We start from the raw sequence: 72,089 nt of genomic DNA, 5'->3' as shown, positions 1-72,089 counted from the left end.
AACGGAGCATTAGTAACCTCCAAATGCTCTACAGAACGATTTTTGGAAAATTGGAAGCATAGAATTTGCACATGTTTATCATAATAGGCAAAAATCAGGGCGGCTCAAAGGATAAGCCAGTTCATTCTCAAAAAAATAATAATGAAAATAGAAAGAGAAGATAAATGGCCATGTGAAAGAAAATGAGAGAAGGTAGCACGTTTAAATGAAGAGTAATGGTATTTTTACAACTATTATCACATTCTTTTTATCGGGCTTTGACCAAAAATCCAGATTCGGTAGCCCTAACTAGGGTTGTAATCGAGCTGTGCCGAGTCGAGTTTGACAATTTCAGGACTGACTCGTTTAACAGGCCCTCTAAATGAGCCGAACTCAAGCTCGAGTCAGGCTTAGAAATCCTTGTCCGAACTTGGTTCGCTAGATAAACACCCTAGCTCAAGCTCTCTAAGTAAACCATGTCGAGTCGAGTTAGGTACTCAAACAGATCGGTTTTGCTCGAGCACGAGCTGGAGTTAATATTTTAAAAGAGACTGATCTGATTCCAAGCCCGAGCCCAGTTAAAAAGCCATTCGAGCCTTATTTGAGCAACTCGTCTCATTAGCGATCGTTTAATTTGTTTTTAATATTATTTTAAAATGTGATTAGAGAAATTATTAAACACAAACTTCATTCTAAAGATACCAAATAACTTATTTCGAGAATTAACAAAATTACAAGCAACTTCGAAAAAATAAATCTCGAATTATAAATATGAAAAAAAAAATGGGAGACAAAAATACATAAATAACTAAAATACAACAAAAATGGGAGACAAAAATATGAAAGAAGTACAAGTGAACTAACTAAGAGATAAAATTTACATAAATAACTAAAATACAACAAAAATTACAACTTAAAACAATGTAATCTCAACTCTAAAGGGTTGCACTTCCCATGTGATGTTGACACTTCTGCTGGACAAAATTCATGCAAAACCAAACACTTTTGCTGGACAAAATTCATGTAAAACCAAGTAACAGTTACATGAATAAGTTGTAAATTGCAATTTAGTGCATCACACAACAGTGACTTTCTGCAGCAGTGTTAGTTTGGAAATGTAGAAATAAGTAAGACAAAATTCTAAATTGCATTGTCATCTTCAAGGGAAACTATTAACTAGTAAGCTATTATGCAAGAAAAGATACCCAATCTGCATCACTCAAAATTAGACCAGCCTTATTGCCTTAACACGAAACTATGGAAGCTCCTTGAAAAAATAATTACAAATAAAGAAAAATTTACGTAAGACAACACAAATTATAACCTAAAACAATGATTACTCAAGGGTAGCCACTTGCCACCCTGCATTCACTAAAAAAAAAGTTTGTTAGATATTTTTACTCCTTTGCGTTGTTTACTCAAAGTTCTTCAACCTTGATAAGCATGTCAAGGGAGCTCTATCACTTGAGATTTATTTAGCATGTAGAATAGAGAGATCACTTAGGAGTTAAAAACTACCTAGCAATTATCATGCTTCTTTTAGGGATTGTGACATTATTCTAAAACCAGATTATTAAAGCAAGAGGTATAACTGTAAAAGACACCACTAAATCACAAAAAAAAAAAAAAGGAGAAAAAGAAAGTGTTGGGGCAGAAACTAACGTGGGTTCATGTGCCACATATCAGCCATGGCTAAGAACAAATTCAAACTACAATAAGCCAAATGGACCATTCAATTGCATGGTGAAAACAGGAAAGCATTATTATATGAACAAGTATATTTCACAAAAACACAGAAGCAAACACATTATCTCAACAATTTCAACACATATTTTATTAGCTAAGAATAGAACTTAGGCAATCGATAGGGCATTGTAATACCCCAGATTTTAAGACAAAGCATCTTAAATAGAATTTAAGATCTATGACGATTAATTCACACTTTTAATTGCTCGATCGACATTATTCTGATAATTGCATATTTATGCGCCACCTGTTTTTAATTGATTAATAAACAAACCTAAATATCTGGGATAATAATATTCTTAATATTATTATATGAGAATATTTATTGGAATAATATTATTTATATATAATATTATTATGTAATATTTAATGTACATAATATTATTTTGGCCTAATATTATTCAGTGTAATAATATTATCAGAGTAATAATGTTATGCAAAAATTAACACTAATTATGAAACGAACTAGGTTCCATATGGATTTAAAATTATACCCTGATGAGAAATTAAAATGATAAAGACCTAATGTAAAAATACCTACAGATTAACTTAATCTGTACTGATATCTTTGAGGAGATTCGATGCATCATTTCTTCTGGACAGCTCAACCCTCTCGTCATCTCCCTCACGTCACTTGTGCAAGCCAAACTTGCTGAGCAAGTTCAACAACATTATAAATTAGCCCCTCCTTCAACAGAAACTCGCACTATCAGTGTTAATCACTGAGCTATTCCTTCTTCTTTTTATATATTTCTTTCTTTCCTTTCTTCTTCATTATTCTTTTCTTCTTCTCGGTAGAATCCGAGTGAGAATAAGAGATGGAGAGAGAGTAGGAGAGTCTGAGAGAGACATTGAGTGAGACCCAAGCCTTCCTCTTTCCTAATTCTTTTTCTTCTCTTCTCTTTCCTTCTTCCTGTTTTCTTCTTTCTCTGTTTCGTTCAAGAGACATTGAAACCGATTGAGAGAGTGAAACAGAGAGAGAGACAGAATCGAGAGAGAGAGAGAGAGAGAGAGAGAGAGAGAGAGAGAGAGAGAGAGAGACCGATTGGTGAGGGAGGTCGCTGGAGGGAGCGAATCCGGCAAACCCGTGCGCAGAGCTGATGAACGGAGACCCGACCGGAAGCTCGATTTCCGGTGAGTCGACGGTGGGCTGACGGCGTCGTCCAGCAGAGCAGAGGCCGATTTTCGGCGAGACAAATTCTGGTGAGCTTCTGGACCCGGAGCCAAGAGACCCGAACCTTCGTGGGTCTCTGGTGGACCGATCGTGGGGAGAAAAGAGAGGATCAGAGGATCCGTTAGGGGCGATTTTCAGTAGTTTTTCTGGTGGATTTTTCGTAAAAATTCCGAAAGGTAAAATTCCAGTGATTTAGTGTTATTAATAGATAAATTGGATGTTTGTGATTTATAGAATTTCTTGTTATTTTTATGGGTGTTGACCGATTATCAGTTTTGAGTGTTTGGGTTAAAGTTTGATTCCTAGTATTTGATGATTTTTTGGGTTGTGTTTGTTGGTTGGCTGGACTGTGTTTTGGATTGAGGAAGATGACAGTGAATAGGTTTGTGAGATGAGTATCGGCCATGTCCCCAGTTTTATGATAGATTTGATGAATTTTGGTGTTGGGTGTATGGGCTCTTTGATCAACCGAGTGGGTGTTTATTTGGGTTAGAAATAGACTGTGTAGTGAGTGAAGTATCTCTATACTTACTGAGGACGAAACTGGTGGATTTTCCATAATATTGTGTTTACTGCTTTATTTAATTTGTTTGTGCTAAAATGCTGTAACCGTAGGTTTACAGGCCAGCTGGGACCTTAGGTTCCTAGCCCCAGATAAAATAAGCTTTAAGTGAGAGTTGGCTAATACAGCGGGGGGTGAAGGTATTGCCAGCTGGGACCGTAGGTTCCCACAACGCGTTAATCCAGACCGTAGGTTCCATCACGAGAAGAGTGCAAAAGATGATAATTAAACTTTGCATATAAAACTGTCATGCCATTTCCTTATTTATTTATTTAATTTTATTTCATTGTGTTACATTTCATAAATAAATCAGCATTCATATTATTATTGAAAATAGTGAACTCACTTAGGGTATTTTGTGTTTTTGTTTCTATATATATATATATATATATATATATATATATATGTATATTGGTGCAGGTTTTTATAGATGAAGATTAGAGCTCAAGAGGTTTTAAAGCTAAGGACACATAGATTGTATTTTGTTTGTAGTCTTCTGTGGTTATAACATTTTATGTTGAGAAGGTTGCTAAAATTTCTATGTATTCTTTTGTGTCACTATTGATACATGTTTCCATGTATTTGTTCTAAGTATTTTAGTTAGAAGCTCTATTGTGTTATTTAAATCCAAGTCTGCTGGATAATTATATTTTTTGCTGCCAATTTATAACTCTAATGATGTCGTAATGTCACGTGAAAATCAAAATTTTTCACTTACGCTTTTTTGTAAAAGGCGGGGCGTTACAGGCATTGGCATTGCAATATGTTCACATAAATTCGAAGCTTGCTTAACAGGCCTAATCAAATTCTGATATTGAAAAAGTAAAAGTAAAAATAAACTCTTGCTCAATTCACAAAGAAAATAAACATTGAACTTACAGGAAGAGAGGAATAACAGAGTTCATGAAACCAAAGTATATGAAAAAATTAACAATCTAAAAATGAAGGTTCCAATGCTGATTTTTTTTTGTATCAGATTCAGATTTAAGTACATTTTGACACAACATAATAAATAAATCACCACTGTTAGTTTTTGTGTTGGCTGCATTTTGTTGGACAAAATCACTTTTATGTAATGTTGCTGCTTTCACAGGGATGCTGCTTTATCCAGAGTCTACTCTTCAGCTATGTTCTTCAAGAAGATTCTGTGAAGTTTTCAAGGATTTATTTCGGTTCCCTGTCAGCCGTCCGGACGACGTGGTATTCTGTCTGGACGCTCATCAGTTAGCAACATCCGTCCGGACGAAGAGATCTTTCCGTCCGGACGCCCATCAGTGTTGTAGAAGCTTCGAACGGTTCAAGATTGCATACGTCCGGACGTAATGGCAAATCGTCCGGATACTCTTCAGAGTTCGAGAAAATCCCAGTGTTTCAGTGCATCCGTCCGGACGACGTGGTTATACTGTTCGGACGCCATTCAATGTTTGACAAGAATTAGGGTTTCTGCCTCAAGACACACTTATGGGAAGACAGCTGCTACCGTCCGGACGATGTGTGATCCCGTCCGGACGTTGTCCTCTATAAGGCAAGAACGTGCATACCAAGTTCAACCATCCGGACGTCAGTCTTCATGTTGCGGACGATCAAGCTTCATATATGGAAATTACGTGCACCAATTCAACCGTCCGGACGTTAGCCTTCAAGGTCCGGACATGGCCTTGTTATGGGAGCTTTCAGTACTATTTTGGAAAGGCGGTTGCAGTTGACCGTCCGGACGCTCGGTCAATCCGTCCGGACGCCCTCTGGTATTTTGGACATAACTTTTTACTCAAATATCGGATTGGGACGAAATCGGCGTTGTTGGAAAGCTGACAAAATATGTTGTCAACTGACTTCCAGATGGCCACAAGAAGTGTCCGGACGGAAAGATTTGCCCGTCCGGACGGCCCTTCTGAAAATTCCAGAATTACTTTCTGGACAAGAAAAACTTGACCCGTCCGGACGGCCCTGGCTCCCGTCCGGACGCGCGTGTCTCAGACTCCGTTTTTGAGTCGATTTTGGGTTTCCTAAGCTTATAAATAAGAGGCTCTAGGCATGCTTTCAACATAGAATTCGGTGGTGAATTCTCTACAGCTTAGAGACGTGATATTTCCTCTAAAGCCTTGCCAAGTGTGTGATTTGATCAGCTGTGAAGTCTATCTTAGGGGTTGGCCCTAAGGTAAAGGATTCCATTGAAGACCCCTTCAGGTAGGAGACTTGGTTGGGAAGCGTTCGTGTTGGGTTACACGTTAGAGAGCAATGTACGACCACTGCATCAGGGGTATGTGAGTGTTACTACTTTGTATCTAGCTTTGTCTTCTGAATAGTGGATATCCTGGGTTTGGCTGCCCCGTAGTGGTTTTTCTCTTAATTAAGTTTCCACTTCGTCAACAAAATATTTGTCTCCTTTTAATTCCGCATTTAATATTTTGTTGCACATTGTTCACACACACTGTTAAATTTAGAAGTCCATTTATTTTTCAATTGGTATCAGAGCAGGTACACTCTGTTTAGGATTTATTTCCTAAGTGTGATCCTCATCTCTTGTGACTTCTATTTTTTTTATTACACCTTTTATCATGAATTCTTCTCAGTTTTCTAATGAAGATTCTGATATTAAGCTCTTTAAGGTTTTTAATAAATTGAAGAATGCTCAACATTCTAAAGAGCTTAAAAAGGTGAAGCAAGAAAAAGAGTATTTGATTGTTCAGTTATCTGAATCTCATGCTTTGATTGACTCTTTGAGATCTGAGAATACCATGTTGTTTGACATTATTGATACACTTGAGAATAAATTAAAAGAATCTGAAGATCTCCTAAAAAAATTCTCAAGTGATAATTTGAAAAGCATGCTGTGTATTCATTCAGATATTTCAAACAAGCCTGATTTGACTGCTGATTTAAATACTTCTACTTCACATGCTTCTGATTCTGAATTAGACTCTGTTGGTATTAAGCATGTGATAGTAGATGCAGCTTGTTCTAAAAATTCTTGCTTAGATAAATGTGTGATGCCTAACTCCAAGGATTCAGGAACACAAGGTAAGTTTGTTCCTATTTGTCATAATTGTGGGAAAATTGGTCATATTAGACCAAATTGTGTTGTGTTAAAATCTCGCAGACCTTGGAAGAAGCAGGAGGACTCCAAAATGGGCGTTATTGAGAAAACCTCTTTAGATAAATATGTCCCGCCCCATAGGAGGCATATATCTCAAAGAGGTAAGGATTTTGTTGTTTGTGAAAATGCTAATCTTAAATTTGCAGAGCCCTTCAAGAAGCATTTCAGCAAACGAAGTCAGCCTACCTGTTATCATTGTGGTGTCTCTGGACACATCAGGCCACACTGTCCTCAAATCCGACATCAGCAGCCTTGGATCAGGAAAACAGAGCAAAAGACAGGTAAGTCTAGCTCTAAACCTTCTAAGCCTCATCATGTTTTTTGGCAACAATGGCATTATCCTCAAAGGGATTCTCCCTCATGCTATCACTGTGGTAAGTATGGCCACATCAAAGCTGAATGCTTCAAAGTGAAGCCTCACAAGCCCAAGAAGAATCAAACCAATGAAGGGCTTGTCAACATGATGAAGAATATCCTAATCAGACTGATCAATTGGGACATGGCTCACACCCCTGCCTCACAGGTAAAGAAGGTATGGGTGAGGAAGGATGAGACAATTCACCCTTAAGGGGGAGTGGACTCACATAGTAGGTGAGGTCTCCCATGCATAGGATTTTGGTTCCTAAATCCTAGTGCATGTCAGGTATGTTTGCATTGCATTGTTTATCTTGTCATATCGTACTCATGCCTTGCATTCTGTTTGAGGAACCGTTTATTTTATCCCCATATTTTCTCTTGTTGTCTTGAGAAACATCTGCAGATATTTTTGGGGATGACAGTTAAAGCACGTCGGGCGAAGCATGTCTTTGTTGTTTTTCTGTTTATTTGTTTTCAACAAAAAATAAAATAAAATAAAATTGGGAGAAGATGCGGAATTTTATTTTTCTCTTGATTGCTTTTCAGATATTGCATGTGTTTTTGCCTGATATCTCAGTTCATTATGCATTGATTAACTACGCTTATATATGATTGAGAGTTTATGCATGATATCTGCTAAGTTTTCCTGTTGCATCTTAATGATAGATAGTTACTTTCCTCATGCGATGAAAATGTGCACTATCTAAGACTACCCTAAGGTACATCTTTTCATTTTCTGACTTTTTGCTTCTAGAAATTCTAGATAAGAGAAGAGGTCTTTGATTAAGATGGTCAAATTGACCACATGCTAGTTGAACCTAGAGCCTAAAAAATTCTGGTACTCTCTAGGATTGCAGCACCATAAGAATCAAGCAGTAAATCATATGCATTATGCGCTTTTAAATTGTATATTCACTGCTTATGTGCTGAGTTTGCTATATGCCTTGTCCTCTACGTGCAAGTAAAAATTTTACTTTGTCCTTCATGGTACAAGTAAAACAATTAGGTGCTGCATCTTAGGGGGAGTGTATCAGATGAGGGTGGCTAGGCCCTAGTGAGATAAGGTTTGACTTTTGGCTGATCTTTCATTGATTTTCTCTTTTGTTTGGAAAATTTGGTTGCTTTTTGTCATATCAGTGAATTTCATACCTTATTGAGAAAGTCTTCACACACACACGCATTGCATGAGTTGAGTAATCTATTTAAAATTTCTATCTGCAGGGAAATTTGTGCTTATTGAATACTTAACTCTCATTTATATCTTTGCATATTTTTGCAATGCTATTTGACTGCTTTATCAGTTGATTATACATACGTGTTATGAAGCTAACTTTTGGGAAAAATATTTTTCTGCATATTTTCCTCAAGTTTCAGATTTTCAAGTGTGAAGCATTCGGACGGACCTATTCTTCGTCCGGACAAGCGCAGTCTTGCCTAGCAGTAACCGTCCGAATGGTTAAGTGACACGTCCGGATGGGATCTCTACAGGTTTAAGACTTCCGTCTCTTTTTCTGCCATACACACATCTTTGCATGTTTATTGATTTATCATGGCATGTTGTGTGTTTTTCTCGTGGATTTCTCCCTAGATTTTGGCATTCTGTGCACATCTCTTCTCATCCCATGATCTTCATTGTGTCTTCCGTTATTCTTTTAAGTCTTTGTGCTTTTAGAATATTGGAATATTTGTTGGGATATTTTTTTGAGATATTGTGCATGAAAATCCTTTTCTGTCTGTGTGCTGGGTTGATCTTTTATGCCTTATGAATAGCTGCATTGCTTATATTTCTCTTTGGCATCCATTTGACAGCCGTCTTGAATACCACATTATTTTTGGAACTAACAGGATCTAATGGTATTTTTAGAAGTATTTCTGGTTGGTTTTGATTTAGGAATATGACATCCAGCGGCACCCAGCACAATGTTTGACAGATGCATCCTTTGGAAAACTGACTATTGTTGAAGTCGGATGTTCAATTTCCAAAAGTCTTGGGATTTGATACTTGGAGGATTTATGTTCCTCTCTTTTGGGCCACTTGCATACTTTTCTATATTCTCCTATTGTTTTGGATTTTAGAAAGTTTTTGTTTGTGGATATTATTACTTTGTTTACCCTTGTACTTATGAGACATTGAGGGGGAGTAATAGTTGTGGTTTTTCTCATTACTTTGTTTTACCCTTTGTCCCTTTGTGACAAAAAGGGGGAGTAAGTTTTGATTTAGACCGGGATTGTATTTTTAACCGGTCATGTAATTTTTGTCCCAGAATGGCCAAAGGGAGAGTTTGTTAGTTTTTGTGTTGGCTGCATTCTGTTGGACAAAATCACTTTTATGTAATGTTGTTGCTTTCACAGGGATGCTGCTTTATCCAAAGTCTACTCTTCAGCTATGTTCTTCGAGAAGATTCTGTGAAGTTTTCAAGGATTTATTTCGGTTCCCTGTCAGCCGTTCGGACGACGTGGTATTCCGTCAGGACGCTCATCAGTTAGCAACATCCGTCCGGAAGACGAGATCTTTCCGTCCGGACGCCCATCAGTGTTGTAGAAGCTTCGAACGGTTCAAGATTGCATACGTCCGGACGTAATGGCAAATCGTCCGGACGCTCTTCAGAGTTCGAGAAAATCCCAGTGTTTCAGTGCATCAGTCCGGACGACGTGGTTATACCGTCCGGACGCCATTCAGTGTTTGACAAGAATTAGGGTTTCTGCCTCAAGACACACTTATGGGAAGACGGCTGCTACCGTCCGGACGATGTGTTATCCCGTCCGGACGTTGTCCTCTATAAGGCAAGAACGTGCATACCAAGTTCAACCGTCCGGACGTCAGTCTTCATGTTGCGGACGATCAAGCTTCATATATGGAAATTGCGTGCACCAGCTCAATCGTCCGGACATTAGCCTTCAAGGTCCGGACGCTTCAAGCCTTATTATGGTAATTTCGTGCAGCCGAAGTGCAACCATCCGGACGTGGCCTTGTTATGGGAGCTTTCAGTACTATTTTGGAAAGGCGGTTGCAGTTGACCGTCCGGACGCTCGGTCAAGCCGTCCGGACGCCCTCTGGTATTTTGGACATAACTTTTTACTCAAATATCGGATTGGGACGAAATTGGCGTCGTTGGAAAGCGGACAAAAAGTGCTGTCAACTGACCATCCGGACGACCACAAGAAGCGTTCGGACGGAATGATTTTCCCGTCCGGACGACCCTTCAGAAAATTCCAGAATTACTTTCCGGACAAGAAAAACTTGACCCGTTCGGACGTCCCTGGCTCCCGTCTGGACGCGCGTGTCTCAGAATCCATTTTTGAGTCGATTTTTGGTTTCCTAAGCCTATAAATAAGAGGCTCTAGCCATGCTTTCAACACAGAATTCGGTGGTGAATTCTCTACAGCTTAGAGATGTGATATTTCCTCTAAAGCCTTGCCAAGTGTGTGATTTGATCAGCTGTGAAGTCTATCTTAGGGGTTGGCCCTAAGGTAAAGGACTCCATTGAAGACCCCTTCATGTAGAAGACCTGGTTGGGAAGCGTTCGTGTTGGGTTACACGTTAGAGAGCAAGGTACGACCACTGCATCAGGGGTATGTGAGTGTTACTGCTTTGTATCTAGCTTTGTCTTCTGAATAGTGGATATCCTGGGTTTGGCTGCCCCTGAGTGGTTTTTCTCTTAATTGAGTTTTCACTTCGTCAACAAAATATTTGTCTCCTTTAAATTCCGCATTTAATATTTTGTTGCACACTGTTAAATTTAGAAGTCCATGTATTTTTCAATCACTATCTAAATTCAACGAAAACACAATCTCATAGAGATACCGAGACAACTTGATGCTTGAGACAAAACATGATGCATTTAAAACAGTCAAGAGATACGGAGGATACTAAACCCTTAACAATCTCAATCACTCAAAAATCAAAATTGGATACACAATATATTTCCTGCAATTCAGTACATAACACAACAGTGACTTTCTGCAGTGAACAAGTATGTTTCACAAAAAATTAGGAAATGGTAGCAGGTTTAGAAGAAACATCATCTCAACAGTTTCAACATATATTTTATTAGCTAAGACAATACTTAAAAGAGAATATCATACCAAAGTTCTTTCTTATTTAAGGAGAAGGACATGCATACACTTTTTTTTAAAAAAAATGGTTAGATATTTTTACTCCCTTGCATTTATTTACTCAAAGTTCCAAAAACCTTGATAAATATGTTAAGGGAGGTTTATAAATAACACATAAATTGTTTGAAAAGTATAATAGAGAACAAAGTAGATTACCTCAACTTCAGAAATTAATTACTTGACTACATAGATTTTCCAACAAAAAGCCTAAAATTAAGATAGGAGTATGAAACAACAGTTCAAAATACAATACTAAATTCAAATTACATATATAGTCCCTACAACTTTGAACTTCTTGAGTCATGATAGTGTCAGTAAGTCTACTTCAACCACTTTCTACAAAAATAAAGAGAAAAAAGTTAACAACTTACTATAGTGCCTTAAAAGAAATAATTAACACATAATAAAAATGTGCATAAAAGTCTCACTTATAGCTTCATCTTCATCTATTACAGAGTTTTTTCTGAGTTCATGTAATGCCCTTGCCCAATCATGCCCACACAAGATCATTTCTAATGTTTTGGTGGATAATGTCGCTTGGTGAGGATTAATGACTCTACCACCAACACTGAACGATGATTCCGATGCTACTATAGTGATTGGAACAGCTAAAATATCTCACGCCATCTTAGACAAGATACGATACTTCAAGGCATTAAATTTCTACCATGCCAAAGCCTCAAACTCAGTATCTATGTCTTCTTTATTGACATCCTCTTCACATATGTAAATGTCCTCTTCATGATATACATCCAAAACTGTTTTAGCGGGTCGAACAATGTCATTATTTCTTATGTGTTCCAAAAACCTTGATCAACCAGTAGGAGCTTTGACTGTAGCAACTGTAGTAGAACCACTTGTAGAACGGAAATTTTCCTGAGCACTTCGTTGCAGTTGCAAAATAGATGAATTATGAACCGATACATATACCTCATAAAACTCATGAAGAACAGATTAGACATTATCAATGTTCATAGAAGCTTTAGGCTCTAGGTTAATTAGAGGGAAACAAAAATTTATCAAATTCATTTTGTATCTCGGATCCAGCACAGCTGCTAGTGCCATCAATAAATTGCAATTACCCCAACACTTCTCAAACTTATTACTCATTTTACTCACCGTTGCCCTGATGTACTCATTATTATATCCTTACACTTCAAACCCAATATTTCTTTCATCCTCCAAACCCCAAGTAGAAACAGATTTGAAGTTGGGTATTCACTGCAAGATACTATGTTAATCACCTCATTGAAAATTGACAAAAGTTGGTTCACATTCTCAACTTTCTCCCATTCTTCAGGACTTACTAACCATTGAAAAGCTTGATCACTTTGATGGTACCTAGGAAATACTTTTTTGAATTGTACGGCTGTCGCCAACATCATGTAAGTGCTATTCCAACGTGTGGGGACATCTAAAGTCAATTTCTTGGAAGGGAGTTGCAACCATTTAGCAATATCACTAAATTTTCTCAACTAACTCTCAGAAGCCAAAATATACTTGATACCCTCTCTAACTGAATCAATTATGTCTCCAATTTCAGCAAGTCCTGCTTGCACCAACAAGTTAGTAACATGAGCACAACATCGCACATGAAATAATTGACCTCCAATAGGCAAGACTTCCCTTAACTCGAAATCATCTTTAAGAATTATGATGGCAGTATCATTTGCTTTAACATTATCAATTGTTATTGTAAATACCTTGTCCTCAATGCCCTAATCACCAAAACACTTTCAAAGTTTGTCAGCAATAACAACATTGCTATGTGGAGGTGGTACGTTACAAAAATTCAAAATTCTCTTCTGAAGGAACCAATCAGATGTCATAAAGTGCAAGTCACCACCATATATGACACTCTTTGTGCACTTGTCCGCGTATCTGTGGTGATGTTGACCTCGTCCACTGCCCCTTCCCCAACAATGTTTTCAACTTCTTATTCTCAATGTTGTACGTAGTAAAGCAGTCATTCCTAATAGTTGCACGACTAACCTTCTTCCAAAGTGGATTTAAGGACTTACAGAACTTGTTCATGCTCCACTATATTAAAAGGATAATCATGGCAAAGAATCAAGTGCGCAACAAGTTCTCTGGATCTTGAAAGTATAATTTGACACAATTAGATCCCTCATCGCATCAAGATTAAGGGCAATGGACTTTTGGTTATTGTTGGCAGCCACATATTTGAGACATGCAACCAGATGCCTGCCAAGTGTAGAGCTAGAACTTGAGCTGGAAATGGCAAACAACCTTTTGCACCACTTAAACTGCGATTTCTTGACTCCACCAACTTCTACAATAACAAAGTCATTCCAAACAGGCGAAGTCTTCCGCCTTTGTTTCTTTTCATATGCATTCTTTCAGGATCTTCATCAGTAATAGGACCCATAGTTGGGGCTTCATCTTCTAGGGAAGGAGTTATCATCGTGTCATCCCCACACATAGCTAGATTGACTTCTATAGATTGACTTGTATCTTCCTTAACTATACATAAATTCTAAAAACAATTAAGAATGGGTTCTAAGTTAAGTAAACAAACTAGCATATTAATCTAACACAAATCAGCTTCTAACATAGTGGATTATAACGTGGCAGATTTTTAAGTAGCATAGAACATGGCTGATTTTTAACAAACAACTTAAACAAGGAAAAACATACTAAAACAACATGGCAGAAAACACAACTAAAACAAAAATACTTACATCCATCTAACAAAAAAACTCAATATAGCATATTTTTAACAAACATAAATTCAAAATTTGTACATACAATATCAGTTTTTCCATAACTATACTTAAATTCTAAAAATAATAAAGAATGGGTTCTAAGTAAACAAACTAGTATATTAATTTAACATAACTCAGATTCTAACATGACATATTTTTAAGTAGCATAGAACATGACTAATTTTTAACAAACAACTTAAACAAGGAACAAACATACAAACACAACATGGCAGAAAACACAATTAAAACAAAAATAGTTACACAATTACACTAATTAATGAGGCAAATACCTTATAAGATAGCAAATAGCAATGACTATCAAGTCCCGAAAAAGAATGTTGGCTAAATGAAGATATTTGAGCCCTTTGAAGCAACTATTATGCCATATGTGTAATGTTAGTTACTCAGAAGAACATTGATAATTAAAATTACAAAATAAGTAATAATATAACACTGTATAACGTAATATAACTTACCAAAATAAATAGTTGCAGGAATGTTCCATAACAAAATACAACATAGCATTAGCAATGTATTTCCTTGATGCAAACAAATCAATATATAACATAATTATAAATTATATAACAAACACAATACAATCAATACTTTGCCAATATCAAGTTTTGAACAGATTAGAGATTATAAGAAAATGGCAGATTACAGGCAATGTGTGATTATTACATAATAATTTTTTTAATAATAAAAAAAACCATATTATAAACATTGGTAATCTTTAACTGTGAGACTATAAACACTAATAATCTTAAAACAAACTAACATGTGAACTAAGAAATGATTGTAAATTTATAAAGAACATAAAGAATAGTAACTAGTAACATGTAAAGCATAAAGGCAGAGTTGCAGAGGAAACAAACAGGATGAGTATGATTCTTGTCCTATAGAGTAGTCTGAGCCTATACGTGTACCCTCTGAGGGAAATAAAACATTAGGAAGGGAACACGAACACAAAACAAAACCAAAACTCATAAGGATAAAAGAGAAGAGATTAGAGATACAAAATCTTCACACTTTAACACTCGATGTGCCTAGGTCATAAACTCGAAGTATTATGGCAGGGCCGAGGGGGTTAAGATTTTGTAAAACACCGAAGGTCCGAAACACATGAAAAGGCCTCGGTCTTGGCCTCCCATACTCTAGTATTTATCTTTTTTCAATTCCTCAATACTGGAGTAGAACTAGTGGAAAATCTTTCGTGGAAGCCTTAGGAGGCATGAATATCATATCAAAATATTGTAAACACATCAAGATATCACGCAAAGCTCTTGAATTGAGTGACAAAAATGGAGGTACAACATAGAGAAGCTGAAAAAAAAAAAAAAAAAAAAAGAGAACGAGTGAAGAGGCCTAGTTGGAAATTGGGTAGGAGAATACCCATCGAACGACCTAAATCGCACCAATGGTGACAAGGCCAACCTCCAACTGTTGGATCCAAACAATCCAATGGTTGGATGGGAACTAGTGGTTCAAATTGATAGGTGAAATGGCAGACAAAGCATTTAATGGAACATTAAATTTTTCTCATTAGACCTCCCCTTCCATCATTATAGACTTGCAGTTGTAGATATTTTATCTTCTCAAGCTTCCCTCCTTGGCGTCATCTTCGTCATGCCTCACAATGAACGAATCAGATGATAAAAAAGTAGCAGATCGTGTGGCAGGCCATTGGATTTCATCACGATTCACAGAAGTGATGGAACCCTAAAGCGTTCTCAACTCTCAACTCTCAAGGCTGAAAGTCTCTGATATGAAATCTCAGTGAAAAGAAAATAGAAAAGCCCCTAAACGGCTAGACCTAAAGGAGGCTAAAGGATTGTGTCCTGTGGGAGTTGACGAGCATTGAAGAGGTTTTCGAAAATCAACGCAGGACGTGGTTGTAGGCTGTAACACGCGTAAAAAATACCAACTTCAAAAATATCCTCCAGTCCATTTTTTGTGAAACCGGAGGCATGTCTGCAGTAGCATTGATCTTGACCATTGATTAGGATTTTGAAAATTTTCAATCATTTCAAGTTGTTGGATTACTAAGCTCATGGAGTTATGCAGAACACCATATAACTCTCACATCTCTATGCCATACAGTTGTAATCCATATTTAAAATCCAACAGCTACAAACTAAAGCAAATAAATTGAATGGCCAATAATGTTGCTAGGAAATGTTAAAACTTAAACGCATGCACTATGTGATACCTTATATTTTAAGATATTAAATAAAATATCTTAAAATATGATTTAAGGTCTAATAATAAGAATAATATATATATATATATATATATATATATATATATATATATATATATATATATATATATATATATATATATATGGAATAAATATTCATCCATTTAGGTATAAATATTTAAGTGATTAAATAGTGTATGAGAGTTGAAACGGATTTGGAAATCAAATTTAAGTCAAAGTCGATCGAGTGATTATAGAATTGATCGAGCGACGTTTTAGCAATTAGAATCGATCAATCGACATAATAATCAATCGAGCGATTTTATATCAATAGACATTGTTGATCTAGCGACATAATCAATCGATCGAGCGACATTCTGCAGAATTGCAGAATCTCGTCCGAACACTTGTTTTTCTGATTTTTATCAATTCTCATCATTTCTTTTGATGAGTCATGGCACACCTTTACATATTCTTGACCTTAGACGAGTTCTTGATCAATCCTAGCCATCAATACTTAATCTCAAAGGAATTTGGTTAGAGAATTATTATATTTAGTTTGAAATCAATTCTAGTTGGTTAAGGTTAGAAAATATCTTGATGAGTAATTATTATTATATTCCTTCGGAAATAAATGAGTCATCTACCCATGTGCAAATCCTCAAACATTGATCCAAACTTGATGCACAAGTATCTATCTCTATCCTTAGATCAAAACTTAAGATATGAGATATTTTGGTGAATGTCGATTATTAGGGCTGGCAAAACGGGTCACCCAGCACGACCCGTTAAGACCTGTGACCCGTTTAGCCTAGACATCGTACATGACCCGTTTATGTTAACAGGTCGAGGCTAAAGACACAACATGAACACAATAATTTCACGGGTCACCCGACACGACCCGTTTAGATTAAAAGTGATTTTTTTAAAAAAAAATAAAAAATAAAAAATAATAATAATCTTTTCCCTACAACTCTGGAAACTCAAATTTCTACTACTAATCCGTCATTCCTCCAAGACTAAAAAACGAAGATTGGATGACTTGTGCCTCAATTCAATTGGGAGTCTTGGGACTCCAACAGCTCAAGCACATGACCGTCCTCAAAGTCTCCTCTGACTGCCTCAGTTTCTCCTCTCTTGCTTTGCTCAGAACCATTGCAGAAGTTGAAGGAGAAAGGCTCTTGGCCTGAGACATGGACCTGAGATGGTTCTTGGCATTTTGCTGCGTTGATCTGATGACATGATTCCACCTGCAGATCCCCAGCTGGTCTTTCATGGCCTCCACAACTCCAACACTGGCTGCCAAAACGGCTATGCTTGTTTGACTCATCTTCTATATACTCTTCACAACTCGCTTCTTAATTTGCTCTTCAACTTGAAAACAACGAATTCAACAAATTAACCTTGTGTGACTAACAAAACTGATGATCCAAGAAGGATATATGTGCTTGATGATGAAGCAAATGATAGAGGGGATGTCCCTTATATATAGATTGGGAGAGCCATGGGAAGTTTGTGCAGCAAAACCACGGGCGGCAGCTGAAGGAAAAAAAGAACTTTTGGGAAAAAGTTAGGGTTTTGATTTTTGAACTTTTCTGTGTTTAGTGTTTACAGTGTTTGTCACTTTGTGTTTTCGAGGGAATAGACTAAAACAGAAAATGAGAAAATCATAAATTGTGTTTTCTATTTCCCCCCTTTTTTATTAAAAAAAAAGAAAAAGAAAAAAAGGTTAATAACTTAATCGTGTCTAGCGGGTCACCCACGGGTGACCCACCACCTGACCAGTCAAGCTGAGTTAAACGGGTCGACCCGTTTATGACACAAACCCGTTTAATGTAGACCCAAACCCGCTAATTTTGTGTCGTGTTCGTGTCGGATTATCGGGTCGTGTCAAAATTGCCAGCCTATTGATTATTATTCCTTTTAGATAGGATGAGTCACCAAGCTAATGATTACTAAGATTCCTTTATGATGAGTCATACATTAAGATAGGAGATATTTGTGATTGCTTTGGGTAAATCACATACGGTTTCTTCTCTCCTTTCTTTCTTGGATTCTTAACAACACATAACTCTCTTCCTTTTTCCTCTTATCTTCTCTTGTGATGAGTCATGGTGCAATGATTAATATTCCTTGAGATAAGGTGAATCATCAAGGTGCAACCCCCTTCACGTATAACTTCATTTCCCTTTCATGTTTAATCATCTTCTTTCTTCTCTTTCTCATCATCACATGCATGACTCATCAAGGACAACTCATCCTTTAGCAAACTTGCTCTCCAAGTTGGATTCTAGCCTTTGGATGAGATCATGGTGGATCATTCTTGGCCCTTTATTCCACTATAAAAGGAGCCCCTCCCTCATACAATTCTCATATCTCCCTCTCGGCTTCTCTCTTATTTTGTAAACACTCTCTTCTTCTATTTTGGTTTGGTTACATCAGGAGAAATGAAGCAGCTCTCTTGCTCTTCCTCTAGTCCTCTTTATATTGGAGTTGCATCAAAGAAGAAGAAAGTCTTATCCTCTCTCACGTAGATGGAAAAGGATCCTCTCTATCTTAGTTCTTTCTCTCCTCTCTAATATTTCAGATCGGCCGTCTTAGGTAAGCTCTTTCACTCTCTTTATATTGATCTTAGAAAGAAAAGAAAAGAATATGTGTTAAGGAGAAGATTAGAGGTGGAATGGAATAAGAAAAGAAAAAGAGTATTGTTTTAGTTATAAAATATTTCTTTGAAATGGTTTTAAGATTAAATGTAAGTTTTACAAAATATTATCTTTTGAGATATTTTACAAAATATCCTAGAAGATATTTTGAGATATTTTACAAAATATCTTAACAAGATATTTTGAATAAAGATTCTTATCCTTTGATTTTATAAATTATGTTTTAAAATAAGGTTTTCAAAACGAAGTGATTAAAATATGAATCATGCCGTTGTAATGCCCGAGTAAAAAGTAATTACTATGAAAAATGTATTTTGGCAATTATTATGAAAAGGGTATTTTAATAATATTTATGAACAAGGATATTTTGGTAATTTAGTTATAAACGCAATTATAATGCCCAAATAAAATATGTGGCATTATAATTGAAGGATTTTATATGCCGTTACTCTGTCAAAATGATAATAGGATTAAGAAATCAGAAATGAGAATAGGATTAAAATATATTGTTAGTGAATTATATTAATTCACTATTGTGTGTATTGAATGGTATTGCAGTGTATTTCCTGTGTGTTTGGTTTATGATGTTGACAAAAGGGAAAAGAATGAAGAAAACACAGAGAAGAAACGTTTTGTTGCTCTCACGGGTTGCATCTCTTTTGAAAGGAAAACAAAAAAATTCTTTGTTTCGTGTGCTACGTTTTAGCCCTTTCTCTAGAAGCTTTTGTCATCAATTGTGTGGAAATCCTTTTGGAAGCAGAAGGATGTAAGTATCTTTATACTTACTGAGGGTGATGCTGGTGGACTTTTCCTTAATGTGGTGTTTACTGCCTTATTTGTTTGGTTGTGCATGTGAATTTGCATATTTTACTGTTTTAATTAAACTGGTTAATAAGCCACTGAAACCGTAGGATTTCAGTTACGCTGGAACCATAGGATTCCAGTAAAAGAATAATAAACAAGCCACTAAAACCGTAGGATTTCAGTTATGCTGGAACCGTAGGATTCTAGTAAAAGATTACTAAAACTTGGTGAGGTGACATTGGACCGTAGGCTCCAGGGGATTATAGGATCCAAGCAACGTAAAAGGGGGACCGTAGGATCCCAATCAACGCGCTAATACGAATCGTAAGATCCATTACGAGAGGAGTGCTTGAAAAGATATAATTAAGACTTTGCATATAAAACTATCATATCACTTCTTTATGATTATATTTATATTCAGTCTATGACTATGATTAGCTACCATTGGCCATAAAATTGCATATACATATAATCTATTTTACATTGTGTTGCATTTCATAAATAAATCAGCATTCATCATATTATTGGAAACAGCTGACTCACTTAGGTATTTTTGCATTATTGTTTCTATCTGTATTATTTATTAATACAAGATTTGAGGATGAAGAATATCAGGACTATCTAGATGCTTAGATGGATCTGGGTAGCAGTCCTTTAAGGCTAGGTTGCCTCCTGTGTTGTGGTCTCTTGGATGTGATGGACTACCCTGCTTAGTTTATCCTTTCATGTACATATGTCAGACTCTTTTTATATGTCTCTTTGATGCTATGATATTTTGTTATTGCTAATACTTTATTAAGTGCCGCTTGTGGCACGTATGTTATTATTGAGATGTATTTATATTATTAGAACAAAGGTTATTAATTTATATAATGAAGTTATTCTGTCAGATCTAATGTGTCATTGTAAAGAAAGAAAAATTATATTCCGCTGTCAATTTATACTCTGATGACGTCGTTGTTGATTTCATAATAATACGTGGAAATCGAAATTTTCACTTACACCTTTTTGTAAAAGTGCGGGTCGTTACACGCCATGCTTCTCAGATCTCACTTTTCAGCCTTTATCCACGTGTGTTGTAAGCTTGTAAATGCGTTATGCCTAGAAGAAAAAAATCATTATGCAGTTGAAATTTTCATGCGATGTTCATATTGAAAATTCACTAAATTGACTGCAACTGTACATGGAATTAATTTCTTGCGATTTACTTCATTTAATTTACTTATTAACTTAATAATATTAATTTACTATATATTAACTAAGTTAGTAAATTTGAGATCATATGGTCTAAGTATTATCATATGATTCAACAATTCATATGATCTTAGATTTTAGATCATGTGATCCAACGATTCCAAAGTATTTAACGATAATACTTGGATCCTATATTATGATAATAATTAATTTGTAATTATAACAAATGCATTGTTAACTTCAACGCTAATCACTTAATTTGAGAATATATGAATCAGATTATCATTATTACATATTAATTCATACATATGATATAGGATTATCTATAATAAATAAGAATGATAATTATGTATCATATTTATCCTAACTCATAAGTACCTAATGATAATACTTAGATGAAATTATATGAGCCAAGTATTATCATATGATCATATGAAATCACAATTCATATGATCTTATTTTGGATCATATGATCTAATCATTCATAATTATCGAATATACTAATACTAATAATAATACATTAATACTTAGATCATATGGTCATATTCATTATTCATATGATAATTATATATTGATTAAGCAGGGTAATATAACTATAAATATTAAGTAATCTTATATATATCTATATATTGTTAGCAGTTTGAAGGCTCGATTTTTGCTAGATTTGTGCTACCTTTTTTTGTCCAATCTATATTTAGAAGTATATATTGTATAATTTGGTAGGCTTTATTCTTACCTTGTATAGCTTTATTCTTTCCTTTATAATGGCTGATTTCCAGCCTTGTAATGTGCAACAGTCTTTATATAATGGAAGTAACTCTTAGAAGGAGAGTCATTCAGACCAAATCCTTATTTTGACATAGTATCTTAGCCCCAATTCTCTCTGCTTGGGTGATTTTTTTATTTTTTTTTATTTTATTTTTTTATTTTTTTTTTCCGAGTATTTTTCTAGGTGTTGGCCGTAGTGTTTCTTAGAATTTTTTATTTTTTATTTATTTATTTATTTCCCAGTGGTGTTTGATCGGCTGTTGTTGGGTTGGTGTTTGGTCGACTAGTTCTAGTGATTCTCTTGGTTTCTCGGCAGATCGGTTGAAGTTTCTTGTTCTTGGGTGATTTGCGATGCATCGTGATTCTTTGGTCCCTGGTGCGGTGCGGTGACTATGGTTTTGATTTGCACGAGTCTTGTGTGTAGTGCATGGTTTTCTCTTCACGTGGGTTTGGCCTGCATGAGTTTTGTGCGTGGTGTGGTGAAGCCGAACTCTTTGGGTTGTCATCCGATCTTGTGCAATCTTGGAGAATTTTTGGTATCAGGTTCTATTTTTTCCATATTATAATTTCGGTGCTGTGATTTTTTTTTTTTTTTTTGGTATTGTTCAATTTGGCTATTGGGTCTTGCGTGGTTGTTGTTGGGCTATGGTTATTGAGTTTTATTGCTGTTGGGTTTTATTGCTCCTAAGTTTTATTTTGCACCTATTGTAATTTGGGTTGTAGTGATTTGGGCTGTGGGCATTTGGGTGGTGTTTCTTCTGTCAATTTTTGGTGGTTATTATGTTAGGAGAAAATTATATTGTTCGCCTTAATGGCAAGAATTAAGCCAGTTGGGAATTCCAGCTCTGGATGTTTGTGAAGGGGAAGGAATTATGGGGTCATTTGGATGGGTCTTCTACGGCTCCAACTGATTCCAAGGAACTTAATTCTTGGTAAAGTTGGGATGCCAAAATTGCTTCTTGGCTACTCAGCTCTGTTGAACCTCATATGCTCAACAATCTTCGTGGGTTCACTACTGCTAAGACGATGTGGGATTACCTTCGGCGAATTTATTATTAAGATATTTCTGCACGAAAGTTTCAATTGGAGCTCGACATCGGAAACCATCATTAGGGGAATCTTTCTATTGAGAAATTTTATTCTGGTTTCATTAATTTATGGAATGATTATTCTAGATTGGTGCATTCTCAGGTTCCCAAAGAAGCCATAGTAGCACTACAAGCGATTCACTCTGAAAGCCAGCGGGATCAATTCTTGATGAAGCTCTGACCTAAATTTGAAAGTGCACGTCCTGGGTTAATTAATCGCACACCTGTCCCATCTTTGGAAGTTTGCTTGGGTGAACTCTTGCGTGAAGAACAACTTCTTGCCTCATAGCTTGGCCTTGCTCAAGATGCTGGTGGTTCTGAGATGGTTAATATGGCCTACGTGGCTCAAGGCAGAGGACGATCCAAATCTCTGCCACAGTGTTATAATTGCAAGGAAATTCAACACATTGCAAAACATTACAAGAAGAAATTCTGCAATTATTGCAAGAAGGTGGGTCATATCATTAGGGATTGTCTAGTACGTCCTCAGAATCGATCCGTTCCTGCTTTTCATACTGTTGTTCAGTCCACTTTTGTGCCTTCATCTTCCACACAGCTCGTTGTTCAGGTTTCTTCTTCCAACATTACTCCCGAGCAGTTTCAACAGATGATTATTTCAGCCATTTTTGCTCTTGGTCCCTAAGGTAAGAAACATCTTCTTACTTCTCCGTGGTTAATTAACTTTGCGGCTTCCAATTACATGACTGGTAGTCTGACAGCTTTACATTATGTTTGTAAGTATGATGGTAAGCAACATATTCAGATCGCCGATGGTAGCACAGTTGGAAGTTTGGGATCGTCCTTTACTAATGTTTTTATGTCTCTTGATTTATCTGCCAATCTCATTTCGGTTGGACAATTAGTAGAAGAAAATTGTTATATTCATTTTGATAATTTTGGTTGTTTTGTGCAGGATTAGGTGTCGGGACAATAGATAGTGAAGGGGCCTAAAGTGGAACGCCTTTTTCCTCTTCAGTCATTTTCCATTCCTTGTTCACTTTCTATTGGTTGTTCTGCTATTGCAAATAATAATAGCCAATTGCGGCATAAGAAATTGGGTCATCCCAACTCTGTAATTTTGACACATCTTATGAAACATTGTTATTTGAATAAAACAAATGAGTTTTCTTCATTGTCATTTTATTGTGGTCCTTGTAAACTTGGCAAAAGCAAATCTTTACCTTTTCCTTTGCAGGGAAGTCGTGCTTCTACCTATTTTGAAATTATTCATTCTGATGTTTGGGGTAAAAGTCTTGTTATTCTCATGCTCAATACAGGTATTTTGTGACATTTATTGATGATTATAGTCGTTTCACGTGGGTCTATTTTCTTCGTTCTAAAGCTGATGGGTTCTCAATCTTCCAAACTTTTGTTGCCAATGTAGAAACCCAATTTTCTACTTGTGTTAAGATCTGACACTCAGATTCTGGGGGAGAATACATGTCACATGCTTTTCAATCTTTTCTTCAATAGAAAGGTATTCTCTCTCAGCGTTCGTGTCCTTACACTCCTCAACAGAAAGGCGTCGCCGAGCGTAAGAATCATCATTGTTAGTTTATAATTGGCCACATTCTATTGGACAAAATCACTTCTTTGTAAAGATGCTTTTTAACTGGGATTGCATCATTCGTCCGGACAACGTGGATTCCCGTCCGGACCTTCCTCTGTGTTGAGAAGCTTCGAGCTGCTCCAGCTTGCATCCGTCCGGGCGATTCAGCAGCCCGTCCGGACGACTCTCAGTGTTCGATCAAGCTTCAAGATTTCTTTCCAAAAAATAGATATGGGAAGATTGCTGCCACCGTCCGGACGACGTGGATTTTCGTCTGGACGCGCTCATCCATAAGGCAAGTATTGCAATTCAAATCCAGACGTCCGAATGCCAGTCATCATGGTCCGGACGCGCGAGCATCAGATATGGAAATTACGTGCATCAAATCAGCCGTCCGAACGACCATCCTCCTGGTCCAGACGCGCGAAGCCTCTATATGGAAATTACTTGCAAGGACGTGCGACGGTCTGGACGACAGGGCACCACCGTTCGGACGCGGCTCATTTCAGGAAACAATTGATCGCACAGTTGTCCGTCCGGACGGCCCATGACTACCGTCCGGACGACACCTATTTTTTATCAAGCCAGACGCTCATTTGAGCCGCCAGCCTATAAATAGAGGTCCCCAGGCTTGAGAACAGCAAGAATTTGGTATTGAATTCCATTAGTGCTTAGAGAGCTATATTGTGAGATTATTGAGCTGAGTTGATCTCTCTGAAGCCATTACTGTGTGTGCTGTTGCTGCGCTTAATCTGAAGTCTATCTTAGGGGTTGGCCCTAAAGTAAAGGATTCTATTGAAGACCCCTTCAGGTAGGAGACCTGGTTGGGAGGCGTTTGTGTTGGGTTACACGTTAAAGAGTAAGGTACGACCATTGCATCAGGGGTATGTGAGTGCTACTACTTTGTATCTAGTCTTGTCTTCTGAATAGTGGATATCCTGGGTTTGGCTACCCCAAAGTGGTTTTTCTCATATTGAGTTTTTCACTTCGTTAAAAAAAATTCTTGTGTTATTTAATTTCCGCACTGTTATTATTTTGTTAACACTTTGTGCACACACACACTTAGAAGTCAATCTCAATTTTTCAATCATCTTTTAGATGCATGCTGTTCGTACATTGATGCTTGAATCTTTTGTTTTTTCTAGATTTTGGGTAGAAGCCTTATCTACGACTGTCTATTTAATTAATCTTCTGCCTTCTCCTACTTTGCATCTTGATTTCCATATTCTCGTTTGTTTGGTATTCCTTTTGATTATAATTCTCTGCGTGTTTTTGGTTGCATTTGTTTTGTTCACTTACCTCCCATTGAACGTCACAACCTTGCTGGGCAATCTATTCAGTGTGCTTTTCTTGGTTATAGTAATTCTCATAAAAGGGTTTTTGTGTTATGATGCGGATGCTAACAAACTTCGTATTTCTCGCAATGTGATTTTCTTTTTTAAATCAATATTTCTTTCTGCCCTGTCCTAATCCTGTGTCTTCATCTATTTTTCTTCCTCCTTTTGATGACGTGTCTAGTACTCCTTCTCGTTTTAAGCCAGGTCTTGTGTATCAGCGAAGTCGCCCACTGCCTCTTCCTTCCTTTGAACCGCCACTTGATCCTGTTGTTCAAGCGCCCTGCCGGTCTACTAGGGTTTCCCAGCCCCCAGATTGGTATGGTTTTTCTTCTGCTCTTCATGCTACCCTTTATACTACTTCTGTGCCTAAGTCTTATTCTCATGCTTCTACTAAAGAGTGTTGGCACCAAGCTATGCAGTAGTCCCTTGTCCTGCTGGAGTTAAGCTTATTGGGTGCAAATAGGTCTACCCTATCAAGCTACAAGCTGATGGCTCTGTCGACAGACATAAAGCTCGTCTAGTGGCACTTAGGAATTGGCAGGAGTATGGGCTTGATTATGAGGAAACATTCGCTCCGGTGGCCAAAATGACTATCGTCCGCACTGTTATGGCCATTGCTCTTTTGAAAGGTTGGTCGCTTCGCCAGATGGATGTGAAGAATGCATTTTTACATGGTGATCCAAAGGAAGAAATATTTATGTCTACTCCTCTTGGCTTGTTTCCAACCTCTTCTGTTGAGGTTTGTCGCTTGAAGCGGTCTCTGTATGGTTTGAAGCAGGCACCCCAGGCCTAGTTTGAAAAGTTTCGTACTACTCTACTAGATTTCACGTTTACTCAGAGTCAGTATGACTCCTCTATATTCTTTAGCAAGACTGCCCTTGGGATTGTTATCCTTCTTGTGTATGTCGATGATATTGCGATTACAGAATCTAATCTCCAGTTAATTGAGCAACTCCAACAACGCCTCAAATCTTCGTTTCATCGTTTCATATGAAAGATCTTGGTCCCCTGTAGTATTTTTGTGACGACCCTTTTTTTTTTTTTTTTGAAAACTTACAAATGAGTCATCATAGTGGCATGATTACATGTCACAAGCCAACACATAGTACACATTCCACAACATGTACCTGATATATCAGAGTTACATAATATATGCAACGGAATATAAAATCTAACTGCGGAAGTCAACTTCATAATTGTGAATTGTTCATTACACAAAAGAGCCAATTAATGTCTATCTGTTTAAGGCTTAAGCATATGTTATACATACAAAAGAATGGCTACATCTACGTGTTATAAGTCACACTAGCCATATACAAAATACACATAAGGGACTATCCGAGTCCGACACATCTACGACTCAAGTGACGTGCTTAGTCGTAGTACTCCATATAGTGTGCAACAGAGTCATCCTCCGCATCATCTGTACCTGCATCCAAAGAAGCTCCATCTATATGGTTGTGGTGGTAGCCACATCCGTATAGGTGAAAGTGTGAGTTCACCGCCTCAATAAGAAGTGCCATGGCCTCAGTAATATAAAATTCACTAAGTATACAATATACTCAAACATAATTGCATGCAGGGTTCAACAGCGTTATTCACAAATCATTAAGTTCACACAACAACACATTATTGAGTACAAGTCACGCTGTTCATCACATTTATATATTATCATGGTTTCTACTAACCATATTCCACGCATACTATGAACAATATTCCACACATCTCATGAGTGCTAGCACTTCAATGCTAGGCTTACCATAACACCCCCGTAAAGTTACGACCCGCAGGGCACACATCTTACGTGTGCTAGTACTTCAATACTAGGCTTACCACACATCTCACAAGTGCTAGCATTTCAATGCTAGACTTACCGACAACACCGCCCATAAAGCTACATCCCGCAGGACACACATCTCACGTGTACTAGCACTTCAATGCTAGGCTTACTACACATCTCAGCCAAGAGCTACTACCCTTTAACCTACCACTATGCCAGATACCACAACATTGGACTTACCATCTGTCAACTACAAGTTCTCATTAATCCAAATTACCACATCATACTCCTATTGTTACACATGTATGTCCAAACAATTTTTTCCATCTACACACATCCACAATTCCACCACATATATATATATATATATATATATATATGTGTGTGTGTGTGTGTGTGCGTGTGTGTGTGTGTGTATTCAACATCATGTTATTCAATCCCTAATAATTCACACATATCAATTTAAACCATCTCAACATAATTCTTAATTTAACACTTCACAACTCATTTATCAATACATATCTCCATCAAAATTCCGCAACCATATACAACCAAGATTTATCCACATCCATTTATCCGTACAATCTACAATTCATTATATCCCAACTCAATCACAAAGAATTTTATCAACAAATTCTATAATCATAAACAACTAAGATTCATCAACATCCATTTATCCATACAATTTACAATCCAATATATTCCAACTCAATCACAAACAATTTTATCAACAAATTCCATAATCATAAATACAACCAAGATTCATCAACATCCATTTATCCATACAATTTACAATCCAATATATCGCAACTCAATCACAAACAATTTTATTAACAAATTCCATAATCATAAACAACCAAGTACCAAAAATGTAAATCTAAGTTCCTAAGGTTCCTCAGTGAGTAGAATACTCACCTTAGGCCGTTCACACACCAATTCCGACGACTCTAAGTTCAACTCGCAAAGCGCCACTAAAACACAATATAATGCACTAATTTAGCTTCATTTTTATTAATTGCACTGAGTAGCACTTTGAATCACTCAAAGGCTATGTCATAAATTACCCATAATATTCTAGGGTTTCTAAACACATACTCATAATTTAAAAATGTTAATCTAACCGCAATAATATTAACCCATGGGTATTCAGTACTTAGGGTTAATCACATAAAACACTAGTTAAATAATTATACCCAAAAGTTAGGGTTATAGAAATCTTACCCAAAGTTCACCAAACTAAAATCCAAGGTTTGGGTAGTCTCAAGCAACCTCCTAGTAGATACCTAAAGAATAATTAATAGGATTAAACTCACATTTTATGAGATTTTACCCAAAAACTCAAAAATATGAATTTAGCAATTTACCTCAAAACAATTGGTCAAAACGTAGATCCGCACTGGCGTCTCACCTTCTTTATATATATATATATATATATATTTATTATGAGAAGGGCCGCGTGGCCCTTCTCTTTTCTTTTGGATGCGCCCCAAAACGGGGCGCATCACATGTGGGGCGCAGGTGTGCGCCCCACCTGCTTCAAATGAAGGGCCGTACGACCCTTCACGCTTCTTATTATTATTATTTTTTTCTTTTTTTGTTTATTTATTTTCTATTATTTTCTATTTTCTATTTTCTTTGCATTTTTAATAACATTAACTTAACTTCTATCAATTATTTACCTAAATATTGTATTTTAATTACTACAAAATGTCTCGGACGTCACAATTTCCTTGGACTTGAGGTTCAACCTTGTTCGAATGGCATGCTCTTATATCAGCATAGGCATACCCAAGAACTTCTTTCTTTAGCCGGCTTTCAAGACAGTAATTCAGTTCTTACACCTATGAAGGTCAATTTGAAGTTGCATCAGGCGGATGGTGATCTCTTATCTGATCCTTCGATGTATCGGCAACTGGTGGGCAGTTTGAATTATTTGACTATTACTCGACCTGATATCTCGCTTGCTATTCAGCCAGTTAGTCAGTTTATGCAGGCTCCATGCCAAACACACTTCACCGCTGTCTGTCGTCTTCTTTGATATCTCAAAGGGACATCTAGTCGCGGCTTGTTTTTCCCTTCCGGGAATTCTTAACAGTTGGAGGATTTTAGTGATGCCGACTAGGCTGGTTGTGCGGATACACGTCGTTCTGTTATTGGTTAGTGTATGTTTCTTGGCGATGCTCTCATTTCTTGGAAGAGTAAGAAGTAGCCTCGTGTCTCGAAGTCATCCATCGAGTCTGAATATCAGGCTATGTTGTCCGCCTATTCTGAAATTGTATGGCTTCAAGGGTTGTTAGGCGAATTTAGTGTTTCGCAGCTTACTCCTACTCCTCTTCATGCTGATAATACTAGTGCTATTCAGATTGCTGCCAATCCCGATTTTCATGAGCACACCAAACATGTTGAAGTGGATTGTCATTCCATTCGTGAAGCCTTTGCTCGTCAGGAGATTACTCTTCCCCACATTTCCATTGAACACCAAACCGTTGATGTTTTCACCAAGGCTTTCTCTCGTCCTCGCCATTAGTTCTTGATTGACAAATTGATGCTTCGCGATCGCCAAACATCAATTTGAGGGGGGATGTTAGCAGATTTGAAGGCTCGATTTGTGCTAGATTTGTGCTACCTTATTTAGTCCAATCTATATTTAGAAGTATATATTGTATAATTTGGTAGGCTTTATTCTTACCTTGTATAGCTTTATTCTTTCATTTGTAATGGCTGATTTCCAGCCTTGTAATGTGTGACAATCTCTATATAATGGATGTAACTCTCACAAGGAGAGTCATTCAGACCAAATCATATATATATATATATATATATATATATATATATATATATATATATATATATATATATATAATCCTTTAAATCTAATTGTTTATATATATGATCGAGCTAACGAGTCAAGCGAGCGAGTCGGGTCGAGCTTTATACGAGCTACGCTCGTGAGCTCTAAACGAGTCGGGCGAGTGGGTTGTTCGAGCCTTATACGAGCTAGGCTCGCGAGCCCCTATCGAGTTCTGTTGAGCGAGTCGGATATGTATCACTTATTAATCAAGCGAGTTTCTACTATAATAAGCGGGTTTCTACAGCAACGAGCTCTAGCTTGGGTTGGGTTTTACCGACGGGTATCTGGCGGGTTGTCGGATGAACTGGTTTATTTATAGCCTACATACATTTATTTCTCACAATATTAATAATAATATATATTTATGAAAGGGCCGAAATGAATAGGGCAAGTTGTAGCAAGCAGGAATTTACCCGCACCTCGGTGTCAAAGAGCTTCACCCGACTCACTAAAGAGAGGGTACATGTTTTTCATGTAAATAAATAAGATTTGTTTCGAGATACATTGTTTGATAGGTTCTGTATATAATGTTTGTTTTTGTAGGAAAGAACGTCAGGGTAGGGTACGTATACCCCAAGAGAAGCAAACTTTTTATATTGACTCACAAAAAAAAAAAAAAAAAAAAGGATAGTACCCCTGTCAATGAGAAGGTTGTGGAAAAAATTGTGAGTGCAAACAATGTAGTAGGAGCCCTTAAATTATTAGGAGGAATGTTAGACATTCAAATACTTTTTTTCTAGAATTTGATTCCAATCTGATGTAACACAATTTCATGAGATCTATAATTTTTGGAAATATGTCACAATCCTATGGGATTGTGACACATCAGGTTGGAACCAAATTCTGGAAAAAGATGTTGGGATATCAAACATTTCTCAATTATTAGTAGGCTTAGCAGAGTTTTTTAGTTTTATTGATTATTTCGTCTCATAGAAATGATATTTATGTAGATAACTTTCAATAAAATACAGGACAAGATGGAGGAACTAATGTCGCAAGAGCCTCCATCGATCATCTAGAGTATGTATGCAGGGGACAATACAATGATCAGCACCGAACGATGTATATGTGCAGGTCATGGGCGTGAAATACCTGGGACGTGTCCGCGGAGTGGGGATGGGACCTACACCCGGCAGATCAAGCTCTAGTTTGTCTAGGGCATCGACATCTGCCTCCCATGATCCTGGACTTGTGAGTCATGAAGTTAGTCAATTTCAAGCTCAAGTACTGAGTTAGATGCAAACGGCACATTAGAATCAGATGGTTCAGATGCAAAATGGCGCATCAGAATGAGATGGGTCAGATGTGAAAGCTGATCGAGATGCTTATGGAAGGTGGGGAGAATTGCTTAGGAGCGCAAGGAGGAAATGCGATGAACGTTCCAGACAGAATCTACCCCTTGTGATCTTGTCCCACTACAAAAAAAAATGTTTTTTGCCACGTGCAATTCGCCACGTGTACGGTCACTGTACACGTGGCGAACTGTTAGCCACGTGCAAGTGGCCACGTAAATACACGTGGTGAATCCAGGTGACACTAATTGGACAATTGGCCGCGTGTATTATTATACACGTGGCCAATAGGCCGATTTTTTTCTTAATATTTAATGCTGTTTTTTAATTTCTTTTTATTTAAAATATATATATATATATATTTACTAAAATTCTCCAAAATTATTTTATCTAAAAATATCACAAAATCAAATTACACAAATTAATCAAAACAACAATATTTAAAAATTTTAATACCATGTACTAATAAATGTATTCGTTACTAACAACAAATACTTACACAACAATATTAACAAATTTGAAAATCTTGATATAATAAAGTTATTCGTTACTAACAAAAAAAAAAAAATACACAAAATATCTACAAATCTGGAGGACGTCGCTGCGGATCACGAGGTGCAGTCCCGGGCGTGAACTCGCCAACCGGCGATTGTCCCGCAAGAGATGGTGTAACGGGTGATGGAGTCCCGAGAGGGGATTGTTGGCTCAGCAATTGTCCAACAGGCGACACCGGACCAATCGTTGTCGCATTACCTGCAAGTAATAAAAATAATTAACCTATATAATATTATATGCAAATTTAAACAAGTAATGAGAACAAATTAAAAATAAACCTAAGTGTATACATAATATGAACCATACATGCAGGCGCACTACTAACAGACGACGTACTACCTATGTGTGCAGGTGAAGACTGCTGAGCACCAGGGCATACGAACGATAATCCTGTAGAGGACATGAAGGCCTCAACCTGTCGCATGCGCTGCTCCATAGCATCAAACTGTCGTAGGCGCTGCTCCATGCTGTCAGCCCGCTCTCTCTCGGCCCGCACTATGCCCTCCAACCCGTCATTCCTCTCTCTCTCTCGGCTCGTAACATGATATCCATCTCCGCAATTTTGTGGGCAGCCCAATCCTGAGACGTGCCCTCGGCCGGTCCCCCCCGTGTGCGGGCCCTATACGAGAAACAAATCCCGCGAACAGGAGTAACGTTCGGCCCAACCTGCTGAACCCTACCCCCATACTCGGGTCGCCCAACTGCCTGCTCGTACGCGTCGCCAGGTGCCCAACGCACCGTATATGATGAAACGGAATCCGTGGCAGTAGGATCAGTGGACAAACTCTGTGTCATCCGCTCCTGTACGTCGTCAACATACAATACACTGGTAATTAATAAATACTTTATCACACGCATAACTAATAAATATTAATAACATAGAACAGTAGCATACGCATAGGTCCCGTGTCCGCTCGTTCAGATAAGTGCCGTCTTTCCTTGTGTGCGTCTTCACAAACGACTCGGCGCGAGTGGGGGGCGTGCCAGATGTAGATGCATGTCGCCATACAGTATAAATATATAACAAACATTGGATATTCATTTAATGTTAAGAAAGAACAATTACGCACAAATAAGAATTAAAACATTTACATATTGTTTCATACCTCATCGTGATTAAATCTGGCATAACTTTTGGACCCCAGACTATGGGGGATGTCATTCTGCTCTCGCAGCCGCTTCATTCGTTCAGACCTCGCCTTTGCATTGAACATTCAGAAAAAAAAAATGTAAGAATTGACACACTTAATTACTTATGTGCTATGATTAAATGAACTGTTTATTAAAAAAACACAACATTATAGTAATACATTCAAAGACCTACATACCTTATTTCTTTTTGTGCACCACTCATGCAGTACGTCCTCCACATCCGTTCGGTCATACTTATCAAAAAACGTATCTGGCATTCTCGCACGTATTGTCAATGGCGTGTCACCGTCTCGAATATTTAGCTGGGTCCTCAACTTCGACTTCCACGAACGGTGCTTACGGCCCATATCACCCCAGAATTCGTTCTGTGCGAGACGCTGGTCGACGGATACGGGTACATAAAATTCTTGCTGCACATTCAATTTAAGGATTAATTTTAGCAGTTCAACAAAAACTTAATCTTAACTTTAATTTCACTAAATACATATATTAGTTTCATACACATACCATTATGGCATCCCACAATGCCCGCTTAATCTGCTTATCTACCTTTGCCCATTCGTCCCGCAAGTGAATGTGGGACCCGCTCGGTAAAAGCTTGCCCGCAGCCCGTCTATAACGATTGCATGCTCGTCCCACGGGTTGTGTTGCAGCATTGTACTGCAACACAACTTTCTTCCCCCTCGGGAGCACCCAATTTCTCTCTGGGTCCTTAATCACCTCAAAATAGATGCTCCCGTCTGGGTTATACCCTAGTCAATAAATATAAAACGTTAATATATTAACACTAAATAACTTAATTATATTAATATATTAATAAATTAAAAATTCAATTTAAATATTATACGAACTTACTAAATTAAGATATAATGATGTATAAAAATGTACTTACCCATCAGCCGAATATGATCGATCGCTATGAGCTCGATCGCTGGGTCGCCAGCATGCTCCTCGCCTACCTCATCTGCCGGGTGAGGCTCATCATGATGATCGTCATCCGAAGACATATCCTGGGGGACATCATGGGCCAACTGATCAAGACCCAACATCACATCGTCCCCCTCATGGGACATCTGGCTCTCCCCCACATCTGGGTCCTGACTCTCCCCAGAAAGCGGCAACTGGCTCTGTCCATAAACAGGCACCTGACTCTCCCCAGGTGCCGGGCCCTGGCCCCCTGCCGGTGCCGACATCTGTCCTGACCGCATAGCCGGCATAGGCATCCCCCCCCGCTGTGACAGCGGAAATCTGTCATCCTGATTCTCACTATCAGGGTTGACTGGCATAGGTGGTGTATGGGGGTATGGATAGTACAACGGGAATCTGCTCAGATCATGACACTCTCGCGCCCACCATCGATCAATATGACCCGGTGTGGTGATCCCCAACTGCGAGAACGTCGTGTATGGAGAAGGAGAATATCCAGCTGAGCTCGTCTGGCCGGGATCTGACCTGCTCATCCCCGCCGTACCCGGGGGCAATGGTCTATAAACGGCGTCCGGGTGGTGTGGCCACGGTGTAGTATGTAGTGCCGCTGACATCGCCGGTGTGGACGTAGGCGGGTATGGAGAAGGAGAATATCCAGCTGCGCTCGTCTGCCCGGGATCTGACGAGCTCATCCCCGCCGTACCCGGGGGCAATGGTCTATAAACGGCGTCCGGGTGGTGTGGCCAGGGTGTGGTATGTAGTGCCGCTGACATCGCCGGTGTGGATGTAGTCGTGCAAGGCACGAGTAGGCGTGGTGCACGATGTGCGCAAGTAGGGGGTCTCTGGTCCATCGAATCCTGCGAACAAAAATGTAGACAAATTATTTGAAATTCGTATTAGTTTTGATATTAAAAAAGAATATGCATATTATACAATGAGCTCTATGCAAAATAAGAAAGTATTTTGAGTTTAAACGAATTGTACCAACAATAAATATAGCAATCATTGTATAACAGGAGCTTCAATCGGATCAATGTCGGGCTTGTCGTGATCGAATTCATCATTCATATCATGCAGGTCATCAGTGGGTAGTACGAGCGGTACACACTCGTGATATGCATTATCTACATCACTACTCCCTTCCCCCTGACCAACATCGTACACGTTGCGCGGTTTAGTCCTCACGGCACAAACCCAATTTGGGTTCCTTCCATCCTCGACATAAAACACTTGGTCTACCTGAGATGTAAGCACGTAAGGCTCGTCAGTAAGCAGTTCTCCCCTGTGGACGAAGTGAGTGAAGTTGACAAACGCTAGGCCATAATCGTCGACTCTGAATCCTCTGTCCATCGTGGGGTCCGCCCAATTGCACTTAAATAGGAATTTAATGTTGGTAAACTTTATTATCTGATGGATTGTTGGAATTAATGTTGCACGTTTAAGTTGTCTTTAGAATATTTAGTCAACGTGCTAGGGGTGGGATTATGTGCTAGTTGGGCCTCCTCTAAATATCGGGGCTTGGTTTTATTGATAACTCTTGTGTTTGAATAGTTGGGATTTATGTTTTCTTTCAGTTTTAGATTCTTTTCACACTTGCACACATGTAAAGCCTGCATTTGTTTCAAATGTTATTAGGCAGGCCAGCCTGTGAGTGGGTGTTAGAGTTTGGTTCTACACATGTAAGGCCTGCAGTTGTATTTTATTTTTGCAAGTGCACTATACGACTAACCTAAACCATTCCCAGCCCCTATTGATCATCATTTATCATATTGCAAAATATCCATACAAGCCCACTATGAGATAAAACGAAAGTCTTCTAAACCATTCCCAGTTATCCCCGTCTTCTGTTTATTACATTGTCTTGATTATTATTGTGAAACTCTTTTTTTCTGCTAAATGAAAATTCTTTTGCTTCACGGAATCCATCCATGTGTCTCAATCTTTGCTTGGTTGATGCTTTTACAGGCCCGTGAAATTGAAACATGGGATTCTTAATTCAAACGCTGATGCTACCGACAGTTTAGTAACACATGGATGGATCACAAAGTTTGAGGCACATGGATGCTTTGTACATTTGTACGTACAATGGAGTTCAGGGATTTGTTCCTATGCGATCTCTGGTCATCTATATACAGTTTTAGTAACTTCCTATTTATGAGTTCACTTGATCATTGTTATTGATATGTAAATGATGGTAATTACTAATTATCTGTATGGTGGTTTCCTTTGATGGTATATATATGTTGGTAGTAAACTAGTATTGTTTTATATTAGGAGAAAGAAGCTCCTCCAACATTATGATTTGTTGTAGTTTATGATTATGATTATGATGATGTATTTGATTAATGAGATGATGTATAAAATACTGTATTTATCTTGTGAAAAAAACGGGTATACTGTACAGTATACCCTTTTTTTTTTTTCTTTTTTTCATTAATAAGATAAGTTCTCGCTGGGTTTTTTTTTTTTTTTTTTTTTTTTTTTTTTTTTTTTTAAGTAACGTCAAGAATTTGAAGAAATTTTTTACTTCGTTTTCTTAAACGACGTAATATTTGATGTCATTTTTAAACGATGAAATTTGGTGTCGTTTGATGTTGTAACGATGCAAAATTACTTTGTTGACCTTGGATATCGCGACCAAATAAATGCGATGTTACTAAAACCATGAGAAAAAGTTCTTGTCGTTTTTCTGCCGTTCAGCGTCGTTCAAAAAGCGAATCTCAAATTTTTATTTATTTATTATTTATTATTTTATTTTATTTTATTTATTTATTATTATTATTATTTTGTAGTTGTATTGCCCACCTATAACTATCTTAATGCCTCACAAGTAAGCCTGTAATCGGCATGCTGCACTATCTGGTGCAGCCTATCACATTGAACAACCTCTAGATATCAGTAATCCAAGATTTTGTCTCCATGGGCTCTTGACTACCATCAAGTTCAGGGTAGTGGTGCTCACAGAACTCCTTAAAAGAGCAGCCTCTATGTTCCTCTTGATTCACAGGGCGTGCATGTTAAAGTTTATGGGCCTATTTCACTCTAAAAAAACATCTTGAGAGAGAAGGAGTTACAATGACTTATAAAGAGGCCAAATAAATATAAACTAACTAATGTGAGACAATTTAAGAGGGCGTGACATAGCCTTAGCTAGATGCCGTGCAGCTACAGCAAAGCATTGGGCAATGCTCGGAATCTCTTTATCATGCGATGGTGGTGGCAGTGGTATACCATCGCCCTGATTCATTTTCGGCTCATCGTGGTTGTCATCTTCCTTACCGCGATGGTAGCGACTTAATTGCATATCTCCTGCATCAGGACGTTTGATATTTTTAAACCTTATTTAGTTCTAAAACTTCATCCAAAAGTTGGCACAACGACCATTTTATTAACACCACAAAAGTTTTCAATGAAAACGGTAAACATACAATTATCTACTAGCCAGGGGTACATTAGCTAGCCATAGAGGTAAAGCTTCCAAATATGAGAAATATTTAAAAGATATGTAGACCTTCCATTGACTGCAAAAATGATGGGTCAGTTCATCGCAAAACAACTTGCATAGGAAAGTAAAATCGCGATACACGTACCTACGATGCAGAATCTGGCGTTCTCTGACTGACGAGAACAAATCGATGGGTAGGCTTTGTTATAGTACTAGTACTAATTAAAAGGAGAATGAGCAGCACCGGATAATAATCACGGTAGAAAGAGAACGGACTCTCGCAAATCGATTTGTGCTCTGATATCACGAAGAAATTTATAATTGAATGCAAAATGAAATTGAATAGCAGAATAAAGACAATAAGCACAAAGGATGAGAGAGCGAAGAAGATAGAGAAGCACACAAGAATGTTGTATGAGTGAGTCTATGACCTATATCTATAGGTTAAAGCTCTGAAGGTTACATTGTGCTTTTATTTCTTGATTATGTTTAAAATACCAATGATCGCTATTTTATAGGAAAAATGTGGCAAGTGAATACTGAATACAATATAAATATAAATATACATACAATCATAATTATATGAAAATATATTCTAGCAAATGGGGGAGTTTGTGGTTTGACAAGTACTAGGGTGAGGGTTCGACTCCCACAATGGGAGTTCTCAAACCTAATGAATATTAGTCACCTTGCCACCTTGGGTCCCATTATATTCTGATGGAAATGAGTCAGGCTATAACTCAATCAGACTTGAGGAAGCTCTACGGTTCTAATTACCATCTTGTCCTCTTTTGTGCGGTTCTCAATTGGCATGTGCTACCATGATCACGTTGTTGTGGATTCCTAGGGAAGGCCTTCTTTAGTGAGTCCATTATATAGCATGATGAGACACCACACAACCCAAACGCTTAAACCACTTACTCTTCTTACATCTTAGCAATGTGGGAACACCTCACTAGTGTACTCAACAATCTCTCATTCACTATTTGTTTATCAAGTAAGTAGCAGTGCTTACTACATCCGCTCAGAAAGTTTTCGACAGTTCTGCATGCAGCCTTCACATATGTTAGAATCAACTGACTTCATTTCTGGTAATATTCCTTTAGACAACAATACCATCATCCCTTTCTCACTCATATGCCCAAGCTAGATGCTAAGTCTAGAAAATTTTATTTCATTGGCTATGAGGATGAGGCATTCGGGTATAGGTTTTGGGATGATCAAAATCAAAAAATCGATTAGAAGTGGGAATGTTACTTTTAATAAGATGGTTGTGTATAAGAATAATTCAAGTACAGAACTAGTAAGTACAGGGTCAGAGGCTAAGAAACCTGAATTTATCAACCTAGATGGAATTTCTAAAGGTGCATCTCAAAGAAGGAATTCAGAAGTTGATAAGGATTCATAAACTGAAGAGGATCCAGAAGTTGAAGAAACAATAGATCAACATATTGAATAGGGTACATCGACAGTGGCTGCTTGTAGATCTACCAGAACCATTAGGTCTCCACAACGTTTTTTACCCTCCCTGTTTCATATTTTGTTGATGGATGGCAGCGAGCCAGAGACGTTTGTTAAAGCATTGGAGGTTGGAGATTCAATCAAGTGAGAGTTAGTCATGAAAGATGAGATGGACTCATTATTAACTAACCAGACTTGGGAGCTGACAGAGTTGTTAGCAGGTAAAAATGCTTTGCACAACAAATGGGTGTTCAGAATAAAGGATGAACATGATGGTAGCAAACACTACAAGGCAAGATTGGTAGTTAAGGGATTCCAGCAGAAAGAAGGACTTTCCTAGGATCCCGACCAACTGGTATTAGAGCCATGGTTAGTTCCACATTGACTCAACTCTCCCTCGCTTGTGAGTCATTTTACATTTCCAAGAGTGTCACGCGTACCGGGCAGAAACAGACGTGTCGATGGTTAGTTTCACATTGACTCAAGTACTCCCCATCGCTTGTGAGTCTTTTTACATTTCCAAGTGTGTCATGCGTACCGGGCAGAAACAGACGCGTCCAGATACTCCTCCCAAGAAACAAACCATGGCTTTGATACCAATTGTTGGAGATTCCTAAGGAAGTTATTTTTTAGTAAGTCCATTATATAGCATGATGAGACACCACATAACCCAAAAGCTTAAGCCCATGGATTTGGGCCCAACAAATGCTATATAAACCACTTACTCTTTTTACATCTTAGCAATGTGGGAACACCTCACAAGTGCACTCAGCACACGCCCAGGTAGAGTAGGCACTTTGGTCACCCCCTTTGCCATTTTAGGAAAAAAAAAGGGGTGAAAAAAGAAAGAGAGAAAGAGGGTGGAGCTATTCCCCTGTTTCTAGTCCTCCCATTCAGCCCTTAGATACTAGTCTCTATTTAGTAAGCTTTGTAATGTAAAGGATGTGTATTGAATACGTACGGGACCTATCTGCTGGGGATAGAAACTTGCACCTTAAAACAAAAAACTCCATAGGAGCAAGCATTTCCTAAAATTATATTATTAACTTGTAATTGCATGTGGTTAATTCCTTCCTTCACTTGAGAATCAAAATATTAAATGTCCTTTCCAAATTCTTTGTTACAATTAGCTAGTCTTCGCTAAGGCTTTGCTTCTTGCCCAAGTAATGGAACATACTACTCCCACCTCGCAAGTCTTGCTGTTCCTTGGATCAGATACAACATATAAACTTCCTTTCGTGTCGGTCGGTGTTATTAGTCACAAGCATTTCAAAGCACAAGAGAAAGATGGGCAATTCTCTCAAGCAATTTGCTCCCGGTACCATTACTGATCTCTCTCTCTCTCTCTCTCTCTGTTTTAAAATATATTAGCAAATCTTCACATTAATTTATAATACTTTTTTTTTTTTTTCACTTTAATTAAGATAGCCGTGAATAAACGGATATATATATGCCACGAAATGTTGTCATTACATGCGGATCTATATTGAGTTAGTTTTCCGAAATGGATGCTGTTTCGGGATTTTCTTTGTATGATTCAGGGCGTGTGGTCTTATGAAAATCATACACCATGATTTTTGAAATCTCACAGGATTCGAGTCGTGTCGAGCCATGAGTATAAGATTATATAGTTCAATTCTAGCTAGCCTGTTTCCATCAATTAAACGGGTTGAGCTCCTAACCGTAACCCGTTAATTTCTTGTTGAATTCGGGTCGGATTCACTTATCGTGTAAAAAATTTACCGCCCTACTCACAGTACAGTAAATAGCATTTCTGAAATCAGCTGTGGATCGAATGTTTGTATGCGTGGGTTGTGGATAACTTTGATTTGTTTTAATATTTTCATAGTTTCTGAGTGGACCATTATCATAAATATTACCAGACGTACGTAGTACTGATCAGTAACGCTTTTTTGATATTCATGCAGGAAGTGAGGAAAAGAAGGCCAAAGAAATTGGTCTCGTTATAGAACAATATTTTCTTTCCCTTTCAGATAACCCGCAGGTCGACTTAGCTGCCTTCTACCGGGCAATATGTGAAGCTGTCCAGTAATTTATCTACCTCATCTTTGGTCAGATCGATAGGAGACATTTTCTGTGCACTTCGATCATTTGCTGCCACGTTATCTGTGACACAGATAAAATTAATGTGTTTATTAATTTTAACCAATATTTTGACAGGGAAATCAACGTAAAGCTCGGTTCCACACAATTTCGTGTACCCCAGGTTAAGGCACTCCAGGACGCCTACCATGTAAGCACCGATTCCTTCCCCCACTGCCTAACTCTAAATTTACATGCATGCTTCAAATGTTTCGCTACGAGAGGCCTTGTTGTATTTAATTGGTTTGGATTTTGGACTTTGGTCGGCAGAAAAGAAAGGTTTATTATTAAAATACTTAATATGAGTAGGTCGGTGTTAGATACCTACGTCCACTTTTAAAGAAAAGTTTAAAATAACTACATTTTGTTCGTATTATTTGATTATCTTTACAATACAAATGACCCATATTTAAATGATCGAGAATTGGGGTAGGTGAAGAAAATATCAAATTAAATTTGATTAAAATCAAATATGTAAGAGATCGATCAATTCATTCTGATTATGTACAATACTATATTAAAGGGGAAAATACAATTTACCACCCTCTCCCCCCTCCCCCGGCGCGAAAGTTGGACCCCTTTTTCAATCTTGCCTTCAATGTTTAAAAAATGGCAATCGACCGGCTGAAGTTTCAACTGCTGGCAAGTTTGACAATCCATTAGCTTTTACCATCTTCACTAATGGAAAATGGCTCGCACGTGAGTATTAGGGGATGAAGTTACCAAAATACCCTTGTAAAGTGTTAAAAAAAATGAATAAATACAAAATCAGTTAATGTGGTTGACCTAAATTATAAATCGTTCTCTGTCGTATCAACGTGAATTCAGAGATCCTTAGGGTATACCAAAAAAACAATTTATTTACTCTCTGGAGTCAAATTCTATTAAAACATTTAACAGATTTCGTTAGGTGCTACAACAACCACTCCTTTGCTTTTTTCTTTTTCCTTTTTCTTACAAAAAAATATTTTTTAGTTTCTTGTTTTAGTTTTATCTATATATATTTTATTAAGAGTGACATATTTCGTCATTTTATTAGTGTTGACGTAGCACCTAACAGAATCCGTTAAATATTTGAACAGAATTTGACTCTAGGGATTTAATTGTTCTTTTGGTATACCCTAGGGACTTCTGAGATCACTGTGATATTACCGGAAGTGATTTGCAATTTAGGCCTACCACAATGACTGATTTTCATTTATCCCTAAAAAAAAAAAAAAAAAAAAAAAAAAAAAAATGTTAAATACAAATTTTTAACAAAAAAGAAAAAGAAAAAGAAAAAGAAAAAAATGGGGGTGGCTCGATCGTTCCTATTTGGCCAAAGGGGTGGCTCCCCATTTTGCCGGATCGGGGTGGTTTCGGAATGGGGGTGGCTCATGGAAGTGGTTCGGACACCTCCAAGTGCCCCAAACTCCCATTTGGCCTGAATGGAGGTGGCGAACCACCCCCAAGTGGCCAAATAGGGGTGGTTTTAACCACCCCCCAAAAAAGAAAAAGAAAAAAATCTGTATTTTTTTTTTTTTTTTTTTAACACAACCCTAGGGGCAATGGGGCATTGTGGAGAATTCATCCACCCCTGAGGTGCATTGAGGGACTTTTTTACCCCCTAAAAACTCAAATGCAATGCACGTGGGTCATTTACCGTCAATAAAGACGGAAAATACTAACGGATGAGAAAAGTTGTCAATGGTTGAAACTTCGGGGGCCGTCGATTGTCACTTTTTAAACATTAGAAGCGAGATCAAAAAAAGAGTCCAGCTTCAAGAGGTAAAGTATATTTTCCCTATATTAATTCTAACACTTTAACAAACAACCCTTATCACAACACCCTTTTCTTTCTTTTCTTTTTCTTTTTTCTTTTTTTTTAAAAAAATGGAATAAGAAGAAAAAGAAAACTTGTTCAAGATTGTGATTAGAAATAATTAAAAAAAAAAAAAAAAAAAAAAAAAAAAAAAAAAAGAAAGAAAGAAAGAAAGAAAGAAAGAAAAAGAAAAAAAGAAAGAAGGGTTTGATATGGATTACCTGAAAAAAAAAATTGATTCCTTTGGCAAGTAGGTAAGTCAACCCACAAACACATTCAAGATGAATTGAATTGGATTGTAATTCACTAGAATGAGCAACAATTTACACACACACACACACACACACACACACACACATATATATATGCTTAATTATACAACTCACATTGTCTTTATGATATAAATTAAGATTTGTAACATATGAAATGGTTGATTCCTCGTAGGCTCACCACAAAGACCAAGAGAAGAAGCCATTGACGAAGGATGAGTTTGAAAAAATCTTCCGACAAGTGATTACTCGTACAGGATTTACGGGCATCGGAGGAGCAAAGGATACACTTCTCTACATATTTGGTGTCCCTGTAACTGCATTCTTCATCAAGCAACGAGTCATTCCACGTGCAATTCCTAACGAAATTTTCATCCCGGGAATCACTTCTGCCACTGTCTTTATTCTTGCCAAACTTAACAAGATATGAATATTAAAGATTATGTGATCATATATTCAATTGTATTATGTACGTTAATCACCAATATTGTGCATGTATTATATAGTGTACAACTTCTTCTTTTTTAATTAATCCACCATCATTGATTAAAATAAAATGCCTCACTGAGCACCAACTTCATTGAAAATTCCATTTTAATTAACCCATCCCCATTTTCTCTCTTGTGTCTATCTTCTGTCTTTATATATTAGCTAGTTATGGATAGAAACGTTAACTAGCCTATATATGGTTTTAACTCAATTCTAAAAATTGAGTTAAATGATTATGATGGTGCATTTGGGGAGACAATGTGGCCCAAAACAAAGAATATACTAAGAGTAATTTATAATAAAAGAATATATATATATACACACACACACACACACATATATATATATATATATATATATATATATATATATATATATATATATATATATATATATATATATATATATTTGGTCTGATTTTTTAATCCAAATTTAGATATCAATTAGCAAAGCTCCCCTATTTTTGGAAGAGAACCATAAGACCAGTAAACATGAGCTTGTTTTTTTCCCTCATCTCTAAATGTCACGGTTTGTAGAGGTTGTAGGAGTTGAACAAGTCTCTAGCTATCTCTTTCTTAATCACAAAGACAGAAAGAACAGATCGATGAGAAAATTGTGCTTTCTTTGACCGATTAGTGAATGAAAAGCTTCGATCATTGTTTTCTGAGTCAAATGTCAACCGAAGAAAATTAAAGAACAATCAAACCCATGCACCTAGTACGTGAAACGTTGTCCAATGAAACATGCATGCTATCCACATTTGTTGCGAGAATAGCAATAATCCCAAATAATTGTAAAAATTCAAGACCAAAAATTTACACCATGATGACCGTTTGTTCTGGTTCACAAAGAAAAGACACTCTCTGGTTCAATCGCTCTTTTCTCTTCCTTCACAAAATAAGATATTCTTTGGTCTTTTCGTTGATGCATTGCTCGCCAAATCCCCATTTTAATTTCATTTTTTCATCTGGGCCTTCACGATTTCTCTAAAATGAGTATTTTCTAATCCCATTTTGCGTGTTTATCGAATAACATAACTCTTCTGTAAGAAGTATTGAATTGTAAAAAATATATATATAGAAAATTAGAAATACATATTTAAAAATAAAAGGAAGAAAACCGTTGCAGGATGAGCAAAGAAATGGGTGTTTTAAAGGCATGGGGGGCCAGTGTGCGCAGGACACAGGCTGCAAAAAAACGAGCCAACAACCTCTCCGGCACGATGTCCGTGGCTCATGCAGACGATGACGAATATAAAAACAACAACGGAAGCGGCAAACTATACAGTGCAGAAAGGGTTCTTCCCAATAGTGACTACTACACAGGCCAGTGGTCCGACAATTTTCCCCACGGACAAGGGAAGTACCTTTGGAGTGACGGTTGCATGTACGAAGGGGAGTGGTTCAGAGGCAAAACAATGGGGACAGGTAGGTTTAGTTGGCCTTCCGGTGCTACATATGAGGGTGAGTTCAAGAGCGGTTATATGGACGGCATCGGTACGTACACAAGTTCTAATGGGGATACCTATAAAGGGCAATGGATCATGAATTTGAAGCATGGACATGGCGTGAAGAATTATGCCAGCGGAGATTGGTATGAAGGAGAATGGCATCGAGGGTTGCAGGAAGGTCAAGGTAAGTATCAATGGAAGAATGGGCGTTATTACATTGGAGAATGGAAGAATGGAGAGATATGTGGAAAGGGTACGTTTGTTTGGCCTAATGGGAATAGATATGATGGGTTTTGGGAAGATAGGTTGCCTAAAGGAAACGGAACTTTCAGATGGCCTGATGGGAGTTTTTATGTTGGGTACTGGAGCAAAGATCCAAGTGAGCAAAATGGGACTTATTATACATCAAGTTCTTGCCCGGAAGCAAATCATGAATGGGATCCTTACGATGTGTATAATGTTGATTTGGGCGACTGCAAGATTTGTCATGGCGAGAAGGTTTCAATTTTTCCGTCGCAAAAGAAGCTAGCATTGTGGAGTTCATCCAAGTCCGGGGATAACCTGAATTCTAGGAGAATGTCGGCTGATGGGAGGGTGAGCGTGGGCTTGGAGAGGCCATTGGACAGATTGCATGTGTGTGATGGTGATGGTGATGGTGATGGTGATGAATCTGGTGATGTTGGTAGTAGGATTCCAACGGTGGGGAATTTGGAGGATGATTTGTCGGGTCTGCATATCAATGAAGCAAATCCAAGGGGGCTGCCAATGACAAGGAGAGCAAAGAAACAAGGAGAGACAATTCGCAAAGGGCACAAGAATTATGAGCTCATGCTCAATTTGCAGTTGGGAATCAGGTATTCCTCATACTAATAGGCTTTTGTCACCTTTTTATGTGATATGCTTTGTTTCAACTATTTAATTTATATCATAGCTGTTGATGTCTGTTTCTTTTATTCCTTTTATTATCCAAATATTCATTCCCTAATGAGCAAAAGTGACTTCAAAGAGATAAAACTATGAACATTAGCACATAGTATACAAAATTGAAGAAATATATCTTTCTTTTCCTAGCCCTACTCCTGTCTTACAGGTAAATGGCTTAAAATGTTTATTTTCCTGAAATTGAACTCTTCGTTCAGACATATTACGGCTTAGCGTTCCATCACTCATTATCCATGTGTGGATTGATTGGACAGACATTCTGTTGGAAGACCTGCTCCAGCTGCATCCCTTGATTTGAAGCCTTCAGCTTTTGATCCCAAGGAAAAAGTATGGACTAGATTTCCTCCAGAAGGATCCAAGTACACCCCACCACATCAGTCCAGTGAATTTAGATGGAAGGATTACTGCCCATTGGTCTTCAGGTGAAGCCAGCTTGAAATATAATATCTTGTTTTTGCTGCATTTGTGCAGTTAATACTTTGATTCATCATTTTGTTGCCCTAACTCTTTATCTCTCTTTTCTCCAGGACTTTAAGGAAGTTGTTCAATGTAGACCCAGCTGATTACATGATATCAATATGTGGGAATGATGCTCTTCGGGAACTCTCATCTCCTGGTAAAAGTGGTAGCTTCTTTTACTTGACCAATGATGACCGCTACATGATAAAGACTATTAAAAAGGCAGAAGTAAAAGTGAGTATTAATAGATAGTTTTGCCCACGATTTTTCCTTTCGAAATACTGTTCTTTAATTTTAATTCAGCGGTTTATTCATCATGCAGGTGCTTTTAAGGATGCTTTCAGCCTATTATAACCATGTTCGAGCCTTTGAAAACACACTAGTGACCAAATTTTATGGTCTGCATTGTGTTAAGTTAATTGGGCCTATCCAGAAGAAGGTAGACGTACTAGCAGTATCATACAAATTAACCAACATGCAATAAAATTGTGTGAATTAAGTGACCCAGCCATCATTTCTTCTTCTTTTATTTTCTCAATATTAATGTACATGTCCTCGATCTATCACTGATTATATGCACAATTGTAATGTGGTTGATGATATAGGTACGCTTTATCATAATGGAGAATCTCTTTTGCACTGACTATACCATCCATAGACTCTTTGACTTGAAGGGATCTTCCCTTGGCCACACAACAGTTAAGCCTGAGACAAAGGTTGATGAAACTACCATCCTTAAAGACCCTGATCTGGACTTTATATTCCGACTCCAGAAGTCATGGTTTCAAGAGTTTTGCAGGTGAACATAGTTCCTTTCTTTCTCTTAATGCTTTATTTAAAGGGAAACTTCACTTACAAATAAATGGATATACCAAAAATCATCCATTTAATCTCAACCCAAAAGACCCAATCAAATTTTCCTCAACAACAAACAACATAACCAATCAATGAGACGAGAGAAAATTGAAGGGTGTTCGATTCTACCAAAAATTTGTACAATTCACTGAAAATCTGTCTTTCTCACCTTAAACCCAGAATCTCATTTCTCAAAGAAACCTCTAAGTTTTCAGCTTTTCTTAAACCCCAAAAGCACATAAGTTCAATCTTAGCGTTTCAGAATAAGGGTCTTACTAAAATTTGTTACTGTTCCTAATTAACAAGCCAGAAGTCAAAAGACCCTGTTGTGGAAAAAAGAGATCCCTTGAAAGGTGGGGGTGGAAATGGTGGACAGGGAGGGGATTGGACAACCTCAATTTTGCTGTTGGTGTTGTGGGGAACACTCTTATACTATGTTTTCAAAGAGTGTGTGTGGTCAAAGTAATACGATTGACCATCTTTCTTTTTCCTGTTAGTATTGAATTACTCTTTCATTTATGTGTGTGTGAGAGTTAGCCTCCTTTAAACTTAGTCTCAAAGGAGCTATGTTAAAATGGGTTTTCTGGACGGGCACATTTGAATTGTTGAGATGCGTGCATTGTCTAGGTGGATATTAGGGTTGAGGAATGATACCTAACTTTTTGTTTTATTTTCGGTAGGTATAACAAAATAATCTCTACAAATAGCAATATACCCAGTGACCGTCCATTATGCCACTGTGGAGTTCCTGCCTATTTAAGGAACTCTTGGTCAAATGCAAATTTCGGTAGAAAGTGGTATGGCTGTGTAAACCATAAGGTAATTATTTAATTTTTTCTTTTCTTTTTTCTTTTTTTGTTGGTAATTTGTGACATTATTTCTTATTTATTTATCATGTAGAAACCTGGTGATTGTAAGCTTTTTGAGTGGGCTGATCACGAAATGTGCATTTATGAAAAAACATTGATGGAACGGCTGAAGAGCAAAGAAGAGGGAATGCGAGCTGAAATTGCTAGACTTGAAAAATTGATGGAAACAAAACTTACAAAATACAAGGAAAATATAGAGACTCAATCTGGCCAAATTCGGCTGCAATTAGAGATGTACCAAACTAGGGAGAAAATGTACCAATTTAGGGAGAAGATATACCAGGCTGCTTTAGTTCTTGTTATTTTGCTTATGCTATTTTATGTTAGTGGCTACAACAATACTAATAGTGGTCGTAGTAAGCTGATGCTAACATAATGTTACGAATTGTACCTTTTTATGTAATCTTGGGAGCACACAATTTAGGAATTGAACCACTGCAGAACCATAAAAATGTTTATGTATGCATGTGTATTTGTGCTACTCCGTTGTTAGTACAATATATGTATGTATGTATATGTGTTTATACTACTCTATTGATACGTATGTATGTATTTCAATCTGAAAAATAAATATTTGACTTCTAAATACCAAGTGTGTGTTCGTGTGTAACAAAATATCTTAAATGCGGAAAATAAAAGAGACAAGATATTTGTTGACGGAGTGGAAACTCTGTGAAGAGAAAAACCACTCCGGGCCAGTCAAACCCAGAAAATCCACTATCCAATGATAAAGCAAGTTACAAAACATTCGTACTCACAAAACCTATTGTAGTAGTCATATCTTTAACTATAACACGAAACCCATCATGAACGCTTCCCAACTAAGTCTCCTACTTGAAGGAGTCTTTGATGGAATCATTTACCTTATGGCCGACCCCTAAGATAGACTTCACACGAACTGTTGAGCACACACCGGCAACGACTAGAGAGCTAGCAGATCTTCAATTCTCCCTAAACACCCTCTCTAAGCACTATGAAATTCTATACTAGATTCTTACAAACAACAAGCCTAGAGCCCTCTATTAATAGGCTTATAGAAAGCCTAATTCTGCTCAAATTTGGACTCTGACTGTGGAGCGTACGGACAAAAGATTAGCCTCATCCGGACGGTCTTCTATGACCGCCATTCCAGAATAGGGCAATTCTTCCCATAACAGGTCCACGTCCGGATGGCTTGGCCGAGCATCTGGACGGTCTTCGTTGTAACTCATTTCCGCTCTTGTAAAGGAAACCTGGAATATTCTGGAATGCTGGATAGCGTCCAGACAAGTTACCATGTCGTCCAAACGTCTTGCAGAAACTTCCTAAATAAGTGTTGACTGAAATCCAATCCCGAGTAGAAATTGGAGAAGCTTGACCTAGCGCCCGGACGGTGTTGCCCTGACGTCCGGACGTCTTCAACTCTAAACCTTCTAGAAACTGCAGGGTGTCTAGACGCCTTCAAAGGCCTGTCCGGAAGGTTGCACAAGAACCGGCTAGCTGACTTGAAATTTGCATGGAATCTTCATGAACATCTTCTAGAAACTTGTGACAAAGCACAAGGTTTGAAATAAACATTGTCCATAAAACTTGAAGATTCAGAATAAGACCGATAATCATGTTTAAATAGCAACCAATACATAAAGTGATTTTGTCATCCCGAATGTAGCCAACATAAAATACTAACAAACTCCCCCTTTAGCCATTCTGGGACAAAAAATACTTGACCGGTTTGGAAATACATTCCCGGTCCAAAACAAAAAATACTCCTCATTTTTGTAACAAAAGAACAAAGGGTAAACAGAGTATAATAAAAAAAACCATAACCAAAAATCAAAAAAAAAAACAAGAGAATAGAACAAGGTTAGGTCTTCAACAAGAAATCAGCACACACAAGTATCTAAACCTGTGAAAACAGTCAGATAGCTGGTCAAAAATACACAAGCATATGGAAAAGAGTTAAGTAATCAATGAGCATAAATTCCCTGCAGGTAGAGATATTTCAATAATCAACTTAACTCATGCAATGTGTATGTGTGTGTGTGTGTGTGTGTGTGAAGACTTTCTCAATAAGGTATGATCTTCGCTGATATGATTTAAAGCAATTAAATTTTTTAAAAAAGAGAATTTCACAGTTAGATCAGTCAAAAGTCAAACCTTATCTTACTATGGCCTAGTCACCCTCATCTGATACTCTTCCCCTAAGAAGCAGCACAATTTTAAATTTTACTTGCACCATGAAGGACAAGATATATAGCCGTATCAGCACATAAGCAGTGAATTTATTCATATAACATTAAGCTCAAAAGTATAACTGCTTGTTTCTTTGAGGTGTTGCCACTTAGAGAGGAAGCCAAAATTTCTGGGGTTAGATTCAACTAGTGAGTTGGTCAATTTGACAATCTTAGGACATAAAAAATCTCTCTGAAAGAATTTTCAAAAGCAAAAAAACAGAGATTAAAAGAAAAATAATAATAAAAGAAAAAAAAAATGTACTTCAGGGGAGCCTTGGATAGTGCACATTTTCATTGCTTGAGGAAAGCAACTATCTAGAAAAGATGCAGCAGGAAAACTCAGCTCATATCCGACTTAGAAACTTAAGCATATAAATGTATATTCTATCAAAGCATAGAGAACTGTTAAAACTGATAAATATACATGAGAGAACATTAACCTTTAGAAGAAACCTTGCATCAAATCCCACCCCCCCCCCCCCCCCCCCCCCATTTTTTGTTGAAAATAAAAGCAGAAAAACAACAAAAATATACTACACAGGAAAAGAAAAATATAGTCCAAGCATGTAAGGTAAGGGCAAACCTAACCTCAGGGAGAGAAGTTTACCTATACCAAGACAGAGAAGCAATCGTTCGACATGCTTTGTCTGTCATCCCTATGAAATACCTACAGAAATTTCTTAAGACAACAAGAGAAACTATATAGGGATAGAAAAAAAAAATGGTTCCATAACAAATATGCAAAGCATGCACAGGATATGACAATACAAAAGATGCAACGCAAGTGTACCAGAAATGCACTAGGATTTAGAAACTGCAATCCTAGGCATGTGTGACCTCACCTACTAGGTGGGTCCGCTCCCCCTTGGGAAGTGAGTGTGCCTATCCTGTCCTCCAACCTTCGGCTGCAGTTCCATATATTTGATCAAGCTCCACATAAAAGCTACCAGCAAAAGGCCAATTTTTCATAGGTTGGATCCTTTTTAGGCGTTAGCGATTTTTCCTTATGATGTTGAGATTTGTTCTTCTTTGGCAACCAGGCCTATTTCATAGGAACAAACCTCTGTTGTTGTCGCTAATGCCTTAGAGCAGGATATCTTGCATGAGGTCCAAACTTTCTAGGTGGGTCCTTTTGAGCCTGAGGACCCCTGAGTCTGACATGACTGTTAACTCCACATTGGTGACATATGGGAGTTTTGTGCACTGGTGGAGCATACCATGATAGTTACCTCGGAGCCTGATGCTTCCTAGGAAGTCTGGTACTCGCAGAATCTTTCTTTGGCAACTCCTTCTTCACTTTAGACCTCTGAACAAGTACGTGTGGGCACTTGGGTCGAATGTGACCGCTTAACCCACAATGATGGTAAATAGGGACAAACATTTGAGTGGGTTGTCTCCTATGTGGAGGAACATATTTTGTCTTGGAATGTTCTTCAACATCGTTTTCCTTCTTAGGAGCATTCTTCTTATTTCAAGTTCTTTGGAATTTTAACTGGCCACAATTTAGTCTAATATGTCCCACCATCCCACATTGATGACATGTAGGTAGGTTTCTCTCTGTATAATGCTTAGATTTCCCAGATGTAGTATTATCATTCTCACAAGAAACCATAATGGCCTTACCTTGTCATTCTGAGGCTCTGAACCTGAGGGCTTCACAAACACAGTTCTGGAAGTATAAGTAATGTTGGAGGAATCAGTAGCTACATACCCGAAACCAGTTTTGTCAGATGAGCACTTCTGACCTGTCAACATCTAAGCTAGCTTGTTGTTTGAGAACTTCTCCAATTGTAACTGTGTATCCATCAGTTTATCTTTCAAGTCCACGATCTTCTGAAGTAATGTGTCTCTTTCTGTCTTCATAGTGTTCATCTTCATCACCTTCTTCTGATTGGACTTTCTCAACTTCATGAGTTCATGTACAAGACACAATATTCCTCTTTTAGTTTTTCGTCACTATGTTCAGAGTAGTGAAGATTGTCCTAGTCTTCACGTGGAGCCACACAGGTTAGAAAATTCTCAATAGATTCTTCTTCTTTCTCAAACTCATCGCTGAGAGTTGCAATGTAGGCCTTCCCCTTAGCCTGCTTAAGATTTGCACATTCGGTTCTCATGTGCCAAAGCCAGAGCACTCACAACATCTATGACCTCTAGGATCCTCCTTCTCTTCTTCTTCTTGGTCGGCTTCACTAGGAGTTTCCCTCAGTCCTTTAATGAATTTATCAGTCTTTATCAATTTATTGATCCTGTTGGCGATCATGGCCAATTTATCTTCTTCTTCATTGTCTGAGTCTTCATCAGAGGAGACTCTTCTTTTAGTCGTCTTGAAGGTCATTCCCTTTGTTTTCTTGACTAGGGGTAGGGAATACTCATAAGTTTGAAGAGATCCCACCAACTCTTCAATCTTTATAGAATCTAAGTCCTTGCTTTCTTCAATGGCAGTCTCCTTAATCCTGAAATGCTCTGGCAAAGACCTTAGAATCTTTTTGATGAGTTCTACATCAAAGACCCTTTTCCCAAGACTCACCATCGAGCCTTTTAAGTCGTTGATCCTGGTGTAAAACTCATCAAATGTCTCATTCTCTAACATCTTAATTTCTTCAAATCTACAAATTCACATCTGGAGCTTGACAGATTTAACAAGTTTGGTGCCCTCATATGTTGTTTCTAAGATTTGCCATGCTTCTTTAGCGGATTCATAACTTGAAATTCTTGCAAATTCAGATGGGGAAAGCGCTTGATATAGAGCATGGAGGGCTTTATCATTGGAAAGTCGTGCACCATTTTGAGCAACAGATAGTTCGGCAGTTGTAGCCTCTGGTTTAATCCAACCGGTTTCTACAATTTGCCAAACATCAATAGATTTTGAAAAGAAGCACATACGAGCTTTCCAATACTCATAATTCGTACCATCAAAGGCAGGAATGCAATGAAGAGATTGAGACATTTAAAAAAATAGAAGTCAAAAAGATCACACTTAAGAAATAAATCTTAAACAGAGTGTACCAAGCTCTGATGCCAATTGAAAAATAAAAATTTGACTCTAAATACCAAGTGTGTGTTCGTGTGCAACAAAATATCTTAAATGCAGAAAATAAAAGAGACAAGATATTTGTTGACGAAGTAGAAACTCTGTGAAGAGAAAAACCACTCGGGGTAGCCAAACCCAGGAAATCTACTATCCAAAGACAAAGCAAGTTACAAAGTACTCGTACTCACAAAACCTATTGCAGTAGTCATACCTTTAACAATAACACGAAACCCATCGTGAACGCTTTCCAACCAAGTCTCTTACTTGAAAGGGTCTTTGATGGAATCATTTACCTTAAGGCCGACCCCTAAAATAGACTTCATACGAGCTGTTGAGCACACACCAGCAACGGCTAGAGAGCTAACGTGTAAAGATCAGGAAAAATAAATAGGAAATTTAGTGTTAATAAATTATATTTATTTGATAGGATGAAACTAATAATAATTTCTAAGGAGATAGATTATATAATGGGAATAAAAATGAGTTTTAGTAAATAAATAATTAATTGCATTAGTAAAATGTGTTTAGTTTAAATATAGGGTTAGATATTAATTATCAAAAGATAAGATTTTAATATAATGGGGTCTTAATGTAATTAATAAAAGTTTGGGCTTTAAAATGAAATGTAATTTTCCATTGCCACGTGTCAGCACACGATTTGTTGGAAGAAGATAACATTATCTTCTTGTGGAACCACACACACACGACACGTGTCCCACTTCCCTCTCTCTTCCTTTTCCTCTTTCTTTCTTTTCCTTTCTTTTCTCTCTTTTCTCTTCTTTTTCTTTCGGTTCCGCAGCACTTTCCCCCTCCTCTTCTCTTCTTCTTTCTTCTTCGTCTCCTTCGGTCGCCCAAACCAGCCAACCCAACCCTTTCTCTCCTTTCCTCTCTTCTATCACGCATCCGAGGCACAGTGAGGGTGAGATCAAGTGAGACCGTGTTGCAAAAAAATGAAATGGGTCTCCGGCCATGGTGTGTTTGAGGTATAATCCTTAGCTTTTCTTCACATTTTCATTTACCCATGGATTATTAAGCACGAAAATCATGCGTATGGTTTGGGATTTGTTTAGATTCAGATTCTAGGTTTATATTGGTATGGACTTCGGTTTTTTGTGAGATAATAGTTAATTTTTGGGTTAATTGCTTAGGGGTTTCGCCCATTGAAGCTAGAATGGTATGGTTTGAAGCTTGAAATCATATTGATTTGTGAGGGTTTTATTTGGGTCCAAAAATAGGGTTTATGATTGGAGATTTTTGGAGTTTCTCATGGGGTACTATTCGAAGGGGTGTTTGTAGTTGGGTATTTAATTTGTCATGATGGAGTAGTGTTAGAAAAATATATTTTGGTTATGTTGGCTTGTACAAATCGTTGGTTGTTATTTACAAATAAAGTGGTTAAATTATAGTTGACCCTTGAATTGTTTTATTGGATTTATTGATATCTAAAAATTTAGGAGTTTGTTTAGAGATTGGAATGTTGTGGTTAATTGTTTATTGATGATTATAGTTAGTCCTTACGTAGTTTGTTGGAGGATTGATCATATATTAGAATCATTGATACCTTGGGATTTGAGTGTTATTAATTATTGTTGTAGATTGTAACTTACATTGAGTTGAATATGAAGTTGATTTATTGGTTATTTTGCTTATGGTTGAGATTGTGTTCATTTGGCTTTGGATTATGTTTCATGAGCTTAGAATTAGTGTAGGAGTTTATTTTGATGTTAAAGGATGAATTGCTAATGGATAAGGTTCAAATGCGGTTGAAATAAGGAATGAAAATGTTATGTAGGTATGGTTATGTGGTTTTGTGTGCTAATAGATGTATTTAGTTATGTTTATGAGCTTTAGATGGTTTGGATATTAGGTAAGGCATGAGAATAATTAATGCATAAGGACACAAAGACAATATGATAAATAGGTAAGTGTTGGACGTTGAGTTATATGAGCTAATTGATAGAACATATACTGAACTAGAAATAAATGAGGGAATGAGTAAATAGTGTAAGTGAAAGGGGTATAATAAATAAATGGAATACATAAGGATTTTATAGTGTTGGAGCCATAACTTATATACAAGGAATCACTAAGCCAATCTTTATGCGTATTCGGATTAGGTTTTAGCTTGGTGAGCATTTTATATGTGTGTGTATATATATATATATATACACACACATGCATATAGATGTACATATACAAGTAAGTTAGATATATATTACTAACTTGGTAAATAAATAATGTGTTATAAAGGTGGGGTTAACAATGAAAATGTAATGCAACAACAATAGATAAGCTAATAAAATAATAAATATACCTTAGTGTTAATAAACATGACATAATAGGAACCTAAACCTAAGTGTTAATTTAATAATAGTTTAGGATACTTAACTAGGCTTAGGCACGGGTAACGCAACGTGTGAGCACGCGGGTAGTCTAAGTGTCATAGAATGAGTTCCATAGCATAATCTAACTTTATAAGTATTTGCAAGGTCATTTCATGATTGGAGACCTCGACTGGTTTTCCAATGTTGAGTTCGAGTCGTGCGTCCAATGCAGCCAGATGATATGTTTTGGCTGATTTGAATAGTTTCGATTATATTCAAATAATATCAATGATGTTATGAAATGATGTAGGAATGAAAGGTATTGAATTGATTTAAAGTGTTTGAATGTATGCTGCGGTTGGGATTTAAATTATGCAAAGTAGAGTGATAAAATTATATGTTGATTGGTTTATCGTATTTGAAGAAAGCATGATTTGCAAAGAATAGGAGTATAAAGTTTGAACTGTAAAGCATAAAGCATGAACATAAAAATGAAAGGGAGGGTAAGCCTCATAAGAATGAAAGGGAGGGTAAGCCTCATAAGAATGAAAGGGAGGGTAAGTCTCATAAAAATGAAAGAGAGGGTAAGCCTCACAATGAATGAAAAGACAATCATGAGCATGCATATCATTGTTTAAATTGTGTAATGTTTTCATGATATAGAATAATGTAGTTTTTATGCTAGACGTATTTCTATACCTAAGAGTTTTACTAGCAAAGAATTTATGTATACTTCTATCATCTAGTTGCATGATTTAAGACCATCGAGCTTAGATGTACAAGGGTATTTTCATTGTTCCGGTATGAGTAATACAGTAACCTGGGAGTAGGTAGATGGATTCTCGTGGTACATCAGTAAGAAGTGCTTGGATATCAGAGTTTTACTCTAGTAACCACATGGACAACTATGTACCATAGACAGGAAGTTGTAATGTCCTAGGATTCGATATTACCTGTATTCGGGAGATGATAGTATGCTCGTACTAAAAAGCAAAATGGCATGTTTTAAGCTTGGTGTACTTGGATGTGACGCTATTGATTGGGATATCAGTGTGACTTGGGAGTAGGTAGATGAATTGTCGTGGTACATTAGTAAGAAGTGCTTGGATATTAGAGTTTTACTCTAGTAACCGCATGGACAACTATGTGCCATAGACATGAAGTTGTAATGCCCTGAGGCACGGTGATATCACAGTTAATAACATTAGATCTCTGGGCATTTGAGCTACTAGAATAAAAGTATTATTGTAGGTGGGTGTATACGTAGTTGCTTCCAAGCCATTGGAACTTCTACGTATGAGTCCAACTACATAGTATGTTTTAAACGTTTTTTGATAGTCGGTGTTTGCTATATCAGCTAGGGGGTTTTCAAACAAAAGTTTACATATTCGTAGCTATTATAGTGTACGCGAGACTAAAAAGAAAAAGTTGGTTCTTTGCGAAAACTCAGTTAGTTTAATATCACTGAGGTCTCGGTATTATGTACTGAGACAGTGAACTCACTCTTTCACCTATACGGATGTGGCAAACCCCTACAACCGTATAGATGATGTTCCTTTGGCTGCAGATACTCCGGTCGTAGTTGATGGGGTTGTAGATGTGCATTTAGGATATTATGACCGAAGCTCGCAGTAACGGTCATAATTGCAGGACCATAGGCATCCTTAGTTTTATAGGTTTTGTTATGACTTGTGACACCTGTGTCACTTGCTATTGTATAAAGTCATCTCTGTTAAGTAATTATATTATGGAAAGACATAAACAGATAGATGTTAAATGGCTCTTGTTGTAATTAATTTGTGATAGATGTTTAAGATGTGATTTCTGCTATTAGATTTATGTTTTCTGCTACATAGTTAGATAGATGTCATACTTTAATTTACCAAGTACATATTATGGGGTATGTACCACATGTTGGTTTTGCGACATATCGCCGTGCCACTGTGAAGATCCATTTGTATTTTAAGAGATTAATGTTCATGAAATGTTTTGTATAAAAAATAAAATAAAAAAATAAAAAAAATGGGTCAGCACATAGTGGATCTTCAATTCTTCCTAAACACCCTCTCTAAGCATTATGGAATTTTATACTGAATTCTTACAAATAACAAGCCTAGAGCCCTCTATTTATAGGCTTATAGAAAACCTAATTCTGCTCAAATTCAGACTCTGGCTGTGGAGCATCCAGATGGAAGATAGCCTTGTCCAAACGGTCTTCTGCGACCGCCTTTTCAAAATAGCACAATTCTTCCCATAACAGGTCCACGTCCGGACGGCTTGGTTGAGCGTCCGGACGGTCTTCGCTATAACTCCTTTTCGTGCTTGTAAAGGAAACTCGGAATATTTTGGAATGCTGGATAGCGTCCAGACAAGTTGCCACGTCATCCGGACGTCTTGCAGAAACTTCTCAAATAAGTGTTGACTGAAATCCAACTCCGAATAGAAATTGAAGAAGCTTGACCTAGCATCCGGATGATGTTGCTCTGATGTCCGGACATCTTCAATGCTAAACCTTCTAGATATTGCAGAGGTCCAGACACCTTCAAAGGCCTGTCCGGACAGTTGCACAGGAACCAACTAGCTGACTTGAAATTTGCATGGAATCTTCATGAACATCTTCTAGAAACTTGTGACAAGGCACAAGGTTTGAAATAAACACTGTCCATAAAAACTTGAAGATTCTAAATAAGACCGATAATCCTGTTTAAATAGCAACCATTACATAAAGTGCTTTTGTCATCCATAATGTAGCCAACATAAAATACTAACAAACTCCCCCTTTAGCCATTCTGAGATAATAATAATAAAAAAAAAAAAAAAAAAAAAAAAAAAAAAAAAATTGACCGGTTTGGAAATACATTCCTGGTCCATAAAAATACTACCCTTTTTTGTCACAAAAGGACAAAGGGTAAACAGAGTATAATAGACAAACCATAACCAAAAATCAAAACAAAAACAAGAGAATAGAACAAGGTTAGGTCTTCAACAAGAAATCAGCACACACATGTATCTAAACCTGTGAAAACAGTCAGATAGTTGGTCAAAAATACACAAGCATATGGAAAACAGTTAAGTAATCAATGAGCATAAATTCCATGCAGGTAGAGATATTTCAATAGTCAACTTAACTCACACAATGTATGTGTGTGTGAGGACTTTCTCAATAAGGTATGATCTTCGCTGATATGATTTAAAGCAACTGAATTTTCTAAAAAAGAGAATTTCACAGTTATATCAGTCAAAAGTCAAACCTTATCTTACTATGGCCTAGTCACCCACATCTGATACTCTCCCCCTAAGACGCAAGGCAATTTTGAATTTTACTTGCACCATGAAGGACAAGATATATAGCCGTATCAGCACATAAGCAGTGAATTTATTCAAATAACATTAAGCTCAAAAGTATAACTGCTTGTTTCTTTGAGGTGCTGCTACTTAGAGAGGAAGAAAGAATTTCTAGGGCTAGGTTGAACTAGTGAGTTGGACAATTTGACAATCTTAGCACATAAAAAATCTCTTTGAAAGAATTTTCAGAAGCAAAAAATCAAAGATAAAAAAATATATATATACTTTACGGGAGCCTTGGATAGTGCACATTTTCATCGCATGAGGAAAGCAACTATCTAGTAAAGATGCAGCAAGAAAACTCAGCATCAAATCACCCTTTTTTTTTTGTTGAAAATAAAACAGAAAAACAACAAAAATATACTATATAGGAAAAGAAAAATCTAGTCCAAGCATGTAAGGTAAGGGCAAACTTGACCTCAAGGAGAGAGGTTTACCTATACCAAGATAGAAAAGCAATCGCCCGACGTACTTTGTCTATATCCCTATGAAATACCTACAAAAATTTCTCAAGACAACAAGAGAAACTATATAAGGATAGAAAAAAAATGATTCCATAACAAATATGCAAAGCATGCACAGGATATGACAATACAAAAGATGCAATGCAAGTGTACCTGACATGCACTAGGATTTAGGAACTGCAATCCTAGGCATGTGTGACCTTACATGCTAGGTGGGTTCGCTCCCCCTTGGGAAGTGAGTATGCCTATCATGTCCTCCATCCTTCGGCTGTAGTTCCATATATCTTATCAAGCTCCGCATAAAGCTGCCAGCAATGGGCAATTCTTCATAGGATGAATCCTTTTTAGGAGTCTGCGGTTTTTCCTTATGATGCTAAGATTTGTTCTTCTTTGGCAACTAAGCCTGTTTTACAGGAACAAACCTTTGTTGTTGTTGCTGATGTCTTGGAGCAAGATATCTTGAATGAGGTCCAGACTTTCTAGGTTGGTCCTTTTGAGGCTGAGGACCCCTGAGTCTGACATGACTATTAACTCCACATTAGTGACATATGGGAGTTTTGTGCACTGGTGGAGCATACCTTGATAGTTTCCTCTAAGCTTGATGCTTCCTAGGAGGTCTGGTGCTCGCAGAATCTTTCTTTGGCAACTCCTTCTTCACTTTAGACCTTTGAACAAGTACGTGTGAGCACTGGGGTGGGATGTGACTGATCAACCCACAATGATGGCAAATAGGGACAAACTTTTGAGTGGGTTGTCTCCTATGTAGAGGAACATATTTTGTCTTGCAATTTTCTTCAACATCGTTTTTCTTCTTAGGAGCATTCTTCTTATTCCGAGTTCTTGGGAATTTTAACTAACCACAATTTGGTCTAATATGTCCCACCACATTGATGACATGTAGGTAGGCTTCTCTCTGTATAATGCTCAGATTTCGCAAATGTAGTATTATCATTCTCACAAGAAACCATAATGGCCTTACCTTGTCATTCTGAGGCTCTAAATCTGAGGGCTTCACAAACACAGTTCTGGAAGTAGAAACAATGTTGGAGGAATCAGTAGCTACATACCATAGACCAGTTTTGTCAGATGAGCACTTCTAACCTGTCAACATCTGAGCTAGCTTGTTGTCTGAGAACTTCTCCAATTGTAACTGTGCATCCATCAGTTTATCTTCCAATGCCGTGATCTTCTGAAGTAATGTGTCTCTTTCTGTCTTCATAGTGTTCATCTTCATCACCTTCTTCTGATTGGACTCTCTCAGCTTCATGAGTTCCATGTACAAGACACAATATTCCTCTTTTAGTTTTTCGTCACTGTGCTCAAAGTAATGAAGATCGTCCCAATCTTCATGTGGAGCCACACAAGCTAGAAAATTCTAAGGAGATTCTTCTTCTTTCTCAGACTCATCGCTGAGAGTTGCAATGTAGGCCTTCCTCTTAGCCTTCTTATGATTTGCACATTCGGTTCTCATGTGCCCAAAGCCGAAGCACTCACAACATCTATGACTGCTTCACTGGGAGTTTCCCTCAGTCCTTCGATGAATTTATCAATCTTCATCAATTTATTGATCATGTTGGCGATCATGACTAATTCATTTTCTTCTTCATTGTCCGAGTCTTCATCAGAGGAGACTTTGCTTTTAGTCGCCTACGAGGCCATTCCCTTTGCTTTCAGATGGGGAAAGCGCTTGACATAGAGCATGGAGGGCTTTATCATTGGAAAGTCATGCACTATTTTGAGCAACAGATAGTTCGGCAGTTGTAGCCTCTGGTTTAATCCAACCAGTTTCTACAATTTGCCAAACATCAATAGATTTTAAAAAGAGGCACATACGAGCTTTTCAATACCCATAATTCGTGCCATCAAAGGCAGGAATGCAATGAAGAGATTGAGACATTTAAAAAAATAGAAGTCAAAAAGATTACACTCAAGAAATAATTTTTAAACATAGTGCACCAAGCTCTGATACCAATTAAAAAATAAATATTTGACTTCTAAATACCAAGTGTGTGTTCGTGTGCAACAAAATATCTTAAATGCGGAAAATAAAAAAGACAATATATTTGTTGACGAAGTGAAAACTCTGTGAAGAGAAAAACCACTCCGGGGCAGTCAAACCCAGGAATTCCACTATCCAAAGACAAAGCAAGTTACAAAGCACTCGTACTCACAAAACCTATTGTAGTAGTTATACCTTTAACTATAACACGAAGCCCATCGTGAATGCTTCCCAACCAAGTCTCCTATTTGAAAAGGTCTTTGAAGAAATCATTTACTTTTGGGCCGACCCCTAAGATAGACTTCACACAAACTGTTGAGCACACACCGGCAATGGCTAGAGAGCTAGCGAATCTTCAATTCTCCTTGAACACCCTCTCTAAGTACTATGGAATGCTATACTAAATCCTTACAAATAACAAGCCTAGTGCCCTCTATTTATTGGTTTATAGAAAACCTAATTCTACTAAAATTCAGACTCTGGCTGTGGAGCGTCCGAACGGAAGATAGCCTCGTCCAAACGGTCTTCTGCGACCGCCTTTCCAGAATAGCATTATTCTTCCTATAATAGGTCCACGTCCGAACAGCTTGGCTGAGCATCCGAAAGATCTTCACTGTAACTCCTTTCCGCGCTTATAAAGGAAACCCGGAATATTCTGGAATCCTGGATAGCATCCGAACAAGTTGCCACATCGTCCAGACGTCTTGCAGAAACTTCTCAAATAAGTATCGATTGAAATCTAACTCCGAGTAGAAATTGGAGAAGCTTGACCTAGCTTCCAAACGGTGTTGCCCTGACGTCCAAACGTCTTCAACATTGAAGCTTCTAGACACTGCAGGGTATCGCAATGCCTTCAAAGGCCTGTCCGGACGGTTGCACACGAACCGGCTAGCTAACTTGGAATTTGCATGGAATCTTCATGAACATCTTCTAGAAACTTGAGACAAGGCACGAGGTTTGAAATAAACATTGTCCATAAAACTTGAAGATTCTGAATAAGACTGATAATCCTGTTTAAATAGCAACCATTACATAAAGTGTTTTTGTCATCCAGAATGTAGCCAACATAAAATACTAACACAATCCTACACCTTAATTAATTCAATATTCATAGTTTTTGCATACATATTAATGAAAGTTGCAGTAACCAAATTTAAATTAGAACAAAAGTCAACTTTAATGCAATGCCCATGAAGAGACTGTTAACATATCTACACACTCAGCACAAGCTATAGCAGATCACGCAGCCTCTCATCCAGCTGGTGAGACAAATCAGTCCATAAATCATGCACCAGCTAATCAATTACAAGATTTTGTACGTAAGGAAAAGCCAACTAAAGTTGACATGCTATACAAGGCAAGAATGAACCAAAACAACAAGGAACAATATCTTGACAGCATAACACCTATGCGTGAAGGAAAGAATCAGGCATAAGGAAAGGATCATGTAGACAGGATCATGCAGACATCAAGGGATTGCAATCTCTACAAGGAAACTTACTGAACTAATTGAAAGCAATAGTTATGTCATTTCTCTTTTATTCTTGAATAACGGTTGTATATATATACCTTGTGTACCAGTTGTAAATAATTAGTGAAAACAACTTTTTTTCTCCTGTTCATTTTATTTTACGGTATCAGAGCCACACACGGTTAACACCTTCCATCCCATGGCTTTCGCTTCCGCTTCCAACACCTCTCATGCTTCCGTTACTCCCATCCTTTCTCTACCAAATACCACCCATTTTATCAAGCTTGAAAGCAGTGCTGATTATTTGAATTGGGTTACCCAATTTCAGCCAGTGCTAAAAGCTCATGAACTTATGGGTATTGTTGATGGCAGTGAGCCATGCCCACCAAAGTTTTTAGTTGATGAATCAGGAAAAACCACTGATGTGGTTGATCCCAAATACTCACTTTGGGAAAAGAGAGATCAAGTCTTTCTTAGCTTGATCAACAACACCTTGTTAGGGAGTGTGTTATCCTCTGTCTATGGATTAAACACATCTCAGCAAGTTTGGAATTCACTAACAGCCCGATTTGCTAGCCAGTCTCCTTCCAGGATATCTTATCTCAAAAGACAACTGCAAACTTTGCAATAAGGGTCAAAAACCTGTGCTGAATTGTTGACTCAGGCAAAGGCCTGGACAGACCAACTCAAGGCTGTGGGAAAGCCTATAGATGACAATGATCTCATTTCCTACATATTGAGTGGTCTCAATCCTGCCTACATTGGGTTCATAACAACATTCAACTTCTCATCCCGCTTGTCAACCATCTCATTTGAAGATTTTCAGGCAGAGCTTCTCAACCATGAAATTCTTCTTGCAAATCAGCAACACTCAAGTCTTGGAAACCAGCAGTACTCAAGCAACATAGAATTAGGTAACTTTGCCTTGTTCTCCCAGAAACCTAAGCACTTCAAGGGCACACCCTATGGCCAACACAAGCGCAATCAATACAACAACCAGAGGCATCCTGAAGGTAATTTTTATTCCAAAAATCTTGAATCTGGTCATCCTAACCACTTAAACACAACAAGGGCTCCATGTCAAATTTGTGGGAAATCTAGACATCAAGCTCTTGATTATTTTTAGAGGATGAACTTTTCATACCAGGGGCGGCATCCACCTACCCAGTTGGCTGCCATGGCAGTAAAAGCACACCCTCAAATGGAGGAATTTCAAGAAGAACCATTGTATGCTGACAGTGGAGCCAACAACCATATCACATCAGCTCTAGAAAATCTGAAGGTACAAGAGCCTTACAAGGGTAATAAGGAGGTTGTAGCTGGCAATGGATCAGGTTTGTTAATCAAGAGTACAGGTTCCTCTACCCTCTTTCATCAAAATAAAACTTTTCACATGAAGAATGTTCTTCACTACCCATCTGCTGCAACAAATCTCTTTTTCATCCAAAAGTTTTGCTTAGATAATCATTGATGGTTTATACTAACTAATTCTCATTGCTTTGTGAAGGACAAGTACACGGCCTTGACTCTTTTGCAAGGGCTAAGTAGAGATGGACTCTATCCTATTTTTCTGCAGAATAAACCATTCAATAAAGGTCAAAGTCCAACAGCTTTTCTTGGAGTTTCAGCTGATTTGGTCATTTGGCACAATAGGCTAGGACATCCTGCATCTTCTGTCCTTGCCAAACTTAGGAGTTTAGGTCATCTGTCTGTTCTTAGATCAGCCAAACATGAATCTATTTATGAATCATGTTTGCTAGCCAAGAGCAAGTGTCTACCTTTTACTACTTCCAATAATGTAACCACAGCTCCTTTAGAATTAATGCATTCTGATTTGTGGTCATCTCCTATCTCTTCTCTCAGTGGATGTCGATACTATGTTATTTTCATTGATAACTTCTCTAGATTTTCTTGGATATATCCAATGCACAAAAAATCTAAAACCTTTGATTACTTTGTTAAGTTTAAATGCTTGGCAAAAAATATGTTATCTCAAAAAATCAAATCCTTTCAATCTAATGGAGAAGGAGAATTTATATCAAACAAATTCTCTCAATTCCTGAAACCTAATGGAATCATACATAGAATATCATGTCCCTACATTGCCCAACAAAATGGGTTGGCCGAAAGAAAGCATAGGCATGTGGTAGAAACTGGTTTGGCCTTGCTTGCTCAATCCAAACTTCCAACATTTTATTGGGTTGATTCCTTCAACACTCCTGTTTACTTAATCAATAGGATGCCAAGCCCTGTTCTGCAGAATAAGTGTCCCTACTCTAAACTTCTACAGAAAAATCCAGATTATTCTCTTCTTAGAGTCTTTGGTTGTACTTGTTATCCCTTGTTGCGCCCATACAGCAGTCACAAACTCATATATAGATCCAAGAAATGCATCTCCTTAGGGTACATCTCCAATTACAGAGGCTATCGATGTCTTGACCTCACATCCAAGAGAATCTATACAAGTCGTCATGTCGTCTTTGATGAAAAAAATTTTCCTGCTCATGGTTGGAATTCATCTCTACAGCCTGCAACAAATGGACACAGCCCCGTGACTTCTCCTTTGCAAGGCATCACAATTGATACCACTCCACTGTCTCCTCAGGTATCAACTCTCCCCCCATCCATGTCTAATATTGTACACTCTCTTGTAAATGTGCATTCTGATGTGTCCAACCCCTCACCAACTACTGCAACAAATTTTAACACTCCCATTTCTGCTCCACACCAAGTTGACACTATCATCAATGCTCCTACCCAATCATCCTTTCCCTTAAACACTGATTCCTCACTTCTTGCTGAACCTACTTCAGCCATTGCATCTCCTAATATAGCTGCATGACTTTCTACTGAACCTAATGCCTCTCAACCACCATAAATGCCACTAGCTGCCCCTGGTCTACCCGAACCACAACCCTTTACTACAGCACCTGTTCCCACTCATTCCATGATGACCAGAACTCATGATGGAACCATCAAACCCAAATCCTTTTCAGAGTTTAAACTCTACTACTCCACCAAACATCCTCTTCTAGCCTTTCACTCAATCATGGTGCCTTCCTGCCTCCCACACCTAGACACTTCTCTCAAGCCATTAAATCCACTCATTGGCAGCAAGCTATGCATGAGGAATTTACTGTACTCTTGGCAAATCAAACTTGGATCCTCTGTCATCGACCTCTTGGAAAAAAATATCATTACCAACAAATGGGTTTACTAGGTAAAGCAAAAATCTAATGGCTCTCTTGATAGATTTAAGGCTAGGCTAGTCGCCAAGGGCTTTGAACAACAAGATGGTATAGACTTCACTGAGACCTTTAGCCCGGTAGTTAAATCCCCCACCATTCGCACAGTGTTTGCCATAGCCATTCACTTTTACTGGCCTATCCGCTAGCTGGATGTATCAAATGCATTCCTACATGGCACCCTCGAGGAAGAGGTGTTCATGGAGCAACCACCTGGTTTCATTGACTCCAATTATCCCACTCATGTGTGTAAGTTGCAGAAGGCCATCTATGGCTGAAACAAGCACATCAGGCTTGGTTTCAGAAGCTGTCTTTTACTTTACTTCATCTTGGTTTTGTTGAATCACAGGTTGACTACTCCTTGTTCACCTTTCACTCTACCAATGGTCATGTGTTCCTCTTAATCTATATCGATGACATCATAGTGACAAGGAATAATCTAGCAGCTATTAGCAATTTGATTCTCAGCTTGAAGAAAGAATTTGCCATTAAAGACCTTGGACCCCTCAACTACTGCTTGGGCATCAGTGTCACTCTCACCACAGAGGGTCTCCCCCTCTCTCAATCCAAGTACATTGCTGACTTACTGGATAGATCACGCATGACAAGAGCTAAACCTTCCAAAACCTCTCTCCCTGCTGGTGCGAAATTATCTCAATAGGCAGGGGATCCCTTGGAAAATGCTACTGAGTATAAACACATCATCGGTGCCTTGTAGTATTGCACCATAACCAAGCCTGATATAGCCTTTGTTGTCAACCAACTATGTCAATTCATGCACAAGCCTACTACTGACTATTGGAGTGCAACCAAGCGTGTCCTACGTTACTTGAAGGGATCAATTGGTCATGGCTTGTTCTTTGGTAAAGGTTCCCTCACCCTCAATGCATTTAGTGATTCTGATTGGGTTGGAAATCCTGATGACAGGAGATCTACCACTGGTTATGCGATCTTCCTTGGCCCTTCTCTAATCAGTTGGAGTGCTAAAAAGCAACATGTGGTCTCTGAATCCAGGATTGAAGCTAAGTACTGTTCCATGGCATTTGCAGTTGCTGAATTGTACTGGCTCCGCATGTTATTTCAAGATCTTCGTGTCCCACTCTCAGTTCCTCCTACTCTTTGGTGTGATAATATGGGAGCCTTGTCACTTGCCTCAAATCCTGTGTATCACGCGCGCACCAAACATATTGAGGTGGACTACCATTTCACTTGTGAGAAAGTTGTTCGAAAAGATATTGTCCTTCGATATATTTCAACTCTTCATCAACCTACTAACTTATTCACTAAAGGACTTACTAGCTACCAGTTCCTTATGCTTAGAGACAAGCTAAGGATTTGTTCCCCATCCATTAGCTTGTAGGAGGATGTTAACATATCTACACACTCAGCACAAGCTACAACAAATCACACAGCCTCTCATCCAGTTGGTGAGACAAATCAATCCACAAATCATGCACCAGCCAATCAATTGCAAGATTATGTACGTAAGGAAAAGCCAGCTAAAGTTGACATGATATACAGGGCAAGAATGAGCCAAAAACAGCAAGGAACAATATCTTGACAGCACAACACCTATGCATGAAGGAAAGAATCATGCAGACAAGATCATGCAAACATCAAGGGATTGCAATCTCTACAAGGAAACTTATTGATCTAATTGACAACAATAGTTATGTCATTTCTCTTTTATTCTTGAGTAACGGTTGTATATATATACCTTGTGTACCAGTTGTAAATAATTAGTGAAAACAACTTTTCTTCTCCTGCTTATTTTATTTTAGAGACTCCCCTCCACGTAAATTTCCAAAATCATCACTAGCAGGTAAAACAATCAAAACTATGATGACACTAGCCACTTAGACCCAGGTATGCCACATTTCCTGCAAAATTATGATCAAGTTTTCAGAAAATAATATAACTAAAATTATTTTAAGCTCTTAAATTATTTTCTTAAATACATGAGTAATTACATTATCTTGAGTTCCAATTACATAACCATGCTAAATATCAGTTACCGAAGGCAACAAAGCTTCATTTGTATTCATTGCATCTTCTTGGGTTCCTTGGAAAGTCTTCAAGTAAAACAATGTTTCAATTGTGTTACAAAAAGCATGATTTTTTTTTCTTTTTTTTTTTTAAGAAATGTGCACTTGTTTTTAACAAGCACAACTAAACACAAGGAAAAGAAAAATAAGCAGCCAGATTTTGTCTTCTCTTTTGTTTGTAATTTGTGTCACTCGGTTTATTCCTTCTTCTTTGTGACTTCTTCACCGTGTTTTTTTACTAGCCATTTCTTTTTTTTAATGGTGGCTTCCCTTTACCTTGAACCACGAGAAAACTACGTACCTTATTACTTTCAACCGCTACATCACTAGCTAATGGATTCATTCAAATGTGCATATTTTAACCAATATTTTAACAAAGAAATCAACAAAAAGATCAGTTCCACACAATTTCATGTACAAAAGGCTAGCTAGGGAACTCGAGAATGCCTACCATGTAAGCACATATATGTTCCTTCGATCGCTACCTAACTCTAAATTTACATGCTTCAAATGTTTCACTACGATAGGGCCTTGTTACGTTGTGTTTGGTTTAGATTTTGGACTTGGTCTGTAAAAAACGAAAGATTTATTATTGAGAAATTACTCCATTTCGGTACGAACTCACTACCATATAATGTGTTTGACGAAAATACTATATGAAAAAGTAATGTTATTTAATAAATTGCTATACGGCTTTCATACAACTTGATAATATTGCAATAAAAATCAACACTTAGTATTTTTTTTTTTTTAACAAATGTTGATCCAATGACAGATTTTCAATGTCACATCATTAAATCGTATAGTAGTCTACTAAATAACATTATTTTTTTTTTCCAAAAAATAAAAGCACTTGTTCAAGATTGTTCGTTAATTAGAAATTAAAAAAAAAAAAAATGATTTGGGTTACACACACACACATATGCTTCTCTTACACACAAACTGAATGATAAATAGCTTTTATTATCTATATAACTAAAAATATTTAAGCAAATAAACCATGCAAAACACCCATGCCCATTTTCTTACAAGTGTCTATCTTCTGTCTTTATATATTAGCCAGTTATGTATAGCTAGAAACGTTAACAAGGAAGAGTCTTAATTAACTCATTTCTCAAAAAGCCTATGGTTTTAACTCAACTTTTAGAAATTGAGTTAAATAATTATAGTGGTACATTTGGGGAGACAAAGTGGTACAAGGCAAAGAATATACTAAGAGTAATTTATAAAAATAAAATAAAAATATTTTTGGTCTGCTATTTTAATCCAAATTTAGCAATCAATTAGCAAATTAAGCTGCCCTATTTTTGTAAGAACAGTTAACATGAGCTTGCTTTTCGCCCTTCTCTCTAAATGTCACGGTTTGTAGAGGTTGTAGGAGTTGAACAAGTCTCTATCTCTCTCTGAATCACAAAGACAGAAATAACACAGGATCGGAGAAAATTGTGCTTAATTTCCTTGACCGATTAGGGAATGAAAAGCTTCAATAATTGTGGTTAATTAATTTCCTGAGTCAAAGGTCAACCGAAGAAAATTAAATTTCAATCCAACACACCTAGTGCCTTGCAGGCCCTCTTGCCCAATTCACTAGTGACACGTGTCCAGATGTACATACTTCATTGTGTGAATACTATCCACATTTGTTCGTTCGATCAGAAAGAAAAGGCGCTCTTTGGTTCAATCGCTCTTTTCGCTCCTTCACTAAAACAAAAACAAGAAGAAGAAAAAAATCTCTCGTCTTTCCGTGTACGTTGATGAATTTCTCACCACTGCCATTATGATTTCATTTCTTCATCTAGGCCTTCATGATTTCCCTCAAAAGAGTATTGTTGAATCCCATTTTGCATGCATTTCTATCGAATAACCATGCTGTAAAAAGTATGGAATTGTAAAGAATATAGATATATATAGAAATTAAATACATATTTAGAAATAAAAGGAAGAAAAGCATTGCAGAATGAGCAAAGAAACGGGTGTTTTAAAGGCATGGGAGGCCACGGTGCGGAGGACACAGGCTGCAAAAAAACGCGCTAACAGCCTCTTTGGCGCGATGTCAGTGGCTCATGCAGACGACGATGACGACTACCACAACGACGAAAATGACAACAACGGAACCGGCAAATTATACCATGCAGAGAGGGTTCTTCCCAACGGTGACTACTACACAGGGCAGTGGTCAGACAACTTTCCCCACGGACAAGGGAAGTACCTTTGGACCGACGGCTGCATGTATGTAGGGGAGTGGTTCAGAGGCAAAACAATGGGGAAAGGTAGGTTTAGTTGGCCTTCCGGCGCTACATATGAAGGTGAGTTCAAGAGCGGTTATATGGATGGCACCGGCACGTATACAGGTTCTAATGGGGATACCTACAAAGGGCAATGGATCATGAATTTGAAGCATGGACATGGCGTGAAGAATTACGCCAGCGGAGATTGGTATGAAGGAGAATGGCGGCGAGGGCTGCAGGAAGGTCAAGGGAGGTATCAATGGAAGAATGAGAGTTATTACGTTGGAGAATGGAATAATGGAGAGATATGTGGAAAGGGTACGTTTGTTTGGACTAATGGGAATAGATATGATGGGTTTTGGGAAGATGGGTTGCCTAAAGGCAACGGAACTTTCAAATGGCCTGATGGGAGTTTTTATGTTGGGAACTGGAGCAAAGATCCAAGTGAGCAAAATGGGACTTATTATCCATCAGGCTCATCCCCGGAAGCAAATCTTGAATGGGATCCTCACGATGTGTATAATGTTGATTTGGGCGACTGCAAGATCTGTCCTGGCGAGAAGGTTTCGATTTTGCCGTCGCAAAAGAAGCTGGCATTGTGGAGGTCATCCAAGTCCGGGGATAGCCTGAAGCCTAGGAGAATGTCGGCTGATGGGAGGGTGAGCGTGGGCGTGGAGAGGCCATTGGACAGATTGCATATGTTGGATGGTGATGGTGATGAATCTGGTGATGTTGGTAGTAGGACTGCAATGGTGGGGAATTTGGAGGATGATTTGTTGGGTCTCCACATCAATGCAGAAAATCCAAAGGGGTTGCCAATGAAAGTGCCAAGGAGAGCAAAGAAACAAGGAGATACAATATGCAAAGGGCACAAGAATTATGAGCTCATGCTCAATTTGCAGTTGGGAATCAGGTATATATTTCTGATACCATTAGGCTTTTGTCACCTTTTTATGGAATTTCTTTCAATGTCATTTTCTTTTATTGCTTTTTTTTTTCCAAAGATTTTTTTTTTTTTTTTTGTTAGTTTCTTAATTGGGATTTTTCAGTAGGCATATAGGATTGGGTTCAGTTAGAGCAAATAATTCTTTATCATGGAGAGGCTAGCTAGCTAGCACTTCGTTATATATATAATTGGCTTTGTTTGTTTGGCCATTGAAGTTTTGAATTCATTGTGTATTTAATATTGATGCATTAAGTCAAATTTTGAAACTCCATGCTATTAAGTCAAATGCAACTACGTCATTAAATTTTTTTATTCCAAATCTAGAATTATGGAAGGAAGTTAAGATTCAACGTGCTTTTCTATTTCTTGTGCTAAATGTTCTCAGCAATCAATGGACAACAATTCTCCCACTATTACATCGGTGCTACTTTTGTTGGTGCATGCTCCCCCCGGCCATTGGTCTATTTTTATGAACTATATGATTTGTGAATGTTTCTTATGCTTATTGAAACTTGACTGTACGTATTGTTCTTCATTCGTTACTAAACCAAAAAAAAAAAAAAAAAAGTTACTTCAAAGATATAAAACTTTTCCTTGCCTACTACTGTTTTACAGGTGAAAAGCTTGAAACTTTTCCTTTCTTGAAATTGAACTCTTCAATTCGTTTAGACATATGCGGCTTAGTGTTCCATGAACTTCCATCACTCATTATCCATGT

The 72,089-nt window shown here is 37.7% G+C and overlaps 5 protein-coding genes across 5 annotated transcripts in view; 4 read left to right on the top strand and 1 right to left on the bottom strand.

Annotated features, from left to right (window-relative positions):
* Nucleotides 1–12,506: 12,506 nt before the first annotated feature.
* LOC133873238 (uncharacterized) lies at nt 12,507–17,287 on the bottom strand. The gene is made up of 3 exons (XM_062310971.1): nt 17,054–17,287; nt 12,901–13,071; nt 12,507–12,749 (listed from the first exon to the last, which is right to left on the bottom strand). Exons 1-3 carry the CDS (start codon nt 17,285–17,287, stop codon nt 12,507–12,509), a joined length of 648 nt encoding a protein of 215 aa, XP_062166955.1.
* Nucleotides 17,288–22,805: 5,518 nt separating this feature from the next.
* Nucleotides 22,806–26,354, top strand: LOC133873237 (uncharacterized). The gene is made up of 6 exons (XM_062310970.1): nt 22,806–23,109; nt 23,194–23,324; nt 23,670–23,751; nt 25,565–25,722; nt 25,824–26,099; nt 26,199–26,354. Exons 1-6 carry the CDS (start codon nt 22,806–22,808, stop codon nt 26,352–26,354), a joined length of 1,107 nt encoding a protein of 368 aa, XP_062166954.1.
* A 13,723-nt stretch (nt 26,355–40,077) lies between these two features.
* LOC133874192 (uncharacterized) lies at nt 40,078–43,524 on the top strand. The gene is made up of 4 exons (XM_062312045.1): nt 40,078–40,141; nt 40,752–40,872; nt 41,005–41,077; nt 43,172–43,524. The coding sequence occupies exons 1-4, from the start codon at nt 40,111–40,113 to the stop codon at nt 43,424–43,426; spliced, it is 480 nt and encodes a 159-aa protein (XP_062168029.1). The 5' UTR covers nt 40,078–40,110; the 3' UTR covers nt 43,427–43,524.
* Nucleotides 43,525–44,614: 1,090 nt separating this feature from the next.
* LOC133873236 (phosphatidylinositol 4-phosphate 5-kinase 5-like) lies at nt 44,615–48,436 on the top strand. The gene is made up of 7 exons (XM_062310969.1): nt 44,615–45,789; nt 46,132–46,299; nt 46,405–46,570; nt 46,659–46,775; nt 46,942–47,135; nt 47,872–48,010; nt 48,092–48,436. Exons 1-7 carry the CDS (start codon nt 44,615–44,617, stop codon nt 48,434–48,436), a joined length of 2,304 nt encoding a protein of 767 aa, XP_062166953.1.
* A 21,739-nt stretch (nt 48,437–70,175) lies between these two features.
* The window catches only part of LOC133873913 (phosphatidylinositol 4-phosphate 5-kinase 4-like), a 3,634-nt gene continuing 1,720 nt past the window's right edge, over nt 70,176–72,089 (top strand). The window contains exon 1 of the mRNA XM_062311716.1: nt 70,176–71,338. Coding sequence (XP_062167700.1) covers nt 70,248–71,338 — 1,091 coding nt within the window. The 5' untranslated portion in view covers nt 70,176–70,247. The remainder of the gene's footprint in view (nt 71,339–72,089) is intronic.

Source organism: Alnus glutinosa, chromosome 7 (genome assembly GCF_958979055.1).
Source record: "Alnus glutinosa chromosome 7, dhAlnGlut1.1, whole genome shotgun sequence".
Taxonomy (NCBI): Eukaryota; Viridiplantae; Streptophyta; class Magnoliopsida; order Fagales; family Betulaceae; genus Alnus; species Alnus glutinosa.
The sequence above is the reverse complement of the archived record's forward strand: the minus strand, read 5'-3'. Positions and strand labels throughout refer to the sequence as shown.

Bases quoted from the DNA above. Each gene is read 5' to 3' on its own strand.
- LOC133873238 (XM_062310971.1), bottom strand. From the start codon at position 17,287: ATGAGTCAAACAAGCATAGCCGTTTTGGCAGCCAGTGTTGGAGTTGTG. The intron at 13,072-17,053 runs GTCATGTGCTTG...CTTTTAATATAG, and splicing joins CAGAGGAGACTTTGAGGACG to TGGAGCATGAACAAGTTCTG. The intron at 12,750-12,900 runs GTGCACAAAGAG...TTTGGTGATTAG, and splicing joins CACCACAGATACGCGGACAA to GGCATTGAGGACAAGGTATT.
- LOC133873237 (XM_062310970.1), top strand. From the start codon at position 22,806: ATGGCCTACGTGGCTCAAGGCAGAGGACGATCCAAATCTCTGCCACAG. The intron at 23,752-25,564 runs GTATTTTGTGAC...GTTTTAAGCCAG, and splicing joins TATTCTCATGCTCAATACAG to GTCTTGTGTATCAGCGAAGT. The intron at 26,100-26,198 runs GTTTGTCGCTTG...ACGTTTACTCAG, and splicing joins TTCCAACCTCTTCTGTTGAG to AGTCAGTATGACTCCTCTAT.
- LOC133874192 (XM_062312045.1), top strand. From the start codon at position 40,111: ATGGGCAATTCTCTCAAGCAATTTGCTCCCG. The intron at 40,142-40,751 runs GTACCATTACTG...ATATTCATGCAG, and splicing joins TCTCAAGCAATTTGCTCCCG to GAAGTGAGGAAAAGAAGGCC. The intron at 41,078-43,171 runs GTAAGCACCGAT...GATTCCTCGTAG, and splicing joins CACTCCAGGACGCCTACCAT to GCTCACCACAAAGACCAAGA.
- LOC133873236 (XM_062310969.1), top strand. From the start codon at position 44,615: ATGAGCAAAGAAATGGGTGTTTTAAAGGCATGGGGGGCCAGTGTGCGC. The intron at 46,300-46,404 runs GTGAAGCCAGCT...TCTTTTCTCCAG, and splicing joins TACTGCCCATTGGTCTTCAG to GACTTTAAGGAAGTTGTTCA. The intron at 46,571-46,658 runs GTGAGTATTAAT...TTCATCATGCAG, and splicing joins TTAAAAAGGCAGAAGTAAAA to GTGCTTTTAAGGATGCTTTC.